Consider the following 71899-nt stretch of genomic DNA (forward strand, 5'->3'; position numbering starts at 1 on the left):
AGAAATTAAGTGTTTCCTCAGCTGGAAATGTGGGTAAATGAATGCAACTCTGAAGCTGAAGGAAGATGCATTAGCAAATCCATCATGGTCAGCATCCTTAGCTGCCATCTCCCTGCCCCATTGGATCTAGGGCAGATGAGGTCAAACCTTTTTCACTACATGTTCTGTGCAAACTTCTGCAAATCCTCAGAGCAGGGCATAGCTACTGTCTCCAGTGTCACTTCCCTCCAAACTCCCTCCTGTGTTGCACTAATTCATTTTTGGGTCATCTCATTGCAGCCCATGTGTGGGCTGGATGTCAGTCAGCTTGGTGTCTTCCCTGTCTCCTCAGCTTCCAGCTGTTTTTCCCATGTAGTGCCAGATGAGATTCCTCTAGTGGGAGATGCCCATGCAGGGCCTGGAGGATAGAGGAGGAGGTGAAGCCTTTACTCTCCTGCACTGGCTACAGCAGACACAGGGCAGAGGGCACAGTCCTGGCTGCAGGAAACTAACACCAGCTGCAGCAGGTGTCAGCACTCCTGAGATTCTGGAAGTTTACTTTACAGGGGCTTCTTTATCCTTTGCTTCCTTCACTTTCCTGTTTGGATCCCTGAAGAAATCCCATGATCCTTTGGGGGATGCAATGACTCAGATGTAAACTTGGCCTCATCCCCAAGTCCCACCCAAACCACCCACTGCCACTTAGGGACTAGGCTTTGCTTCTAGAGGTTCTAGACACCTGGTTACCTCCCCTGAGCTCCCAGTGCTATTCACTTTTCTTTTCCATCCTCAAATCCTCAGTTGCTCTCTAAAATGCCAAAATTTCTTTGCAATTTCCTAACCCCTGCACAAACTCACCTGTGTGGCACTGATCTCACAGCTGCAGCAGTGGGTCTCACTCACTATGCTTTCAGTACAGCCTTAAATAAGTGTTCAAAGGAAGCTTGGACTGTGGAAATGAAAACCTACCCTGCCACTCATCAGGCTGGTGATTCTTTATTCAATCCACTGGTGGCAGGCACCTGGATTGATTCCATGTCTTTGCTCTTGTGAATTGTGCTGTGATGAACATGTGAGTGCATGTGTCTTTTGGATAGAATAATTTATTTTCTGTTAGATAAATAGATTCAGTAATGGGATTGCTGGATCAAATGGCAGTTCTCTTTTATGTTCTCTGAGAATTCTCCACACTGCTTTCCACAGTGGCTGAACTAATTGACACTCCCATCAGCAGTGTGTAAGTAAGTGATCCCTTTTCTCTGCAACCTCCCCAGCAGGTGTCCTCATTTGAATTTTTTTTTTTTAACAATAGCCATTCTAACTACTGTGAGATGGTCTCTCATTGTGGTTTTGGTTTGCATTTCTCTGACAAGTAGTGATATTGAGCATATTTTCACATGTTTGTTGGCTGCTTGTATGTCTTCCTTTGAGAAGTGTCTGTTTATGTCATTTGCCCACTTTTTAATGAGTTTTTTTTTGCTTGTTGATTTCTTTAAGTTTGCAAGATGCATTTTGAAAACCAAACACAAACCATTCTGTAAAGCAAGGACACTTTTCTAACACAGTAGGTACTGAGATGAGAAGAAGTAGAGATCAGAAAAATGTCTGTAAAACACTCCTCAGCACAGGGCTGTGGTCTGCAAATGACTGAAGCAAGGAGGGAGGAAGGGGCCACAGGGGAGGAAGGAGAGCGATAGGGAGGAGAGATGAGGGAAGGAGGGAGGGAGGAGGGAGAGCACTGAGGGTGACACAGCAGCCAGCAGGACTGTCTTCCCTGCCTTCGGGCAAGATTCTGTGGGGTCCTGAGACCTAGTCCCAAACCAGAGAGGCACCTTAGAGCCTCACTTCACTTTGTAAGAAATTATCCTAATGCTTGTGTTGTTGATAACATACTGAGTTCTCTAATTCACCCTAAAATGACACTTGAATCTTCATTTCCTCACCTTAAGATATGTTTTGGCCCCAGGAGTGAATGCAGCAATTTCATTTGGTGGCTCTCATTGCACTGATTACTAACTAAAAAGGAGAGCTGGACCAGAACTGCCTGCTGAGCAGCACCTGTCAGCAAGAGCAAAATGGGAACAGTTAGTCTTGGCATTGTGGATCATAGCAAACTGTGGGCTAGAGAAGTGGTGACCCACTCTTGCCCCTGACCCCAGCCACCCAGCTCTCTCCCTGACATATGACAAGAGGAGTCACTGACTAAAGGATGCATGTATTTCCTCTGGTACAAACTCAGGGTGTCAAACTTCCTGTGGATGGAATCACTGATGCATGAATGGGAACATCATGTGTCCAGAACTGCTGGTTCTGGGTTTGCCATTCAGTGGCCACTCTGAGTAGAGGGACTCAGCCCCTTAGCCCACTGTTTCCACCCTAGACTTACAGGCCAGCATGGACTGGGTCTCCCAGGTCATAGCACTGTGATCATCTGCAGCTGGAGGTTTCCAGAGGACTCAAGAAGAAAATGTTCAATTCTTGTGGGCTGAAGAGGCTGAACAGTAACTCTGTTTGATACTGTTGGCTCTGTGTCCCCACCCAGATCTCCTGTTGAATTGTATTACCAGTGTTGGAGGAGGGTCCTGGTGGGAGGTGAATCTTGGGGGTGGACTTCCCCCTTGTTATTCTTGTGATACTGAATTTTCATGAGATCTTGTTGAAAGTGTGTAGCACTTCCCTCCACTCCTCTCCTGCCAGCCACGTGAAAAATGTGCCTGCTTCCCCTTTGCCTTCTGCCATGATTGTAAGTTTCCTGGGGCCTCCCCAGAAGCAGAAGCCTGTACAGCCTGCAGAACTATGAGCCAATTAAACCTCTTTTCTATGTAAATTACCCAGTCTCGGGTATGTCTTTATAGCAGTGTGAGAACAGACTAATACAGTACTGCTTCCAGACAGGAGTCTTTTTTATGGGACTGGCTGATCTCTTTAATTCTTGATTAGATTATGAGATCCCTGGGAACCTTGCATTTATCAGAAATTTCATGGTAAAATCAGTTATTCCCATGGAAATAAAGAGGTGAAGAGACACAGTGTCTGGCCATTGCAGTTATTTTTTTCTGTAAGATGCTCCATAGTAAAATTTCCTGTCCAAATTAGCTATGCATGTATAGCTGCAAAACTGAAACATCAGTGAGCAAATCAAGCTGGAGGAGACCAGCCTGTATCTCTTGGATCACTTTTAATGCCTGGTCACTCATCCTGGCTCTGTGGGCTTTGATGCTCAGAGCTACACCCAGGCCCCACCCAAGTGTCCTTCCTAGTCTCTTGGAAGGTCTCGAGCCTGAGTTCTTCTTCCTTGGCATCTAGATCACAAGAGAGTGGTTCTCTCTCTCACCGAGGGTGTGTGCTTGTGTCCCTTCCCTCCCTTCCCTTGTTTTTGTCTCTGAATCATGGAAGTCTAATCTCCCACAAACAGTACAGAGCTGGGGTTTGCTTTATAAATTAGTCTGAAGAGCTTTTTTAGTGGCAAGTTCAGATTTATTAATAGAAATAATATGACCAATCTCAGCTGTGTCTCATTTTGTATATTATAGTTGCTGTATATCTTATATTTGCTGTGTGTCTTTATTTGGTCTGTTTTCTTTGCTTTTAAAAATGTGATGTATTCATTACTTTTGACATTTATAGTGTATTTCTTTATTTAGGGAATATTTGTGGAACTCCGTGTGTCCTCCTTTTCCTTACCTTGGCTGTCACTGTTTTGTTCACAGCTTTGATGATGCTCTAGGACCCTGAACTCCCATCCCTGATCTCCCTTCATCAGTCCCCTTTTTCTCTCCTTTCTTCTCTCATTTAAAAAGTTATTTCTACAATGTCAGAGCATATGATTAGCCATCATTTCCTCCCTCTTATTCCCCATTTGTTTCAACCTCATATCTGCACCCCAGGAGGCTCAATGCCTTCCATCATCCTTTGGCTGAAATTCCCCAGTCGTCTCTTCTTTGAATAAGGCTTCATTGGATAATCAGCAGGTTGCTGAGGAAGGGCTCTGTGTACAACTGCCCCAAGATACCGCGTGTCGATGGTGGGCACTTCTCTTCTCACCTCATTTGTTTCTCCCATTCCCATCTCCTCCTCCCTTCCTTGCCTCTTCCAGTCATCTTTGGCCTCTTCCTTCAAGGTCCTCCTCCTCGAAGGTCCAGGACTCATGCCAGACATTCCCTCCCTTCTACCTCTTCCTGTCCTCAGCCTCTGTTGTGACTCCTGCTCTGGAGTTCTTTTGATTCCCTTAGTGCCTCCTCTGAGTTACTGCTAGACCCTCCCTTCTCCAGGACATCCAGGGGGTGTGACCTTTGTTCACCAATACCCACTTGAAGACTGGGGGCCAATGTTCCTGTGAGTGGTTTAGCATCCAGCTGCATGCTGCTGTGGCCCAGGCTCTCCCTGGACCCTGTGTCTTGTGCAATTGAGGGAAGCTGGAGCCTGTGCTGCCCCTCTGTGGCTGCCTGGAGCCTGGGAAAAGGGGCTGCTTCTTTTTTGGGGAGGGGAAAGGCAGGAGTGGGCAGGAGTGACAAGAAAAGAGAGATGGAGATCAGAGCACAATAAGGCAGAATCTGGAGCATTGCATCCCCCAGTGCCCATCAGAGTGGAGCTTAGGTCAACTGTCTCTCCCCACTGCTCTTATAAGGGAAGTGCAGGGGAGTGAGCACTGGATGGAGGGCCAGACCTGCTCTCATCCCCCCACCTCTCCAGCCAACCAGCATCCCCCACACACCTCCTCGCACAGCTCTGGGGTGACCCAGGCTCAGTACCCCATTGCATGGAAGAACTCCATCTTCAGATGTAGGAACTCCTTGTAGAGGTCTGGCCAGTGCTCCTTGCCCAGCAGGAACTGGAAGATGCTCCACTTGGACTTGGGGTTGCCCTCCTCCATGTCAGAGGCAATGTAGCTGTCACAGGAAAAGAAAGGAAGCTTGTCTGTCCCTTGAGTCATGGCTGCCAGCTCAGGTGGGACAAGAGGGAGAGGTCACATTGGAAGAACCATGAGCCCAGGCAGAGTGTGTCCAGGAGAGAGTGTCTGGGGGAGTCTTCTCTGCAGCTGACCCAAGCTACAGGGACCCCAGGGTGTCCTCAACTCCTAGCCTGTGGGGCCTGTGCTGTGCCCAGCCAGAGACAAGCTTCTGGGCTTGACAAGGTCATCTCCCAGGGGCTTCTGTCTTCAGGTAACTCAGTCTCTGGGCAGCAAGTGGTGTTTCCCCCGCTGCTCTCAATATCTCAGGACCTTACTCATTGCCTTTCCTTCCCCACCACCTTTAGTGGTGCCTGAAGGTTTGTCTGCTCTGTGACCAAGAACAACAACCTGAGCACATGGGCACAGCTGAGCTGCCCTGACAGGGTGAGGGAAACATGGGATTTGGGGATCTGGGCAGGTTTCAGAGTGCGTCCTCTGAGGAGGTGCTCACAGGGCCAGGAAGTGGATCCAGTTGTAGAGCTGCCCAGGCAGCCCGACACGGCTGAAGTACTCCACCACCATGGACAGCAGGTACTGCCAGAGACAGAGGCAGGTGTGAAGGCCAGGGAGGAGCAGCAGGAGAAGGCACTGCATGGGCTCTGGGACCTTCCCCACCCAAAGGACAGGGTGCAGAACTGCTCAAGGCTGGACTTGCTGTGGGTCTCACATCCCTGTGCCATGTCGAGGTGAGCAATGGGAAGGCAGGGAGGAGTTCCCAGTAACTCCAGGCAGGTCAGGGACAGGCAGTGTACCCTTCCTTTTGCCATTGAGGGTGCATCCCTCCAGGTCTTCTCCTTCACAGATGGAAATCCTACTCTTTTCCTGTCCCCCATGGGGCAGTGACTCTGCAGACCCCTTGTCCCTTATCACTTCAGTGCTCTTGGTACCTTTTCAGACACTTTGAGGAAAATGTCAGCTTCCAAGAAGCTTTGGATAATGGGATCCCCTGCAAAGGAAGGAAGAAGCCACAAGGCCTTGGAAAGGCCACACAAGGAGGACCGAGTGTGTGGCTGTGGAATGTTTCAGAAGAAAGGAGGAAAACCTGAACCTTCCCTGAGCTCCTCTCTTATAGGAGGGGACCCAGCCACATTTCCCCCAGGAAGTGCTCAGCCTTGCATCAACAACAGCGGCTACTCCCTGCATTGACACAGGGTCAGTTTCAACTGCACAAATGTTGCTATTTTTATTTAATCCTCAACAGGGTTGCAATGGGATGTGATAGATTCATTCACTGCAGAGATGTAACTTGGGTCTCAAAGGGCAACAAATTTGCCTCAACTTAAAAGCTTGGATGTGGCCTTGGGTCTCTGTGACCCCTCGACCTGTCACTGCATTATACTGTGGCTGTGCCAAGCTCCCTGTCCCACTGCCACTGAGTGCTGGGGCTGTGGTGGAGAGGTTCATGGCCCCTGGGCTCACTGGACTTTGCTGCCTTCCAGAAGATGTGACCGGACCTCTGCTCCTGTGCAGGAGGCCCATCTTTGACTTGAGGTCTCCCTTGGAGGCCATTTCCTAGTGAAGACCTGAGAATGCCAAGACCCATCTGTCCCTCCCCCAGGATGGTGACCCTGGCACAGCAGGGAGGGTGGGTGGCTCATGGTCACCCCCTCCCTGCCTCTTCTCCAGTAAGCCTGGCCCTCAGAAGAGCCCTGTCCAGCAGCACAGTATCCAGCAGCACTGTCTGTGATGATGGAGGTGCTCTCTACCTGGGCTGTCCTCTGTGGCAGCTGCCAGCTGCACGTGGCTGTTAAGCCCTTGAAATGTGATGAGCAAGACTGATAAACTGAATGTTGAAAGTGTGTTTAACTCATGTAAAATTAAACATAAGTAGCTAAATGAGGCTGGTGATGGTGTAGTGAATGGCATGACCTCCATGTTGTCCCCCACCCTGCCACACTCATCCTGCCTCTGGTCCTGATGCCACCTTCTTGGACAGACCATTTCTGAGTTTCTCATTTCATTAAACTCTCTGTCCTCACTCACACCCCATCTCCAGGCATCATGACCTTGAAACAAATTTCCTTCTCTGCCTTTATCACTGGCTGAGAGCAGCCAATTTCTGTATATACTGTTTGCATTTTGTCTCTTCCTGCTTTGAGCACAAAAAAAGCATGATTTCACCTGTCCTTTCATTACTAATCTCTAGAATCTTGACCAGTGGGGATCACTGACTGGGTCTCTGTGGGCAGGGGTACAGCCTTTGATGTTTCAGCCATGAGCCTCTTTTCCTTCCCTCCAAGAATGTGAAGGAAGGAAACACCCATCACACCCCATTGGAACAGGGGCGGCTCTGTGTCCAGGCCTCCTGGGCTTCTCGGAGCCCCTGGGAGGTCTGCACATACTCCCAGGGCCCAGGGCACTGCCAGCTCATAGAACACACCCAGCAGTCAATAGAAGGCTTCTTGGTCCTCAGGGCGGTAGCTGGGTCTTCTCCTCTTGTTCATCCTGAGTTTTGTTCTCCCAATACAGTTGACAGTCCATATGTTCCTATTGTGGTTCCTCCTCTGCCAGGACTTCAGGTCAGCAACAGCTCCTGAGGAGGCTGAGCTGGAGGTGGGGGAGCTGCCATAACAGGGAGCTGTGGGAATGACAGACCCCAGTGAGCACAGATGTGACCCACCTGGGCACCCCTTGGCCTTCCCTTAAGCTCACTCTGAAGACCAGATCCTGCCTCATGTGAACAAGGGGACAAGTGCTCATGCAGCAGTACCTGACCCTTCATGCAGGGACAAGGAAGTGGAGGGATGATGGAGGGCACACACCTGCCTTGACATCCCCCACATTTCTCATCTTCCACCTCCTCTTCCCCTGGGTGCTCTGCTCAGGGATGGACACTGATGAGGCAGAAGTGGCAGCCAGAGGAGCTGCAGGGAGAGAGGACCCCGAGTGATCGTGGATGGGACCCAGTGGGAAATGCTGGGCTCTTCCCTTCTCACTCATTCAGGATTTTGAACATGATATGTGAGGGGATAAGGGGAATGGCCATCATCCACTTTGCATTTATCTACAATAAGGATAGGAAACAAGTTACCTACTTACCTTTCTCTGCCAGACAAAAGCTGCTCTCCTGTGCCTCTTTCCATGGCTCTTTCTGCCTGGAGGACTCCTCTATGGAGACAAATGTGGAATTCTCTGGTCTTCTGTCTTCCATAGCTACAAAAGTGAGCAGGAAAGTGACCTCCTGGCTCACCTTGACACACTTCCTCCTGTGGAATCTGACTCAGAAGAGTTGAAGAAAGAAGGAGAGATGGTGCTGGGGCCATGGGGGTCCATCGACCTTCATTCATTTAGAGACCATAGGCTAAGAATAAACCACTGCACACACACCTGCCTTCCTTTCCATGCACACCCTTTCTTCTAGCCCTTCCTTGTTGGGTCTTGTGGCCTTGGAACAGTCTCTGAGCAGCTGATGTGCACCTCACAGAAATCCTGTCTTCTCTGGGTACCAAAAAATGTAAGGGACTGAACATGATTCCAACCAGGCCATTTCTTTCTGCTTAACCTGCTTCTCATGAAACATAATAATAATTAAAAATTGCAATCACAGTAACTGTTACTGATTATTTATTAAACATTAGATGTTGATCTGTGCATTAATAATTGCCTCAATTTAATCCTTATTAAATTAATCTGTGAGATAAGGTTTATAATGTACCTGATTCCTGGATGAGAAAATGATGCCTTAACTTGTCTAGAGCTTGTTCCTTGATCTCAGCTAGAGCACTTCAGATTTGGGATTAGGACTCGTGTCTGACAAGCTCCCAGAATGATGGCTCATAGTGGTGACACTTGAACCTCACTCTCATTTCCAGCAAGGTCAAGCTGATGACCTGGCATCCTTAGTTTCCATGCTATCAGCTCTGCCTAAATATCCCTGTGAACCACTATAAATTCATGGGCAATCAAGCCTGGCCCAAAAATATGACCAGAGTGGCTCAGACCTGTCTACAGTAGCACTTGAAACTGATTGAGGCAGTGCCTAATGCCCTCCCAAGAAGACTGGTGACACCTACTCCTGGCTGGATGTCTTCCTCATGTCTGGTAGATGCTCTGTTCCTGCTCCTCCCCCATTGTCCCTGTGTCTCCCCAAAACTCTCTTGGCAGTCACTGATGGCCAGGTTCTCTGTGGGAGTTGGCTCGCTCTCCTGTCAGCCCTCCTTCCTTCTTTTTGCCCTCATTCCCTCCTCTCCTCTCTTCCCCCCAAATTCAAAAACTGTTTTTATTCCTGCTGCATCCAGAATCCTCCATCTGAAGACTCACCGGTGGTCACTTCCCCATCCCTGAGACTCCTCGGGAGAACCTAGTTCAGGATCCGAGACTTGTTTAGTATGGGAGTGAGTGATAGCCACCCTGAGTGAGTGCCTTCCTGGCTCTCTGGGGTTCCAGGCCCTTGAAATGGAGCTTACACTTACCCAGAGTGCAGCCCCACCATGGAGTGAAAAGAGCACTGGCTGTAGCCAAGCGTTAGGGTCAAATGTGTTCCAAGATTCCAGAGCATTGGTTTAGATTCACTGATGACATCACATCATTCCACGAGGAATGGCTGTTTGGTTCATAAAAGGCACTCAAGGAAAAGGTCATGAGCCTCACAGGGAAGGGGGTTAGTATCCCAGCCTGAACGCTGAAGTCACCTGCTCGTACCCCAACATGACCTTCATGTGAGGCCTCATCTTGTGTTCAATCAAATCCATTAATGATTACAAATGAAAATGTTACATTCACATAGCAGAAAATTGAGAAAATGCAAAATTAAAAGTTGATTAACCCCTCATCTGTACTAAAAAGTTACTAATATTGTTTATTTTATTGCCTTGTGTCTAGTGTCATTATATTAAAATTTAAAAATTTAACCTTTAATATTTTGAGATAATCATAGATTCACATGTAAGAAGTGATACAGAGAGGCTCTAGACACACTTCATCAAAATTTCTCCAATGGTAACAACTTGTATAACTATAGTTCAATATCACAATAGGAAATTGAGTTTGGTGCAATCCATTGACCTTGTTCAGATTTTATCAGTCTTAGATATATTCACTAGTGTGTGTGTATTTTGTTCTATGCAATTTTATCTCATGTGCACACTTATGTGACCATCATCAAGATATGGAACAGTTTATTATAAGAATCCTTCCTATTACCTTTTTTTGTTTGTTTGAGATGGAGTCTCGCTCTGTTGCCCAGGTTAGAGTGCAGTGGTGCGATCTCGGCCTTCTGGGTTCAAGCAATTATGCCTGCCTCAGCCTCCAGTGTAGCTGGGATTACAGACGTGCACCACCATGCCTGGCTAATTTTTGTATATTTAGTAGAGATGGGTTTTTGCCATGTTGGCCAGGCTGGTCTTGAACTCCTGACCTTAGGCAATCCTATTGCCTGTTTATAGTATTCCCTCTTCCCTAATCCCTGTCAACCACTAATGTCTACAATCTTTAATTTTGTTAGTTCAACAATAATTGACCAGCATGGTGGCTCATGCCTCTAATCCCAGCACTTTGGGAGGCCAAGGCCGGTGGATCATTTGAGCTCAGGGGTTTGAGACCAGCCTGGACAACATGGCGGAACCCCATCTCTACAAAATATATAAAAAATTAGCCAGGTATGGTGTTGTGCACCTGTAGTGCAAGCTACTTGTGAGGCTGAGTTGGGAGGATCACTTGAGCCTGCAGTGAGCCATATTTGTACTAATACCAGTGGTGAACCCTCATAGGTCTGTGGCAACCTCAGTTCTTGTCTCCTCAGAAGAAAGAATTTGACTGAGGAGCATAAGGCAGAAGGAAAGACTCAGGCATTTTTAGAGCAGGAGTGAAAGTTTATTAAAAAGCTTTAGAGAAGGAACAAAAGGAAGGAAATCATACTTGGAAGAGGCCCAAGTGGGTGACTTGAAGGACAAAAGTGCAGGGTTTGACCTTTTGAATTGGGGTTTTATATGCTGGCATACTTCTGGGGTTTTGTGTTCCTTCTCCCCTGATTCTTTCCTTGGGGTGGGCTGTCAGCATGCACAGTGGCCTGCTAGTGCTTGCCAGAGGAACATGTGCAGTTTGCTGACTGGAGTTGTGCACATGTCACCTGAGGCATTCTTCCCTTTCCAGCCAAATGCCCCTAGAGGGTCTTCCACCAGTTAAACTCTGCCATCTTGCCTCTTAGTGCGCATGTGCTTACTTGCTCAGCTCCTGGGATTTTACTGGGAAGCCGCTGATCACCAGGTTCAGGTGTTTTCTGTTTATCAGAAAACTGCCTTTCCCTGGTGCTGGCTGTAACCAATTATTATTTTAGAGAGACAGTTAACAATTGCTTGATCATCACCTGGTGGTCGTCTGACAGTCCTGCTTTGGGGTTGCAGGGGGCCCTCTCCTGCCCTGCTCAGACCTGACCATACCTACCATAACAGCCACTGTACTACACCCTGGGTGACAAAGTAATCCCATCTCAGAAAAACAAAAAGCCCCCAGTATTACCTAAATGGAACCAGCCAGTATATAATCGGAGACTGGTGTTTTTCACTTAGTGTAATTCCCAATATCCAGTTAAGTTGTTGCACGAATCAATAGTTAATTCACTTTTATTGCCTAGGGGTGCTTCCAGTCATATGATAAGTGCACATTTACTTTTGTAAGAACCTGTTATATTTTGTTCTAGAGTGGTCCTGCCATTGTATATGCCTGCCAGCAGTGTCTGAGTGATCCATTTTCTCTGCATCCAGTATTTGGTGTTATCATTCTTTTCTTTCTTTCTCTTTCTCTATTTCTTTCTTTCTTTTTTCTTCTTTCTTTCTCTCTCTTTCCTTTTCTCTCTCTCTGTCTCTCTCTTTCTTTCTTGCTTTTTTTTTTTTTTAAGAGTTGAAGTTTTATTTTGGACACACACAATAAAAGCAATTGCATTGTGTTGTAGCTGGAGGCATGGGCAAGGGGGTCCCCAGGCAGTAAACTCCCCACTGGTGGGCTGAGGGCTAGGGCTGAGCCTCAGGTGGGTCTCCTTTTCCCTGTGCTAATCCTTCACAGGAGCCTCCCTCTTGGGCTCTGGGAGCCTCAGGAGGGGCAGGCTGGGAGGGTCTGCCTCAGCTCTGTTCACTTGGGCAGGATGTCAGAGGACTTGGACACCAGCTTCCCATCGTGGGTCTCCATTTTCTTCACAACTGCAGCCCTGATGGTGCTGGTTTGGCTGAAGGAGCTGGAGCCCATGCTAGAGCCAAAGCTGGAACCCAGGCCATAGCTGAGGCCAGGGCTTGTGAGGCCCCACAGGCTGAGCTCCGACCACCTGCATAGTGGCTGATGGTCTTCATATGGATACTCATGTTCTGCCTCCCAGACTCAAGCTGGCTCTCCTTGCCCTCCAGCAGCTTCCTGTAGGTGACAGTCTTGTCCAGGGCCAGCTTGACATTCATCAGCTCCTGGTACTCAGGCAGCTGATACCGTGTCCTGCTTGGCTTGCTGCAGGATGGCCTCTGGCTTGGACAGCTTGGTTTTGGCATCTTTAATGGCCAGCTACCCATGCTGCTCAGCACCTGTGCTGGCAGGGAAGCCCTCTGGCCTTTAAGACTCTCAATCTCAGCCTGGAGTTGGCTGATATTTCAGTTTATCATGGATATCTCAGTCTTTGTGTGTTGCAGGTCATCCCTTTGCTTCCCAGCCAGCCTCTGTAGCTCCTCATACTTGATCTGGTACACACCCTCAGCCTCAGCCTGGCTGCGGTTGGTGATCTCCTCATACTGCACCTTGACCTCAGCAATGATGCTGTCCATGTCCAGGGAGCAGCTGTTGTCTATGAACAGCACCACAGATGTGTCAGAGATCTGGGACTGCAGCTACTGGATCTCCTCTTCATACAGCAGCTGAGGAAGCTGATCTCATCAGTCAGCCCTTCTGAGTGAGATTCTAGCTCTTCTTTGTTCACATAAGCTTCATCTGCATCACTCTTCATGAGGACAAATTCATTCTCCATCTCTGTAGGCTTATTGATCTCATCCTCATACTTGTTCTTGAAGTCCTCTACCAGCCTTTGCATATTGCCAAGCTCCGCCTCCAATTTCAGCTTCTCTGGGCCCAGAGTCTCTAGCTCTGGAACATGTTGTCCACGTTGCCCTGAGCCATCTTCTGCTGCTGCAGGAGGCTCCACTTGGTCTCCAGCATCTTGTTCTGCTGCTCCAGAAACCTTACCTTGTCTATGAAGGAGGCAAACTTGTCGTTGAAGGTCTTGATCTGCTCCTTCTCCTGGGTGCACATGGCCTGGACGTTGGGGTCCACCTCCAGGTTAAGGGGGCTCAGCAGGCTCTGGTTGACCATTATGGCAGTGATGCCTCCCATGCCACTGGCCCCACCATAGCCTCCACCCAGGCCATCCTGGAAGCTGCTGCTGCCCACTCAGGAGAAGCTCAAGGAGCTGATGCAGGCACTGGGCCCACTCATGTAGGAGTGGCTGCTGAAGGCTTGGGCACCTGGCCCGAAATGGAGACCTTGTAGGACTTCTGGGTCACCCTGATGGACATGGGGGAGGCAGGAGTGGAGGTAGGTGGGCTCAATCAGGTGGAGATTCCAGAAGGAATGAAGAAGCTGTTTCTTGTTATTATTTTCTACTTTAACCATATAAGACTGTGGTTTTAATTGAAATATCTCTTTAATAACATCACACAGATGGCAAATAATGTGTTTATTCTTTGCCCATGTCTTCTCATTATTGAGCTGTAATTTTTATAATTAATAATATTTCATTGGGTAAATGTATTTGCATACTAATACATGTCTTAATTGTCTTTGTATATTCTAAATATAATTTCTTTATCATACATACAGCTTGTAAATATTTTCTCCCATTCTGTATGGTTTTATTTTATTTTTTTTTTAAGATGGAGTCTCACTCTTTTGCCCATGCTGGAGTGCAGAGATGCAGTCTCAGCTCACTTCAACCTCCGCCTCCCATGTTCAAGCAATTCTCCTGCCTCAGCCTCCTGAGTAGCTGGGATTACAGGCACACACCACCACATCCAGCTAATTTTTGTATTTTTGGTAGAGATGGAGTTTCACCATGTTGACCAGACTGTTCTCAAACTCCTGACCTCAAGTGATCTACTTGCCTTGGTCTCTCAAAATGCTGGGATTACAGGCATGAGCCACCACACCCTGCCCTGAATGTTGCTTTTTCACCTGATAGTGTCATTTTGAAACAGAGAACATTTTTAATTTCGATGATGCCCAATTTATCTTTCTTCCCTTTGGTTGTTTGTGCTTTTGTTGTCATATCTAAAATGCCATCGCCTAATCCAAGGCTGCAAAGAGTTTTGCCCATGTTTTCTTCTAAGAGTTGAATAGTTTTAGCTTTTATATTTAAGTCTTTGATCTATTTTGAGTTAATTTTTGCACACGATGTGAAGCAAGTGCTATGGCTTGAACGTGCCCCCCAAAGTTCTTGCACTGGAAGCTTGATTACCAGTGCAGCAGTGCTGGGAAGTGAGAGGTGTTTGGGTCATGAGGGCTCTGCCCTTATGAAGAGATTAATGCTGTTATCTCAGGAGTGGATTTTCTATAAAAGGACATGCTCAATCCCCCTTTGTCTCTCTCTTGCCTTTCTGCCATGTTGAGATGCAACAAGAAGGTGCTCACAAGATGTCAGCACCTTGATCTTGGACTTCCCAGCCTCCAGAACTGTGAGGAAATAAATTCTTGTTCATTATAAGTTACACAGTCTCCAGTATTCTGTTACTGCAGCACAAAATGGACAAAGACAGTAGGGATCCAACTTCATTCTTGTGTGGTGGCTATTCAGTCTTCCCAACACCATTTATTGAAGAGCCAGTCTCTCCCCATTAAATGGTCTAGGCATCTTTGTTGAAAATAGTAGGAAAGTTTTTAAATGAAACTGGCTGCTGTGTGGAACAGGCTGCTGTGTGAGGTATGAGGGACCTGTTTGGAGGCATGTTAGGTTAAACAGCATCACTCAGGGGCATGGAGAGGTGATTATGATCATGAGAGATGAGTGGAGGTTTTACTTCATCTCAAAAAGGCTTTCTAATTCTGAGGTGCTGTGTTTTTGGGGGATGGTGGTAGGGACGCATGTCTATATGTGAGTCAAGTTGAATAAGGGGGTCAGATTGCCTTTCTCTCTCATTTCAGGCAGACCAGCTTTGTTTGTGCTTGTTTTATTTACTGGAGATCAGTGGAGAAATTTGTTTGAAAAAAAGGTTTTACTACTACAAGTCATTTGAAACCCATACATTTCAAGTTGTACTTTGATAAATGAGAAAAGTATCCCTGAGGGCATCGGAGTCTAGTGCATGACCATGCACAAGGCCCACGTGGCAGAACCCAGCTCCCTTGACAGATGCTCTTTCCACTGGGAGTCTGGGTGCTGGGGACCAGGGACCAAGCCACAGACTCCACCATGGTTCCCTCTGGTTTTTGTCCTGTGAGAACTGCCCTGCGGGGTCCAGAGCTGAGGGAGATGGAGGCGGCCCTCCTCTCTTCCTCCTGGGCACTGCTCCTGCCCTGGCTGGGCCTGTTCTCTATCCCCAGTTCTAGCTCACTAAGGGATTTTCACTGAAGCCAGGGATGCCTTTTAGCTTGATGGCTAGGTTCCTGCCTCCGACAGTCTTTGGACTTCACGCCAGCTGAGCTCTCTTCTAGTGAGATATAAATCATGGAGTGCATGTTGGGGAAGAGGGGAGAAGGGATTTTTCTTAGATGGAATATCACTCTGTTGCCCAGGCTGGAGAACAGTGGTGTGATCACAATTCACTGTAGCTTCAAACTCCTGGCTCAAAAGATCCTCCAGCATCAGCCTCCTGAGTATCTGAGACTATAGGCCCATGCCACTATGCCTGGCTTATTTTATTTTTTTTGTAGAGATAGGGTCTTACTATATTGCCCAGGGTGGCCTTGAACTCCTCAGGTCAAGTGATCCTCCTGCCTGAGCCTCCGAAAGTGCTGGGGTTGCAGGCCTGAGCCACTGCACCTGGCCTAGTAATTCTTTATAAAGAGTCTTTATAGTTTGAAGCTTTAACTCTTTGAAATGTCTGGGTAGGCAGAGGGAGGAAAGGCAAATTTAGCATTGCCACTAGCTTGGAACTCCAGAACAGATGTCACAGCTGGGACAAGTCAGCAGCACCCTGTGTGAGGCCCTCATGGAGCTGGAGGGCATGAGAAGGCATGCTCAGTTAGGGGGAGCTGCTGGGTACCCCAGCCCAGGTCCATGTATTGCCATAGGTGGGAGATTCATATTTCAAGGATCCAGGTCTTGTGATGTTCCAAGAGAAGCCCAGACTTTTATGTGAAATGTTCCAAATTTTAAAATAATGGCAACAAATCAAACATTTTGAAGAGTACTATTTAAAAGGCACACAGAACCCACCTGCTGAGGCTGGCCAGGTCCTCAGATCTTCTGGAGAGCCACTGGCCAGGGATTCCAGGATGTGGGTGACAAGTGGCTTGATGGGAACTGCTCTCTCTCCCTTCTCTTCATCAGGCCATGTCTATGCAGGGCTAAGAAGGGAGTCAGGCTCTTCCTTTAAAATATTCCCTCTCTAAACCTTCTTGTGACTTGAGTGTTAAGTAAGGTTGATGACAACTGCCAGGCTTCTTGAGGTCATTGTGGAACCAAGTGGAGGAGAGGCAAGCTGTGCCCCCTGTTCTTCCTTCCCTTCCTGATGTTGGCTGTCATGGTAACAAGGAAGAGTGAGGTTGTGGGAAGAGGACATCTTGGTCTATCACTTAAGCTTTTACCTCCATTTGTACTCTTCCTGCGGTGGTGGGACTCCAAAGCTCGTTTGTTTTGCCATAGTGGTAGTGGTGTGGCGGCAGTGGTGGTGGTGATGAAGGTAAGTGTTCTCTTTCCGGTTCCATAAGGGGGCGCAGTTTTAAGGGCAAGAATTTCCCAGCATCATGCCCCCCTCCCATCTGTCTCCCTCTGGGAGATTTGATGGTTTATGTTTGAATTTCACGGACATGGGAAGAAACTAAAAGTCATTCACCCCAGTGGAAGTTTTTTTTTTTTTTTTTTGAGATGGAGTTTTGTTCTTGTTACCCAGGCTGCAGTGCAATGGTGCAATCTCAGCTCACCACAACCTCAGCCTCCTGGGTTCAGGCAATTCTCCTGCCTCAGCCTCCTGAGTAGCTGGGACTACAGGCACGCGCCACCACGCCCAGCCCCCCAGTGAAAGTTTAAAGGAACTCCTTTCATTGGCCAGTGTAACTTGGGGAGGTGGGAATTTTTCCCAGGATAAATTCCCCTGCTCCTTCACCCACGCCAGATTTCCAGCTTTCTGGAATCCCCTCCCACACGGTGAGAGCTCCCTTTCACCTCTGGGATTTTCCCATTCCACACTCTTTGTGGAAGTCTTTCTCTTCTTCTCCTTTCCTTCTCTTTTCTCTACCTAAATAAAATCATCTTCTCAACACTTCTCGATATTTACTTTCACCAGCAGATGGAACACCTGCAGTGGTCACATCACTTATTCTTTAGGAGGTTGGAGGCCAAGAGCCCACAGCATTCTCTCGGGGGGAGCTGTGCCCCACCAACACCCAAGAGAAAAAACACGGTTACAGTGAGAGCCCCAGTGTGGAGCTCTGTGTCCCTTTTCTTTTTGAGTTTGCCTGTAGGAGGGTGCAGCTAGGCCGTCTCTGGCTGATGATACTGGAAAGAGTCTGTGGGTTTCTTCTACTCCCTCTTCATTGACAGAGGTGTGGGAGCTGATAAGTATGCCTCTGTCTCTGCACATCCGGTCCCGCTCTGCATTTTGGTATCTGCTGTTGATCCACCTGACTATTTCTATGGGTGGTGGCGTCGGTGGTAGGATGTTGGCTGTCCTACACTGTACTCTTTCCATGGAGGGTTTACTTCTGCAAGCCTAGGAGAGGGTCAGGATGATACTGCGTGACCCTTTGAAGAACACAGTAGGGATTCTAGGGTTGTTTGTGGAATGGATGAATGAATACCGGTGTTCATGTTCGAAACATGTCATTGCTGTTATTGCTGCATGTTGACAAGGCAACCAAGTCTCCTGAACCACATCATCTGTCTGGGGGAGGGGTGGTGGGTAAGACGGTGTCCCCCTATGCTCTCTGCTGACTAGGTCATATATGATTACTGCAATTAGAGGGGACCTTGTCATGGTTACACCATCAGCGACAGAGGGAGAATGACAATCTCACATAGGTCCATCGGAGGATGAATGGAAGAGCCAATCCTACAGGACTTGCTTTTCCCAGAGTGAGTCCTACACTACTGCACTGGCAGGCAGCATGGTATACCCCAAAGACCATTAGACCAAGAGCCAGGTTCCCCAGAGGCAAGTCATCCTGATTAATCTGAGTAAACTTTGGACAAGGCAGATAACCCCTAGGATCCCAAAGATTCAGTAAGCTAAACACGAATATATCCCTGTGCACCACACAGCAGTACATAAATATACCATTGCCCCAGCAGGGATTAATGACTTAATGACATCAAGTAAAGGTGTAGATGAAGGGCAGGGTCACAGCTCCTACCAGGAGCATCAAATGTATCCCTCTGTCTTAAAGGTATAGGCGAGATGTAAAATCTTGTTCTGGAATGTGCCCAAGGACCCAGCACAATACTATGAATCCATTTCTTGGAAACACCAGTGATAGATAGATGGTGTAAGCCAGATGCCTTTGCAAGGTTTGAGAACTATTTTGGATTGTGAATGGTGATATGGCAAATTTACCTAAGTAGTATTAAGGGCAGGGAAAAGAACTCCACTCCACAGAAAAGGATTCTAACTCCTACAGTGAGAATAATTCTAACCCCTACATAGTATAGCTCCCTACAGAGACACCTCATAGGGTACTGTCCTCTCCTGTGGCCATGCATTCCTTACTTGGTACTCTAAGATGGCTAGAGATCATGGAGGAGCTTATAGTGATGAGCTGGCATGTGGCAGGTTTGGGGAAAACCTCTATTTAATGATTCTCCAGAGTCTTAAATTACCCCTCCTCTCTTCCTTCTCCCACTTCACCTTGGTGCACCTGAGACTAACATCTGTTAATGTATGATCCCTAGAGTGAGGAGGAGAGTTAAGAGGAGTGAATATATATTTCCTCCCTCCTTCCCCTTCCCTCCACTCACTCCTTTCCTTCCTCCTTTCCTTTTATTTCCTTTTCTTTTTTCTTTCCTTTGTTTCTTTCATTCATTCTTTCTTTTTCCTCTTTCTTTCTTCTTTCTCTTTCTTTCCTTTTTTCTCTCTCCTCCTCTCCTCCCCTCACTTCCCCTCCCATTTCCTCCCCTCCTCTCCTCTCCCCTGCCCTTTCTTTTTCTTTCTTTCTCTCCCTACATTGCCCAGGCTAGAGTGCGGGAACTTAGATTCAAAGACACAATTATAGTACACTGAAGCCTTGAACTGCTGGCCTCAAGTAATCCTCCCACCTCAGCCTCCTGAGTAGGCCACCGTGCCCAGTTATTGATTTCTATTATCATTCCATTATGGTGAGAAAATATACACTGTGTGATTTCAATTTTAATTTTGTTTAGATTTGTTTTATGGCTCTGGATACAGTCTACCTTGATAAATGTTTTGTGGGAATTTGAAAAGATAATGTGTGCTGTCTGATGTCACTGGGGGAATGTTCTGCAAATCTCAATTAGAATCTTTTCATTGGCAGTGTTTTTGTGTTCTTCTAAATTCTTGCTGATTTTCTGCCTAGTTGTTCTATTAGTTGTTGAGAGAGAGAGTGTTGAAGTTTCCAAGTATAATATGATTTTTCTCTTTTTCCTTTTGGTTCTATCAGTTTTTTCTTTACATATTTTGCAGCTCTGTTATTTGGTGCATGTACATTTAAGATTGCTATTTCTTCCTGGTAGATTGACTCTTATTATGTAATGTCCCTTTATGTCTCTGATAACCTTTTTGCTCTACTTTATCTGAAATTAATATAGCCACTCCTGCTTTGTTTTGACTGATGTTTACATGGTAACTCAGTATATATATTTTTTCATTTGATTACGTTTTACTTATATTCTTATATTTGAAGTTAATTTTATATGAATAGCATACAGTTGGGTCATGATTTTTAATCTACTCTGCCAGTTTCTGTTTTTTAATAGGTCTATTTAGACTATTTACATTTAATGTAAGTATTGATATAGTAAAGCTAAGTCTGCCATTTTATTTACCTAACTGCTTGTTTGTGTGTTTATCTCTTTGTTTTTTGTTACTCTGTTTTATCTTCCTTGTTTTTCTGTGGATTGCTTGAAAATATTTTATAATTCCATTTTGAGTTATAGTATTTTTTAAGAGTATTTCTTTGTATCAATTTTTTAGTGGTTGCTCTAGGTGTTACATTCTGTACAGGTAACTCAGCAAAGTTTAGTTGAGTTGATTTTTTATCAGATTGAATAAAGTGTAGAAACTTCATCTCCCTTTAGGTCCCTTTACCCCATCATATTTTTAACATAAGTCTCTTAGTTTCTTTCTATATATTGAGAAGTATATTAGACAGTGTTATAATTTTTTGCATCAACCATCATAGTTTAGAAAACTTGAGAAGCTAAATGTAGCATACATTCATCTATATTTTTTCTCTTTTTGTCTTTTCTTCCTTTCTGCTGTTAGAAGTTTCTTTCTATAATCATTTCCTTTCCATCTGAAGAAATTTCTTTATTTATTCTTTTAGGGTAGTTCTGCTGGCAATAAATCCTGTTTGTTTTCCTTTATTTGACAATATGTTGATTTCCCCTGCATTCCTAAAGGATATTTGTGCTAGATGTAGAATCAGGGGTTGACAGGTCTTTTCTTTCATTACTTGAAAAAAATCTGTCACCTCCTCTGATCTCTGTTGTTTCTGATGAGAAACATATTGTCATTTGAATTGTTTTCCTTTTTTAGGTAAAATGTCATTTTATTGTTTTCAAGGTTTCTTTCTTTAGTTTTAGAAGTGTGATTACAATATGTCTTCACATGGATTCTTTTGGGTTTGAGGTTTGGAATTTGCTCAGCTAGTCTAATCTGTAGCTTTATATCCTTTGCCAAATTTGTCATTTTTCAACCATTGTTTCTTTGAATACTTTTTAAGCCCCATACTCTTTCTCCTCTTTTTCTTTGTCTTTGATCATGCAAATTCTGGACCTTTTAAAAATAATCCCACAGATCCCTGAAGCTCTTTCCCCTTACCTTAGTATGTATTCTTTTTCTTGCTCAGATTGAATACCTTTTATTTTTTCATATTCGAGTCCATTGATTCTTTTCTCTATTCTCTTCTTTCTGCTCTTTAGTCATATTGCTAAAATATTTATTTTGTTTATTGTATTTTTTTCAATTCTAAGATTTCTATTTGGTTCTTTTAAATACTCTTTTTTACTGAGACTTTTTAATTCTTTCATTTGTTTCAAGTATTTTCATAACTGCTCACTGAAGCTCTTCTATTTTAGCAAGTGTTCTGTGACATTGTGTTGGCAGAGGGGAAGAGGGCATTGCCTTCTTAATGCCAGATGGGAGTGGAAGTCCAGGTTACCCACTTGGCAGCATTGACAGCTACACTGGGAAAGGGTTCCTTGTTACTGCTAGATGGAGGTCAGAGTCTAAGATTTCCACATAACTTTCACCAACACTACTGAGGGGGAGGGGCATGCTTTATGATTACCAGGCATGAATGAAATTCCAGGATATCATTTGACTTTGTTCAACACCAACCTGGCTAGCACGGGATGGGTAGGGTACTTGTTGCAGCCAGGAGAGGGCGCAAGTCTAGATTCTCCTCTCAACCTTTGCTAACAAGTGTGGGGCTGGAGTCACATTTTTTTCATGGCATTTGGCTGGGGGTGCTTAGTTTATAGACAAAAGTTTTCTGCCTTGTTAGGCTGACCTTTTCCTGGTCCTTTGGTTAGGGAGATCAAGCTTTTCTTGGGGCCTTTTTTTTGGTCTGTGCCTGTTGGTATTTCTAGGTTGCTGGCTTCTCTGGCACCCAGTTTGAGACATAAGAAGCCAAAAAGAAGCCAGCAGCAGTGGCTCACACCTGTAATCCCAGCAATTTGAGTGGCCAAAGGGGGCTGATCACTTGAGGTCAGGAGTTCGAGACCAGTCTGGCCAACGTAGGGAAACCCCATCTCTACTATAGATACAAAAATTAGTTGGGCATGGTGGCAGGCACCTGTAATCCCAGCTACTAGGAAGGCTGAGGTAGGAGAATCACTTGAATTCAGGAGGTGGAGGTTGCAGTGAGCTGAGATCGCATCACTGCTGTGTTCCAGCCTGGGCAATGGATTGAGTGAGACTCTGTCTGAAAAAAAAAAAAGAAGCCACTTAGAGAACTTATGACCATGTTATTAATTTCTTATGTCCTGAGATTCTTATTCACTTTGTCTTCTTCTTTACATATTTTAGAGTCTTTCATCCTTCATATATAATGTTCAGTGTTTTCACAGCATGTAGAAGAAGGAATAGAGAGAAATTTATCTACTCCATCTTGTCCATAACCAGCAGTTCAAGAAAGTAATTTTATTTTGCCATTAAATTTTGAGTATCTAGAGGCCATTGCTGTTCACAAACTTTATTCAACAGAGGGAGTGTTTACCCTGAAAGCTGCATTTATATAAAAAATAAGGTACCAACAAATTAGGAAGAAAATTGCAAACTGAGAATATGTGATAACTTCATGTACACTCTTTTTCTCTTTTATTTGTTCACTATTATCCCTAAAAGTTATGAGAATAGGACACTAATAAAGTTCTGACAATCCTTGGAATTGTAAGAGAATATAAGACATCCCTCTCTCTTTAATTTTAAGAAAGCATGGCATACTGCTCAGCAATAAAAAGAGATGACTTGGGTGGCTCTCCACGGAATCATTCTGGGTGAAAAAAATCTCTGAAGGTTATATGTTGCATGATTCCATTTACATAGCATTATTGAAGTGACAAATTTATGGAGATGGAGAACAGACTGGTAGTTGCCCATTTAGAAAAGAGAATAGGGAGAGGGATGGCTGTGGCTGTAAAAGAAATAGCATGAGGATTCCTTGTGCTGTGCTATCTGTGGTGGTGGTCATACAAATATACACACAATAAAACTGCATAGACACACACACACACACACATACACCTACACATGCACCCCACTGGCATGCATGTAAAAGTGGTGAAATATCAATAGATGAATGGATTGTACCAATGGCAGTTTTGTGATTGGGGCCAGACACTGCCCAGAGACATCACTGACTCTTCCCCTGCTGGTGATATTGTACTATAGTCCTGCAAGTTTTCACCATTGGAGAAACTGGGCAAAGGGTGTATGGGAGTCTCTAGTATTTCTTTTAACTGTATGTGTCAGTCTATGATGAATTCAAAATAAAACAGTTTTAAAAAGCAAAGCAAAGCATTTTGCTATTTTGTACTTTTTTCCCCTGCAGACTGCCCCACACACTTCCTTGGTGCAAACAAAGAGGAAATGGATAGTCTAATGTGGCTTCTGCTTATAGTCTCTTGTGTGCACAAAGAACCCATTTTCCCAGTTGTATAAGAGTCAGTTGTTCTTTTCCCTATGAGCTATTGTTTGGGCTTTGAGTAGTGAAGTGTGATGTAGTCCTATTCTGGAGTTACAATTGGGAGACCCTGACTTATGTAGGCACAATTGCTTTCCAGTGGTGTCCTTAATACCCTCTGAATAATCCAGGTTGTTTCCTCTGCACAGTCCTGAGGCTGCCTCCATGGAGACTGGCTCTGTACAAAGATGCTAAAGAACAGACACTCCCCAGAGACCTCTGGGGCCCTTCCCCTATTGAGGGAGAGCAGAAGAGATATGAGTCTTTTGTGGAGGATGACATCACATGCAGACTTTGGCCTCAAATCTTTGTGCCAAGTACAGAAGGAATACCATGAACTAGAAAGCTTTTGTGAGTATAAGGAGGAGAAAAAAAATTAAGCCAGATTTGCAATTTGCTTTATGTTTTTTCAAGTGTGTTCCCATCTCTAAAGGTAAATTACAGGACCCACCCATTGGGGCAGGTAGATGAGGTGAACCTGCATTAGTGAACTGTAGCATGTGACTTTCATAGGGAATGGTTTTCTTTGTAGAAACTGAGGTACAAAAAATGGATGCAGTTATGGGAACTTTGATATGAGATGCAAAATATCTGGGTAGAAAGCAGATAAATTGCCCTGATTTATGTATTTTACTGTGAAGTGGACATAATTACTAGGTAAAATGCACAGAATTTCTCAATTTTCATATATGAAATGTCTCACACTCAAATGTCAGTAAGGGCCAGAAGAAAACATGAATATAAGGAGTTAAATGCAAATATGAGGAGTTAGTGGATAAATAATAACATAAAGTATGGGGCATCATCAATAAACTAGAGATCTTGGATTCAATATGAATGTTTTCCAATTCAGTTTTAAAACATGGTGATGGCTGGATAATCATGTCTGACCACAAATGGTTAGCAGCTGCTTCAGTATAAGTTGTGTTTGGCTTTTCTATATTATGAACCCAGAAATTAAGCTTTTCTGTATATAACAAAAGCACAGATATCAATGGCTTAAATAAGATTAGGTCATCTGGTTCTTGTTAGGATGTAGAAAGACACGAACACTTTTCTCCCATGGTGATGACAAGAATGAACCATATAAAAATCATATGTCTCATGGGGCTTTCAAAGATGGGAAGATATAAGGAAGCTCTGATGAACTGAATTTCAGAGGGCGCACCCTCTGTAGGTGAGCAGGGACCCTGGAGCTCTCTGAGGCAAGTGCCTAAATGAGTCCAGGCAGGAAAAGAAGCAGCTGCCTACAGGCAGGAGGCTTTTCAGGGCTAAGAGGGAGTATTGTGCATCAGGGGCCACATGTGGGTCTGGAGGAATTCCAAATACAAAAATCCATCTCTCTGCCCAACAATTCTCTTCCTTCCCTAGAATTTTGCTGGGAAAGTGGCATTAGAGAAGGGGTTGGTAGCAGGGAGAATACAGACACACCCTTACAAATCTGTGAGGCTTGGGTTCTGGTGCCCTGCAGAGGGTGAACCTAAAGGTGAATCCAAACCATCTGAAACAATAACTACTCCCCAGCTTCCAAACACGAAGAAACAATAAGAGTGCTTTAATTACAGCAATGCAAGAGGCTGGGGTTTGGCTATCAGAGTTTCTTACATTAGATGTAAAGTGGTATGATATGAATTCAAGGTAGAGATTGCCAGACTGGATAAAAAAGCAAGACCTGGGCCGGGCGTTGTGGCTGACGCCTGTAATCCCAGCACTTTGGGAGGCTGAGGCAGGTGGATCATGAGGTCAAGAGATCGAGACCATCCTGGTTAACATGGTGAAACCCCGTCTCTACTAAAAATACAAAAAATTAGCTGGGCACAGTGGCGCGTGCCTGTAATCCCAGCTACTCAGGAGGCTGAGGCAGAATTGCCTGAACCCAGGAGGCGGAGGTTGCGGTGAGCTGAGATCACACCATTGCACTCCAGCCTGGGTAACAAGAGTGAAACTCTGTCTCAAAAAAAAAAAAAAAAATCTATATCTACTCATATAGTATTTACAAAGATACACATTAAATATGACACAGATACATTGAAAGTAAATGAACAGTAAAGGAAAAACATGGTTATGTCCAGACTCAATGTGAGAAGGAACTCACAAAGGTGTGACTGATTTTGGCATTGGGAAGTGTGACTCCCGATCGGCATTGGGAGGCATGGGCCATTGGCACTGGGATGCATGGACCATTGGCACAGGGAGGTATGGCTTGTTGGTACTGGGAAGCATGGACCATTGCTGGGAATGCTGGCTCACTGCACTGGGAGATGTGGACCATTGACTGAGAGGTGCAGCTCATTGCCATGGGAGTGTGGACCATTGCAGTGGGAGGCAGGCAAGAACCATTACACTTGGAAGTGCAGCTCATTGCCCTGGGAGGTGTGGCTTATTGGCACTGCTAGGTAAGGACCATTGCACTAGGAAACATGGACCATTGCACTGAGGTGCAGTTCATTGCCTTGGGAGGTGTGGACAACTGCACTGGGAGGTGTGGGTCATCACAGGCCTGTTGCCCTGGGAGGTATGGACCACTGCACTGGGAGATGTGGGTCATCACAGGACCATTGCCCTGGGAGGTGCAGTTCATTGCCCTGGGAGACATGAATTATTGAACTGAGATGTGTGGACCACTGCATGGGAGGTGTGGGCTACTGGGAGCCATGTGGCATTTGAGGTATCATAGCAGAATGGGTGTGGGAAAGAGAATTCTGGGCTCAGAGAGTCTTCTGCTCTTTCTTGCTTCCTCCTCTGGAATTGGCTGCCTGGTCGTCTCCAAAGGAAGCTGAGAAATGTCTGCAGCAGGCAGGCTGTGTGGGGACCTCTGGACCACAAAGGCCTTCTGTGATTACATAGGCCTGGTGGGGTGTTCAGCTCCATGGAGAGAACATGGCTGTGGTCTTTACCAGCCCTCCATTCCTCCTCCCCTCATAGACCTGTGAGAGAAAACGGATGTGTTCCTTCATTTTAGATAGAAGGGCTTTGAGGACTGGAGAATGCCTAGGGAGAAACAGGTCATCAAAATATACTATTGTTTCAAGATGTAATTGTAAAAAAAATTTGGGCACCGAATATGAATTCAGGAATCCTTGGTCCCTGTGCCAAGGCAGCCAAACCCCTGCACAATGTGGGAGCAACTCCTGGGGTTGGTGGGAGGCCTGGCTGATGCATGATGGGTCTGAAAAAGCCTCTCAGGCTTTGCCAGGTGTGTGTCAGGCACTGATGGCAGCATTTGAACCACCCTAGGTTGGCTTAGAGCACCCTCTAGTGGGGGCAGGTCTAAAGAGCAAAATGTGAGCGTCCTTGCCTCAGAGGGGCAGAGATGATGCTGAACATGCACACCACATCAAAGGACAAACATGCTTAAGGGACTTGTATTTAGCAATTATTGTGATTAGTCTGTTCTCACGCTGCTATAAGGACATACCCGAGACTGGGTAATTTGTAAAGGAGTTTCAGTAGAGTCACAATTCCACATGGCTGGGGAGCCCTCAGAATCATGGTGGAAAGCAAAGGGACACGTCTTACATGGCTGTGCAGGGGAACTACCTTTTATAAAACCATCAGCTTTCATGAAACTTATTCACTATCACGAGAATAGCACGGGAAAAACCTGCCCCCATGGTCAATTACCTCTCACCAGGTCCCTCCCACAACATGTGGGGTTTATGGGAGCTACAATTCAAGATGAGATTCCGGTGGGGATACAGTCAAACCATATGGGTCATCATCTTAAATTATTAATATATTGAAATTTATTTATGTCTGCTCTAAAACAGGCTAGTCGCTTAGCTATTTCATAGGGGTTTTGAGGAATTACCATCATAACTTATGGGAGAGTGTTTCAGTAAATGGTTACATAATTATGAGGAATTTTAGTGTTTTCATTAGAAATAGTGCATGGAATTTGTAGCATAATTTATTAAGACGCTCAAGTGTATGCATGGTCATTGATTAATCTAGGGCCACTTCTCTTTTAGAGAAGTTGGTAACCATTTTTTATTGCTGTCAATAGAGATTGGGTTCAAGGTAAGCTTCCCTCCTTGGAGGGCCTTTTGGTGATAGGATGGTCAGGTGAGGAAGGGCCGTGCTCCTGCGCCTCCGAATTCTGAATTACATTTATTGGGCCATGCAGTCTGGTTAGTGCCTGAGTTTATGTAAGGGAAATGAATTCCATTTCTACATGCTAAGTTCTTATCAGAGCAGAAAAATGAACTCACACTATGCTGACAGGTAAATGTCACCCACATGAACAAGCCACCATCTTCAATATGGCATGAAGGGGACAGAGCATGTTAAGATGAAGCAGGCTGGTGCAGACCTCTGGGGTCTACCACAGGCACTAAAACTCAGTGAGGCTGTGGCAAGAGGGATGGAGGGTATGTGGGAGGTGACCCCACCTGGAACCTCTCCTGACCTGCCCCAGTTCTTCCCAAGCCTCTCCTTGGGAAGAATTGGGGCAAGTCAGGAGAGATTCCAGGCAGAGTCAGAGGCAGCTGGACTGGGGCAGGGAAAGCTGCCCTTGCCCTCCCTGTGAGTCTCAGGGTCAGGGTCACTGCCTGCTTTGCTGCTTCCAGATGAGATGGAGTAGCAGGGATTGCGTTTATCCTTCCCCCTGACATAATTAACACAGGACAAAATAGATGGGGGAAAAAACAACAAAGCCAAAGAGCTGCCATCAGACAGCACAGAGCTGTGGTCCCTGAGGGGGCAGACAAATGAGAGGAGTGTTAGGATTTCCCTGGAGGGGGTGGCCTGGACACTTTCCAAGTTGTGGCACATGGATGTGGCTGTGGCATGGTGGGGTCCCTTCTGGGAAAGCACCCTGTCAGTGAACAGCAACATTATTTTCTGATTTTTCTGGTACCATGCATTGTTTTCTCCCATTGTCCAAAAAAGGAGACAGGAATGCAGTGTGCCACGGTCTTCTTGCGGCACCGCTCAGTCCCATACCGAACCTTGCTTTGTGTTTTCATTGCTGGCTGAGTCAGTGAGTGTGCTGTGGTGTACCTCCAGCATTGTACCTCCTCAAATCTTTTCAGCACCCTCTTCACAGTTTGAAAACACTCCACGGTGTACATCCTGCCTCCTAATGAACCTCCAAATGTTCCATTTCACAGCTGTCCTTACTTTTGAGGTACAAATATATCATTTAGTCCAGTGATCATAGACACTCACTCGAGGCTTTCGTTCTGAGCAATTCCCATCACTGGGGCAGATTGTGGTGGAGTGTCAGGAGTGGGGGCTGGCAGCCGTGCAGTGGTGTCCTGATTCAGCAGCCTCCAAATGGGGCCAAAGCAGCGGCCCCTCACTCCATTAGTTCTATGGTGTGGCATTGGGGGTCTCTTTGTCCAGCATTCAATGATTTGGTATGCTATCTTTTTGTTTTTTAATCAACTTTTCATTATCTCTACTCACAAGTTTTTATAATATTAATATTTATCAGTTTAATGTTACACACATGATAAAAACAGATGATAAAAAGTATCATATTAACAATAAGAACATTATTTGGTATAACCGAATTACTGAATATGCAGCCTCTTGCAGTAATAACTTAGTGGACCCAACTCTACCATCTCAATGGACCAATTTTATGATTCTCGTAAAACATTTTGAGTTGGATATAGTTTCCTGTTGCTTCTTTCTGTGATCCAAGACTTAAGAATGAATCCCTGGGAACCAGCAATTGGAACCAGACCTCCCAGGATCAAAGAGGACAGGAGTGGGAGAAAGGACACGGGACATGACCCCCACAGTCTCCAGCAATGCACCGTATGTCTGACTTCAGAGCATCCAGGCACTCAGGTCAAGTGCACAGCCATGTCTCTATCCTGTCACCTCAAGTGCCCACAACTGTGACAGTTAACAGGATATGGGAGAAAGGAGGCATATCATGGAGAGACGAATCAGTCCCAATAATTACACAGACATTTCTGAAATTTCAATAATGAGGGCTAACTTCTAAAATACAAGTGTATCGACAGAGCCATAGAGCTAGCTATTAACTGAAATGCATGTACAACACAGTGAAGGAGCTCCTGTGCTTGCAAAACCACATACGTCTCATTTATCTCTTATTTTAAAATAATTCATTCCCTTGCGGGGTATGCAAGTGAGCAGTGGAGAAAGTGGTGCATCTGCAATGCTGACTGGGGCTAAGGATTTCAATGCTTCCAAGCTTCGATTGTGCAAATTCTAGTTGTGGTTGAGGATCGTCTCCAACAGTTTTTTGAGTTATTCCTTAAACTCTTCCTTTTTCTGCTATGTTTTCATGAATAATTCTAGAATCTATATTTATATCTAGGCCAAGGCTTCTTTCCTGTAGAAGTGTTGTAGAGTTGCAAGTTTTATTTATTTATTTAGAGATAGAGTTTTGCTCTTTCACCCAGGCTAGAGTGAAGTGGTGTGATCTTGGCTCACTGCAACCTCTGCCCCCTGTGTTCAAGTGATTTTCCTGCCTCAGGCTCCCAAGTAGCTGGGATTATAGGTGCCTGCCACCATACCCAGCTAATTTTTGTATTTTTAGTGGAGATGGATGTTTCACCATGTTGGCCAGGCTGATCTCAAACTCCTGACTTCAGGCAATCCACCCACCTTGGCTGGGATTACAAGCATGAGCCACTGCACCCAGCCAAGTTGGGAGTTTCAAAGATCTGATTATACTGTTTAAAAACAATAGCCTTGGGAGTCCAGCTGTCAGCTTTGAAGGTCCATTTTCACAATCTGATGGGGTCTGCTAGCAACTGTTAGTGCCTGACCCAGAAGTGGTCTGTGGTACCTCAGCTTGGAGGAAGAAGTAAAGGCACATGCAGTCTGGGAGTGAGGAACCACGTAGGTAGGTTTGTGTGTACTGGTTTGGGTTTGTATGTACTGGTTTTGGGTTTGCGTGTACTGGTTTGGGTTTGCGTGTACTGGTTTGGGTTTGCGTGTACTGGTTTGGGTTTGCGTGTACTGGTTTGGGTTTGCGTGTACTGGTTTGGGATTTCGTGTACTGGTTTGGGTTTGCGTGTACTGGTTTGCGTTTGCGTGTACTGGTTTGCGTTTGCGTGTACTGGTTTGGGTTTGTGTGTACTGGTTTGGGTTTGTACGTACTGGTTTGGGTTTGCATGTACTGGTTTAGGTTTGCGTGTACTGGTTTGGGTTTGCGTGTACTCGTTTGGGTTTGCATGTACTGGTTTGTGTTTGCGTGTACTGGTTTGCGTTTGCGTGTACTGGTTTGGGTTTGCGTGTACTGGTTTGGGTTTGTACGTACTGGTTTTGGTTTGCGTGTACTGGTTTGGGTTTGCGTGTACTGGTTTGGGCTTGTGTGTACTGGTTTGGGTTTGTGTGTACTGGTTTGGGTTTGTGTGTACTGGTTTGTGTTTTTGTGTACTGGTTTGGGTTTGTGTGTACTGGTTTGCATTTGTGTGTACTAGTTTGCATTTGTGTCTACTGGTTTGAGTTTGCGTGTACTGGTTGGGTTTGCGTGTACTGGTTTGGGTTTGCGTGTACTGGTTTGGGTTTGCGAGTACTGGTTGGGTTTGTGTGTACTGGTTTGGGTTTGCGTGTACTGGTTTGGGTTTGCATACCGTGTCCCCAGGCAATTCTAATCCAGACTGCATTTTCTTCAGTGTCTCTGAAACTGTCACATTTTTAAGTGCTCACTGAAGAACTTTCTTATATGAATTTTTAAGTTGTTTCATATTAAAAAGGTCAACATCTTCACCTGGTCCTTTACTGATCTGGAAAACATCCTAAACTTTCTTGTGCTGACAAAATTGAGTGTAAACTGTTTCTCAAAGGGCTGTGTCATAGCGACTTGCATGCTTCTCCTCACACAGCAGAACCAAGTGCTGCTGTGTGAGGAGATTCCTTTCTCTGCTGGAAATTTAGTCTGCAGTTGATTTTCAGGCAAAAACTTCCAAGCTTTTAGGGTTGTCATTTCCATCATGGGTCTCTCCTCTCTTTTTCTTTCTTCTTTTTCTCCTTTTCTTTCTTCTTTTTCTCCTTTCTTTCTTCTTTTTCTCTTTTTTCCTTTTCTCCTTCCTTCCCTTCCCTCCCTCCCTTCCTTTTCTGTCTCCTTCCTTCCTTTTTCTTTCTTTCTTCCTTTCTCCTTTCTTTTCCTTCCTTCCTTCTTCCTTCCTTTTCTCTCTCCTTTCTTTTCTTTCTTTCTTTGTTCCCCTTCCTTCCTTTTATCCTTCTTTCCCTCCTTCCCTTCTTCCCTCCCTCCCTCCTTCCCTTCCTTCCTTCTTCTCTTTCTTTTTTTCTCTCTTCCTTCTTTCTTTCCCTCTCTCCCTCCCTCCCTCCCTCCCTTCCTTCCTTCCTTCCTTCCTTCCTTTTGTGACAGGGTCTTGTTCTGTGGCTCAGGCTGGAGTGCAGTGGTAAGATCTTGTCTCACTGTGACCTTGACCTCCTGGGCTCAATCAATCCTCTCACCCCAGCCTCCTGTGTAACTGGCACTATAAGTGTGCACCACTATGCCTGGCTAATTTTATTTTTTTGTAGAGTAAGGGTCTCACTATGTTGCCCAGGCTGGCCTTGAACTCTTTGGCTCAAACAACTTTCCTGTCTTGGTCTCCCAAAGTGCTGGGATTACAGGAGTGAGCCACCACACCCGACCATGGGAATGTTTGAAGTGATCCTCTTAATAAACTCAGCAACAGTCTCATCCGTCTCTCTGTCATGGCCCACATCTTCAGCCACCTCTTTCCTCCTGTATGCTATCTTTGTCTTCTAATAATCGTTCACTCCTTAAACCTGGTAGAGGGGATTCTGTTGTCTATAACCCTCACCAGTGCATTTGTATTTAGCTGTTAGAAAGGAAAATACTTTTGGCTGGCATGGTAGCTCACGCCTGTAATCCCAGCACTTTGGGAGGCCAAGGTGGGCAGATCACGTGAGGCCAGGAGTTCAAGACCAGATTGGCTAACATGGTGAAACCTCATCTCTACTTAAAATATATTTAAAAAGTTAGCTGGCCATGGTGGTGCACTCCTGTAATCCCAGCTACTTGGGAGAATGAGGCAGGAGAATCGCTTGAACCTGGGAGGTGGAGGTTGCAGTGAGCCGAGATCATGCCACTGCACTCCAGCCTGGTGACAGAGTGAGCCTACATCTAAAAAAAAAAAAGGAAAGAAGAAAAGGAAAGCCCCCAGTGAATGCAACTTGCTCATAACAGGAGGCACAGGGGAGGTGGTCCAGGGTGGGTGATTCAGCCGTTCAGCAGCATCGTGAAGAAGCCAATTCCTTCCATCTTTCTACTCATTGCTCTGCAGCTTCTCCTCCTTTGCGGTCTGGAGATGAATTCCATCTTTAGTCTTCCATCATCTCTTCTTTTCCCTGTGGTGCTCAACAGTCTGCACAGGGCAGCTCTGATGTTGGCCAGGAACGGAACTGATGAGGTCAGGAGACACAAATCCATTCAGAGGAGACGGCTTCTCCTTGGAAGCAGAATGTCCCTTTTTATATCTGTGAGAAACAGCCAGGACAGAAGGACACTGAGGCCTTTCTCCTTTTCTGTCCCATGCCAGCGCCCGCTTTGGCTATGAGCAGCAGGTCTTTCTCCCTTTAGTACTGTGTTTGGATGAGACTCAGAGGCTGCTTTTGCTGTCGTCTACTTGGCCTACATGGTAAGTTTCTATGATCTGAGGCTTATCACCACTTGTAGAGTTTTTGCTTGATCATGTGTTGTTTGTCCAGCTTTGGTTGAGGCCACTTAAACCCTGCCTGAGGGAGACTTCGTGTGCAGGTTCCCATTTCATCATTATCGTGTTTTGTTGCAAAGTCAGGTTTGCATCTTGGAGAGCTTTCTGGTCTCCCTTCCTGAGTTTTGTGCCCAGTTCTGTTGATGAGAACATCATAAATCTTATGGATGGAATCTTCCAGTTGCTTCTAGACTTTTCTGTTCTTTTGTTTCACTTGTGCAGGGAGAGAGAGAGAGAGAAGTCCCTGTTTTTACTGAACGTCTCTTTCTCCCTGACCATACTTTGTAAAAGTTAATCGTAACTTCTCCTTCCTGACCAGCATTTCTAGTCCTCTTTATTCCACCTTTTCTTTCTCCAAAGCACTTAGCATCTTTTCCTATGCCCTCTCTGCCTCCAGTTCTGGAGTATAAAGACCTCAGTGGGAAATACCTTTATCTCTTTTGTTCACAGAGGTATTCTAATTGCTCAGAACAGTATCTGACACATTTTAAGTGCCCCAAAAATAGTTTGTGACTAAATCAATAAATACTCAGGATTTTCAACAAAAGCCACCAAAGGAAACCTACTTAATTTATACAGAAAGTGGGAATCTTGAGTGGGAGTAATTCCTTCTGAGACCTGAGAGAAGCGTAGGTGACAGTTTGTGTGAGTGCTTGTTGAGTATTTTTATGGAAATAAAACAGAAACACTGGGAAGTGTGCACATCACATGGATGCAGGTCCTTTGCTTGCTTGTTTATTTCAGGGGTGGTTAGGCATTGTCACCCTGTGTGGAGTGGTTAGCGAAGAGCCCTCTGAGGCCATCATGTGACATCCCCTGGGCACCTCCTAGTCTCTGTCATTCTCAATGCCCCAGTGCCAGTGTCCTTGGCCTTGGAGACCCCAAGCTCTGCTATTTCCCCACCTCCCTGGCTGCCCCTTTCTAGTCCTTTCCTACATCCTGACCAGACACTGAATGTCCTTGGGGCTGGTCTACTGTATTTCTTGTTATATTCTGTTGTAATTTTTGAGATGGAGTCGTGCTCTGTCACCAAGGCTGGAGTGCAGTGGCACCATCTCAGCTTATTGCAACCTCTGCCTCCCAGGTTCAAGTGAGTCTCCTGCCTCAGCCTCCCAAGTAACTGGGACTACAGGCATGAGCCACCACACCTGGCTAATTTTTGTATTTTTAAAATAGAGATGGGGTTTCCCCATACTGGCCAAGATGGTCTCAAACTCCTGACCTCAGGAGATCTGCCCACCTTGGCCTCCCAAAGTGCTGAGATTACAGGCATGAACCACCACTCCTGGCTGCTATATTCTTTTTCTATTCAATTTCATTCTTCGCTGTGCCTCCACTTACCATGGGGCACCCACTTGCAGAGGATGCCTGATTCCATGCTCTGGCTGCCTCTTGGTGGCCTGACACATCTCAAACTCAATATGCACAACTCTGTGCTCAGACATTCCAGCTCAAATGCGCCCTCTCAGACATACTGCAACCATCCTCCTGAGGGTTGACATCTCCCCACCATGTCCCCTCATATCCAGTTTCTTACCATGTTTTCTTGATCTTAGCTTCTAAAGTGTCTTTGAAACTGCTTACTTCTACCTCCCATGTGCCCACCAGACCCAGCCCCTCCCACTTTTCACTGAGGTGACCTCAGAGGGATTTGCACTGATCTCCCCTCATCCTTTCACACACACAACAAACCATTCTCTACCCCAAAGCTGGCGTGGTTTCTGAAAAGCTCAAATCAGATTGTGTCTTTAATGTGTTCCCATTGCTTTGAGTTCCATGTGGCATCTTTCATAAGGAAGGTCATAACCAGCTTCCTTCCCCTTCTCTTCCTATGATCCAGCCACCATGACCTACTGTCCAGTGGTCACGAGCTGAGTCCCTCATGCCCAAGGCTTTTCCAGAGGCCTTTTCTCTGCTGGAACACACTTCCTGTCTTGTGTTGCCAAGATCCACATGTTCAAGTGCCTCTTAAATGTGAGCTCCTCAGGGAAGCCTCCCCGACTCCCATGGCCCATTGCTCTGGCTCAGTCAGATCACCTGTGTCTTCCTTGCTGGTGCTCTCCCCTCTTGTCATTACATACTCCACATTTAACGTCTGTATCCTCCGCTTGACTACACTCTACAAGGGCAGGGTCTAGGCTGGCTTCGATGTTATGCTGCTGAATCCACAGGGTGAAGTATAGGAAGTGCTCAATAAACTGACCAGATTCTGAGTAGATGTCTCACTGGGGGTAATGCTGAGGCATGGGGTCGTTCTCGATCCTTACCGTAGACTCTAAATGCCAGTGCTACTGGGTGTTGCTTCCTCTGAAACACTCCCTGAAGTTCTGAGTCTCCTTTGGATGGTTTTACCCAACTCCACTCATGCCTCCATCCCTTGCTGCTTCTCCAAACATCACCTTCAGTGTCACTCTAGGCCCACCAGCTGTAGTGACTGGGAATGTGTGCCACTTGGCTGTCACACTCACCTGCTTACTGTCCTTTCACTCTCACAGGAGTTTATCATTGACTCTTCTCATTTCCTTGCCTTCCTCTCTGCAGCACCAATAAATGATCAATTTTACCTGAAATTCAGAAAGAAGCCATTCCTTAATTTTGGTAGAAGCACGATGGAATCAAAAGTGACCAAGGAGATTGACTTCTGATCATGTCTCTGTTGTGAAATGCCTTCATGAGCTCCCATCGTTCTTGGGGTTAAGGCCTTTAATGTATGTTACAAGGTTGGAATCACCTTAGAAAAATGATCAAACCTCCCTGAGCTTTGTTTCCTTAAGAGGAAGGTGATGTGAGGTGGATCAGATTAGATTCCATCCACAACTATTTCCATCTCTTACATTTCCAGAATTTGTCCCAGAATCACAGAAGAAAACCTTGTTTGCAGAGGCCATATCTAGCTTTGCAAAATAAAAAATAGTCACTGTGCTGGCGAGATGGGCCTCAATCCTGTTCACATTTCCCTCTTCCTTCCAGATATCCAGGCTTCCTCCTCCTCCTGCCTCCCCAGGACATAAACAGCCCCCTGAGGTTTGAGGATGTTCCTTCACCAACTCCCAACGTCTCACCCCAACTTCCAGATTTCTTTAAAAGTCAAAGAGAAAGGAAATTTTCAGGAAGGAGATCATGTATAAGAACTTTTTTATTAGTCTTATCTTTCAATGTCCTGTAGACTCAAGCTTCTTTTTTACTTTCATGTGGGAGTCAATACCCAGTGGCTGTTTGACAATGGCACCAGGAATTGGAATTTCCATGCTGATTCTGCCTGGAACCTTGGGCAAACTGCCCAAACCCTCTGCCTCACTCTACTTCTGGGAGTAACAGTCCCCACCCTACAGCCTCCTGGGGTGAGTAACAGAGGTCTAGTATGAAAATAGAGCTCTGATGGATATAAAATGCTCAATGAATGTATGCAGGTATTATTTGTCAGTTTCTGCCATAGGTAGGCTGCAGCCCCCAGGCAAACTCTGAGTAGGAGCCTATAAACAAGCCTCTTCTCTCTTGAAGCCCAAGTTCTGCTCTGGTATCACCCTAGCTGTCACTGCCAGCTGCTGGCACCCTGGGCTCTGTCTCAGTCAGGTTGGCCATGTGAGGAGGAGTCAATGTTGCACTGCTTCCCGCCAAACTGAGGCTGCCCTTCTTAGGAATAAGGAAGTGAGCCTGGCTCTAGGAAGGTTCTTTTCCTATATTTCAGGCACAATTCTAAACAGGACACCACTGATTTTTTAAAAAAATGAACCTATCAAGACATGCATTTTCATGAGCACAATCTCATTTGACGTGGTCACATTTGGGGTTTTTACACACTTGTTCCTATTACTCCTTACACTTCTGTGAATGGGTTTCAGAACATGAATAGCCTTAGTGGTGGCAGAGTCTCATGACTAAAAGTTACTTTCTTAGTTGAGAAATAGCCCCACAGGGTAGGTGATGGCGTAGTCCCCACTTGCCATTCTATCTGCATCTCAGAAGATGGTCAGTCCATAGTCACTGAAATGAACCAAGAAATGAGACTGTGGCTCTAAGGTTGAGAATGTTTATTTGCTTGTGAAGCTTCTAAACAAAGTCATCCAAACTGTCGAGAGAACAGTTGGATATCTTTATGATGGTGTGTTTGCTTTGAAAAATAAACATGAAAGAGAAACATTATGTTATAGCTCCGCTTTCCAGTGAGTACCCCATCAGGCTTCATTTCCCTCTGTGTAGCCATGGAAAGGCATTTAACCCAAAGATTGAATCTCTGTGCCTCGGTTTCCTTGTCTCTAAGACAATAATAGAACCTAGCTCACACTACTGTTAGGGAAGATCAAAGGAGGTAAAATGTTGTGATGAAAGTTGCAGAACACAGTGAAGTGTGTTTCATTCATCCCCAAATCTGATCTCACATGAAGAATAATGCCACAATCTATGGCATTGTGTCCTGAAGTCCCCTTCCTCCAGGCCCTTTTGGAACAAGAACTCCAAGGGGCTGTTCCCTCAGATAACAGCCTAGGTGACTGGAGCCCTTGACTGGAGAGCACAGACTTGGAGGTCGGTTCCAGAGTGGGGCAGTTGGTTGTATTTCCCAGTCACCCTCTGCCATGCAAAGTGGGTGTGGCAGTGGCTCTGGTCAGTTCATTGGCAGGTGGCAAGTCCCTCTCCAGTCTTTGGCATTGGGTATGTGATACCATCAGTGGGCAGTAGGTGGCACAAGTTGCCCATCACTGCTGCCAGCTTTGCTCCATTGGGTGCTTTCTCAGAAGGGAAAGATCTATTTCTAATCCAGTCCCGGCTTTATGGCCATGCTTAATCACATGGAAAGGAACATGCAATAACTACTGGTATTTCTGTAAACACGCATGCTAAGAAGCCGCTGCAAGTTGGAAATGAGGATGGAGGGAATGCTCAGTGAGAAGTCTCCTGAGGACAATCTAAAAAAGGAAAACCCTGAGGGTTTTTAAATTTTAGAGCCAGTTAACCTTTGTGACTCATGGAGAGAAATATTTAGAACCCAGAAGGACAATGAGAATACATTCTGTGGATTGTAACCTGGTCCAAGGCCCACACTGACCCCTTCACCTTCTTTCAGCTGTGAAGTTTAGGAAGGAGAGACAAGATCACCTTGCACGGAGCCAGCTTGCCTACCTGGCGACCCCCGGCAGGGCCAGACTACACCTTCTGGGCTGTTAGCTTATTTTCTTATTCTTTTGTCCTGGCAAGTTGCCTGCTTCTTGGGTTTGTCCTTTCCGTGGTGGAAAGTTTATTTGAATCTCATTCTACGATTTATAAAATTGGCACCAGATAAATACGAAGCTGATGAAGAGACACATCACAGCAAAACAAAAAGTGGAATGTGGTTAACAATGGGACAGTGAGGATTTTAATACATGTGGACACTTGTCAATAAAACATTTTAATTGTAGTGAAATATACGTAACATAAAATTTACCATCTTAGCCATTTCTAAGTGTGTAGTTCAGCAGTGGCAAGTACATTCACGCTGTTGGGCAGCTGATCTCCAGGACGCTTCATCTTGCAAAATGGAAACTCTCTACCCATTAAACAACTCCCTAAGTTTCTCTCCCCACAACCCCTAACAGCCACCATTCTGCTTCCTGTCTCTATGAATTTGACTACTCTAGTGTCAATGAAAGGAATCAACCTCTGTAAGATATTTGAAGAGATTTATTCTGAGCCAAATATGAATGACTGTGGCTGGTGACACAGCCCTCAGGAAGTCCTGAGAACATGTGCCCAAGGTGTTCAGGGCTCAGCTTGTCTTTATACATTTTAGGGAGACATGAGACTTCAATCAAATACATTTAAAAAAGACATTGGTCTGGTCGAGAAAGGCAGGACAATTAAAAGCTGGGTCAGTGGGGCTTCCAGCTTATAGGTAGATTAAAAAGTTGTCAGTCAGGCATGGTGGCTCACACCTGTAATTCCAGCACTTCGGGAGGCCGAGGTGGGCAGATCATGAGGTCAGGAGATTGAGACCATCGTGGCCAACAGGGTGAAACCCTGTTCTCTACTAAAATACAAAGCAATTACCTGGGTGTGGTGGCGTGTGCCTGTAATTCCAGCTACTCGGGAGGGGAATTGCTTGAACCTGGGAGGTGGAGGTCACAGTGAGCTGAGATTGTGCCACTGCATTCCAGCCTGGCAACAGAGCAAGGCTCTGTCTCAAAAATAATAATAATAGTTTATTTTCTGGTTAACAATGGTTGAGTTTATCTAAAGACCTGGGAGCAATGGAAAGGAATGTCTGGGTTAAGATAAAGGATTATGGAGACCCAAGTTTTTATTTTGCAGAGGAAATCTTCAGGTAGTAGCCTTCAGAGAGAACAGATTGTAAAATGTTCCTTAGGAGACTTAGAGTCCGTGTTGGTGTCAGTGCTGGAGAGGTATCATGAGGCATGTCTGATCCCCACTTTCCATCAAGGACTGAAACAGTCTTTGGTTAAATTTTAAGATAGCCCTGGCTGAGGAGGAAGTCCTTTCAGGAGGTTGGCAGGTGGGTGCTTAGAATTTTTTGGTTTACACTAGGTACCTCATTTAAGTGGAATCACAGTATTTTGTCTTTTAATGACTGAGATATTTCACTTAGCATAATGTCCACAACGTTCATTCATGTTGTAGCATGTGTCAGAATTTCCTTTCTGTTTAAGCTGAATAATATTCTATTGCATGTGTGATGGCTAATTTTGTACATCAACTTGACTGGGCTAAGGGATGTCCAGAGAGCTGGTACAACATTATTTTTGGGTTTGTCTTTGAGGTAATTTCCAGAAGAGATAAGCATTTGAATCAGTAGGCTGAGTAAATTGATACTCACCAATGGGTGGACATCAACCAATCTGTTGAGGGCCTAAGTAGAATAAAAAAGGCAGAGGAAGAGCAAATTCTCTCTTTCTGCTCTTAGCTGGAGTGCCCATCTTCTCCAGCCCTGGGGAATTGGAGCTCCTGGTTCTTGGGCTTTCTGACTCAGGGACTCACACCTTAAGCCCCCCAGGATCCCAGGCCTTCAGCTGAGTGGTGGTCACACCATTGGCTCCCCTGGTTCCTAGGGCTTCAGATTCAGCCTGAACAACACCAGGGCTTCCCTAGTTCTCCAGCCTTCAGATGGCATAGTGTGGGCCCCTTTGGCTCCCTTAACTGGATGAGCCAATGCTGGCAATAAATCTCCTCTTATAAATCTGCATATATTCTACTGGTTTTGTTTCCACAGAGAACCCTGACTAATAGAGCATGTCTATACCACATTTTGTTTATCCACCCATACACCAACAGACACTCAGGCTGCTGACATTTGGCCACTGTGCATAATACTGCTGTGAACATGGTGTAAAATGCCTCCTCAAGACCCTGCCTCCAATTCCTTTGGTTATATACCTGGAAGTTGAATTGCTTGGTCATACAGAATTTATTTTTAATCCTTTTTTTGTGGAACAGCCATCCTATTTTCCATAGTGGTTGCATCATTTTATATGTCCATCAATAGTGCACAAGGATTCCCATTTCAACGCATCCTTGCCAACATTTGTTATTTTCTATTTTTCTTTTTCTTGATGGTAGCCATCCTGATGAGTGTGAGTTGGTGTGTGGACACTTTAAGTTTGCTCTTTCTAAGACGTCTTCTGAAGTAGCCAAGGCTCCCTGATCTTTTCCTATGACAGTGCTGTTACTATGAAGATGACATTTTCCTGCTGGCCATGGTGGTATGCACCTGGAATCCCAGCTGCTCGGGAGACTGAGGCAGAAGGATTGCTTGAGCTGAGGAGTTTGAGGCTGCAGTGCACTATGATTGCTCATGGAAATAGTCACTGCACTGCAGCCTGGGTGATGGAGCAAGACCTTATCTCGAAGAAACACCCACCCAGACATTTCCCCCTCTGCCATCCCCTCAGAGCTCTGCCTAGAGGGCCTGCTGAGTGTGGGTGCTTCTGGGTTGTTCTCTGCACCCTAGGAACCCACTTGAGAGTGACTTTATTGGGAACAATCTTCAGCCACAGGAACCTTCTGGGATATCACCGGACCATTGTTATGAAGGGTACACAACCTCAGATACTCTGGGGACAGGAGCAAGGCAGGCTGAAGTAGTAACCACACTATGTCACCCTCTTGCCCCAGAGGTTAGATGGTCCCAGGAGCCCCCCTCACCAAGATCCTTCTCGGAGTGGGTGTAGCAGGGTGGGAAGTTCTAGGTCCTCAGCCTGGCCTTCAAATATTCCATTACATTGCTGGGGACATGGCACACCCACATTTATCCACAGGGGACAGGGGTCTTCAGAAATGTCTGCCCATGATATCCTTTGGTTACCTCCAAAATATTCTCTTGAAGTTGTTTAACTGCCTTATATTGTTGTGGACTGGCCTTTTATTCCCAGATTCACTTATTAAAAAAGAAAACTCTCAGGCATCTCCAAGGACAGAGGTTATATGGTAGATGCAAGTCAGCAAAAGGCAGAGAGCTGAGAAGAACAAAAGGAGAGGCACAGGGCTCAGGGTGTGACAAGCTTCTTGGTGAGTGGTCAAGCATGTAACGGCCAGGGAGGCGGCTGGTGGATGTGCTCAGGCAGACTTGTGTCTGAGTCTCAGACTGGTCACTAACTGGGCAAGCTCTTTCCCTTCTCTGTGCCTCAGCTTCCTCATATACTAAATGAAGGTAATGAGAGCTGTCAGGAGGTTTAAACAAGAGGATGATGTAAACAGAAGTGTCTGGAATAGCATAGGTGCTCCTTAGTATTCACCTACTGCCGTGGTTTGAGTGTGTCCTCCAAAGTTCATGTGTTGGAAACCTAATTCACAAGGCAACAGTGTGTGGATGGGGAGCTTCAGGTGGTGATTAGATCATGAGGGCTCTGCTGTCATGAATGGATTAATGGTATTACCTCAGGAGTGGGAGGTAATACCACTCATTGAAGGAGTGGTTTCCTGATTAATGGATGAGTTCAGTCCCCTTTCTCTATTGTCCCTCCTGCTCTTCTGTCCTTCCACTTTCCACATGGGATGACACAGCAAGAAAGCCCTTGCAAGATGCAGTCTTCTTGACTTTGGACTTCCTAGCCTCCAGAACTGTAAGAAACATATTTTTGTTTGTTTTATTTTTAAAATAAACCACCCAGTGTGTGGTATTCTGTTATAGCAACACAAAGCAGGCTAAGACACTTTCTTTCCCCACTAGCAACTTGCTAAGTACAAGTTGAGAGAAGAGTGTTGTGGAGCCCAAGTTTAGGCAGAGAGGAGAAGGTTAGGGCAAGTGAGCATCAGGGTTTGTCTCTCACCCACCTGCATTTAGCCAACAGCCATCAGTGGCAGCTGCTGGGCTGGTGGACATGTTCCCTGCCAGGGAGAGAAGGGGTGGTCCAGCTGCAAGCCTCTAGTTCTGGGATCCTTTCCTCCCTGGCAAAGGGATAAGTCCCTACACAGTAACTGCCACTCTCTTGTTAACTGGAGGTTCTGACTCCAGAGGGCTCATCTTTGCAAGTGAAGTGCTCGCCCAGACTTTTTTTTCCTTTTTTTGAAGCAGAGTCTTACTCTGTTGCCCAGACTGCAGTGCAGTGGCATGATCTCGGCTCACTGCAACTTCTGCCTCCTGGGTTCAAGTGATTCTCCTGCCTCAGTCTCCCAGGTAGCTGGGACTATGGGTGTGTTCCACCATGCCCAGCTAATTTTTGTATTTTTAGTAGAGATGGAGTTTCCCTATGTTGGCCAGGCTCATCTCAAACTCCTGACCTCAGGTGATCTACCTGCCTCACCTCTGAAAGTGCTGGGATTACAGGCATGAGCCACCATGCCCGACCTCCTGCCCAGATTTCTATTTTATTCTTGCACTCAATCAACAGCCTGGCTGCCCAGAGGCTGGTACAGCTTATTCAAGAGCAAAGTTCAATTTTGCTATTTAAAAAATCACATAATTAACTGAGTATCACAGCTTTGAGATGTTGTTGGTTTATAAAGATGAATGAGCTATTTGGGGTAATAGCTTTTTATTAAATGGGAGCTAATAATTTTGGTAGTTTGTCCGAATAGTAATCTTGGCTAACAGTTTCAAGTTTTGTGCAATAATCTTGGCTAACAATTTGTAGGTTGCCTTTCACCGATTTCATAGCATTCATTCTTTACAACACACAGAACACCCACTTTACAGATAGGGAAATGGAGGCTGAGGCTAAGGGCACGGGAAAGCTCTGGGGGCGATTGCAGTCCACAGCAGCCTAGCGGTCTCAAGGGCATATTCTTTTTAATCATGGCTTCCTATAGTACCTGCATCCCTAATTCTGTCCAGTTGGCCCCTGACTAAAGCTCAGCTGTAGGGCAGGAGATTTAAAATACAACCTCATGCTGGCCAGGACGCTCTCGCTTCCTGTCTGCACCGCAGCCCCAGCAGGTTCCTCTATTAAAGCCGGGAGAGTCGGGTGCTACTGTCTGGGCCCGCCAGGGTTCCCTCAGAAGTGACCTTTGACCTCCCCATCAGCCTGTGCTGCGCAGGTCTGGGGTCATTTCCTGCAAGATATCTTCTCTCACTGAGGATCGAGTCCTCCTGGAGGGATAAGCCACTGTTGCGAGCGGAGGTGGAGCCGCCTGGGAGCTGAGCATGCTCAGAGGGTCAAACCCGCCAAGATCTCGGAGGTCTCGGGCTTCTGGTTGGTCTCCTTCTGAGAAGAGAAGACAGCGACACGCGGGAGAAGGCCGGTGGTGAAGGAGGCAGAAACTGGAGAAACGCTACCACAAGCCAAGGAACACCGGGGCTACCAGAAACTGGAGGAGGCGTGGAGGAACCGACCCCTGGAGGCTGTGGAGAAAGCATGGCTCTGTCAACACCTTGATTTCAGACTTCCAGCTCCCAAATGGTGAGAGAATAATTCTCGATTGTTTTAAGTCTCCCGGCTTGTAGTATGTTGTAAAGGCAGCCCTAGGAAGCCCTAGCCAGTTTCACTCATTATGATAAATATCATAGATGACGACTGTCATGTATTGGATGTGCTGGCAATCTTATCAGCCACAGAATAAACTGCAGGCCAAAAAAAGAACATTCATATGAGGTCCCCAGCAGGGGCTGGCTGTGCAAGTCAGAGACTGCAGAACCAGGCAGGCAGGCAAAGCGAAATTGCCTGGAGCTGGACATGTCTGTGCACCACTGGGAAATGAATAGACTTGTGGTGGAAAAGACCAGTGTGGATGGCCTGGGGAATGCCGGCAGCAATAAAAGAAAAGAGTGCAGATGCGAGAAATCAGCATCAGATGTACTGTAAATCAGCAGATGCGAGAGCTCCTGAAAAGTAGGGAAGAATGAAATCAAAGGCAGGCTCAGGCTTGTGGTCCAAGAAGTTAAAGCAGGACATGAGAGCTTGAACACTGTGTGTGCTGGGCTCCCGAAGACCACAGGGCACGGCCAGATGTCTCCAGAGGCAGCGTCCTGTGGTGTGGGTGAGGAGGACCTGAGGAATGTCCGTGCCCTCCATCACCTCCTGCTTTGAACCAGCTGTTAGGAATCTGGTCTCTTATTTAAGATAATTGTAGGAACTGACTTTTCTTTTTTTCTTTTCTCACCTATTGGCTGACTGAAGGCACCGACTTTTGAATAAGCACCTCCCTCATTAGAATTGCTCAAATCACAACAGCTGCAGCAGCAGCAAGTTTGAAAATCCAACAGTCTGCATTCCACAGAGACAGCACTCTTGGTCACCTCGGAGACATGGCAGCCGGGAGCCACGGCTCTCATCGCTTGGGGGTGGTTGGGCAGCCAGCCCTAGGGCTACAGAACATAGCTAAAAGGGGGGCTTGGCTGGCAGCAGAGAGGCAGGCAGGACACCAGGGTGGGGCTCCTGTGGCAAGGGTGGATGGAGCCAGTGGACGGGTTGGGATGAGATGGGACAGTTCCAATGGGCAGGACAAACCCCAGCCACCATCTCAGTGTAGAACCCTAATTTGACAGGAGGTAAACAGCAGACAAATCCAGGCACCTAGGAGGGTGGGGGTATCTTGTTCCCATGAATAGCAATATTGGAAGGCTGACCCCCAAGGGCATGGTTTCATCATCAGCCTCGAAGGCATGGCTTCCTGTCTGGCATTGGCAGCGGCCACAGCACCACAGCCAGGGTGAAGCAGCCCGGATCCCCTTCAACTCTTTTGACCAAAGCACCCTGTTTAAGACCTCATTTTTCTTCTCCCACCTGGAAAATCATATTGCGCATGCTAATTTAAAAATGAAGATAGGGGCCGGGCGCGGTGGCTCAAGCCTGTAATCCCAGCACTTTGGGAGGCCGAGGCGGGGGGATCACGAGGTCAAGAGATCGAGACCATCCTGGTCAACATGGTGAAACCCCGTCTCTACTAATACAAAAAATTAGCTGGGCACGGTGGCGCGTGCCTGTAATCCCAGCTACTCAGGAGGCTGAGGCAGGAGAATTGCCTGAACCCAGGAGACGGAGGTTGCGGTGAGCCGAGATCGCGCCATTGCACTCCAGCCTGGGTATCAAGAGCGAAACTCCGTCTCAAAAAAAAAAAAAAAAAAAAAAAAAAAGAAGATAGGTAGATTGATTGATGAACAAATCCCCATAGAGCAAAATTCTGTATGTGACAAAAAGATCTCCACATCTGGGGTGACAGTCTACTTCAAATGACACCAAGAACATCAAAATCCCTCTGTATAAAAAGAATGGGAACTAATAGAGCTCATGAAAATGCTGCATCAAGAAAAGTCAACAAATATATACTTTGTGGTAATTATGCTTGCAGAGAAAGAGAAAAAAACAATATGAACATATATGGTTATACAGATTTAAAACCCACCGTGTCATAAAACCCCAGGACACAGGATGAGTCAGCATGCACTGCAGCTGTGCAGACAGTGCTGGGAGGTTGTGCAGTGGGACCGGAGGGCAGGAGGGGCCATCGAGTCAGGTCCAAGGCCATTCACCTTGTGATGCTGGCAAAGTGTGTGAGTGGGGAGCCTCTATGTTCTCTACTGTAAAATGGGGATGACAATACTTCCTTGTGGGGTTGTGGCAATGAAGTTACTCAGCGCAGAGCTTGGCATGTGGTCATAAGGACAAGTGGTGGATGATAATAATGTGGTAACAGTAGGCATCATTGTAAGATGGGCCAGAGACCCAGTGTGAAACATCTAGAAAGGGCTCTTACAAATCTCCAAGCACATAAAAGTCCCTAAAGACAAATGGTGAAGAGTTCACAGTTCACAGAAATGGAAGAAACATAAATGAATGGATTCAGTGAATATTAGGGGAAGAAAACTGTTACTAATTAGTGATGAGCACAAATTAATGTAACTATCAAACACCATTTTGACAATGTTTTAGAAATTATTGAGAATTCAGAAACACGGCAGAAACAGATGCTGGCTCCTACAGTTAAGCAGGAATATCCAGGAATTCCTGATGGTAGTGCAAATGTGTTTCATTATTTTGGAAGACCATTTGGTAATTCTTAATAAAAACTATTGTATGCTATGCTTTGATCCCATCATTCTCTTCCTGAGAATGAAATAATTCAAATTAAGAGAAAGGTATCCTTATAATGAGACATGTAGTTAGAATTATGACAATAAAAATAAATTAACATCCAATAATACAGAAAAAAATAAAATAATAAAATAAAATACAACCTCATTGTATCTGCAGGTGTGGACTGCAGGGAAGGCTTGGAGATGTAAAATCCTCTCTCGATGCTATGTAGAGAGAGGACAGCCTGCCTGTAGACCTGGCCCTGCTACTCACAGCCTATACAACCCTGCACATTTTATCCCAGAGTTTAAATCTTTTCTGTTCTCATAGCTCTTATTCTGTCAATGAACCTAGAGCAGGACATAATTGTCTGTTCTTCTTATGGAGGGGCTAAGGAACAGGAAGAATGATAAGGAGCAAAAAGTGGGGCCAGGTCATTTCACAAAGAGCCCTGGGAAATGGAAAGGTTGTATTTTCTTTGCTGAACTGGAGCATCAGTGACCTTCCTCTATTTTCTTGTGAGTTTACAGGAGTTGCAAAGGCCCAGGACCTCCCTGTGGCTTTTAAAACCAGGTATGTGGGCAATGCTCAGCAGAGACTGAGGGCCATGGCCGGGGTACCCTGCAGCCCTTTCAGGCCTGGCAGCTGCAGCCTTTAATTTGGGGACTATTGTGGTATTGTTGGTATTATTCAGGGTTTGGGCTTCAAGAGAACCTGTGATGATTTCTTTGTTATTTCACAGAAATTGGTTTGAATGGTTGGCATGTAATGTGGTGGCACTGGTTCTCCTGTGTTTGCCCAATACCTTGCCAGGTGAGCCAGGCAGTGGGCGGGCATGTGGTCAGTGTGCTGACCTGCAAACACCACCATCCACACCTCATGCTCTTGCTCAAGAATTTTCCCAGGCTCTGTGCATGTGTAAATTTGCAAAAATAACAAAGCAGAATTTCAGTGTTTGTCCTCTAAATGAGAATAAGCTTCATGGTTTGTTTTAGAATGAAACGGCAAGGGAGAATTTTGATCCTGTGGAATTTGGCTAAACTTTACAGGAATGAGGGGCCTCTGCACTCATACACTCATATTTGCCATGTTCTTGTCTCTCTGCCTCTCACTTTTGAATGACTCCTGGAGGCAGAAGCTCCTGGCTCCTACTCCTCAGATCCTTTGTGTGATTTCTGGCAATTTTTTTTTTTTTTAGATGGAGTCTCGCTTTGTCACCTAGGCTGGAGTGCAGTGGCACAATCTTGGCTCACTGCAACCTCTGCCTCCCAGGTTCTAGCAATTCTCCTGGCTCAGCCTCCTGAGTAGCTGGGATTACAGGCACATGCCACCATGCCTGGCTAATTTATTTGTATTTTTAGTAGAGATAGGGTTTCACCATATTGACCAGGCTGGTCTTGAACTCCTGAACTTGTGATCCACGTGCCTCGGCCTCCCAAGTGCTGGGATTACAGGCATGAGCCACCATTCCCGGCCAATTTCTGGCAAATTTCTAAAGCTCACATGGATCTTGCTTTCATGGTCCAGGAACCCACAGGGTTGATCCCTGAGACCTGTGCTGCTCTCCGGGCACCTGTGACACCCTGCTCCGTCTTTGCTTCACCTCTGAGTAATCACTGGGCACTCACCCCATTGTCTTTGGGGGCTTGCTTTTGTGGGTGATAGAGTGCATCATCTATGGGATAAAATCTTTCATGTGTGTTTGCTTATTCAGGATGCATTGGTGACCAGGCTATGCTCATTCTGACTCACTGAAGGTGTGTTATCATCCTGCCATGGAGCACCCTGTTCTAGAAGGAACAGAACATCAGGGACTCCCTCCCAGGCCCCTGTTCCAGGTAACCACAGCTTTCCACAGGAACAAAGGTGCAGACTGAAAGTAAGGTAAAAGACAGGGCCGGGACCTACACACTGATTTTTTGAAATAATGAGGTGGGCACTTTTGAAAATATTGAGATATAATTTACATAATTTGAAATTTACAGCTGGGCAAGGTGACTCATGCCTGTAATCTCAGCCCTTTGGGAGGCCAAAATGGGCGGATCACCTGAGGTCAGGAGTTGGAGACCAGCTTGACCAACATGGCAAAACCCTGTCTCTACTGAAATACAAAAATTAGCTGGGCTTCGTGCCATGTGCCTGTAATCCCAGCTACTGTGGAGGCTGAGGCAGGAGAATGCTAAAGTGGAGGTTGTAGTGAGCCAAGATTGCACCACTGCACTCCGGCCTGGACAACAAGGGCAAGTGAAAATTTGTCTCAAAAAAAAAAAAAGATAAAATTTACCTATTTTAAGTTCACACAATGAATTTTGGTAACCGTATGCATTTGATAACCACCTGACAATGAGATACAGAAAACTCCATGACCCTCAACATTTCCCTTGAGCCTCTTTGCAGTCGCTGCCCTCCCCTTGGCCTCAGTCACCAGTCTATAAGTCCAGTTGTGCCTTTTCTAGTCTTTCATATAAATGGAATCAAGAAGTGTGCGCTCATTTGTGTCTGGCTTCTTGCATTCATCATATTTTGGAGCCTTGTCCATGTCACTGTGCGATTCCTCTTTATTATTGAGTAGTAATGCATTGTACGGAGGTGCCACAGTTTGGTTTTTTATTTACCAGTCGGTGGATATTTGAGTTGTTTCCAGTTTTGGGCAATTAAGAATAAAGTTGCTATAAACATTCATGGACAGGTCTTTGTGGGGAGTTCTATTTTCATTTCTCTTTGGTTAATATAGAGGAGTGTGTTTGCTAGGTCACAGGATAGACATATGTTGAAACTTTGTAAGATGATGCAAAACTCTTTTCCAAGGTGGCTATACCATTTTGTATTCAAAATCAACACTTTTAGCCTAGAAGATAGAACTGGCCTTCCTGAAATCCATGGGTATCTATCTGTGCAATGGCTTTAGAGATGTTTTATTGCCTCCCACATGTAATTGAGTTGCTTGGCTTTTAGGCAAAAGATAGTACCATGTCTATGGATGAGATGACCCTAGTTTTGAACTCTGGGTTTTGTAAAAAAGGTTGCATTGTCCTCCTCCTGAGGAAGGCAGATACATCCACCACAATGCACGTGAGTCAGGTCTCCTACATGTCCTCTGAATCAGTTTTGCATATACGCCTCTAATGGTAGTTTTGAGTTCATCCTGTGTTGAGATAATACCTGAAGGTGAGAGGAAAAAGTATCTGTGGTAGTCAAATCGGGTGGAAAGTGATTAATCATGGAGACATTTATGGCATGCTGAACTGTTTCCTTTCCTGACCTTTATCCCACATGTGTTAGAGACAGGCAGGGTCAAGTTTAAATCCAAGCTGACAAGTATCTGAGTCTAAGGAAGGTTTCTGCTGAATACTTGACTTAGAGTCAATAGCTCTGTGTCTCACGCCTGGTGAAAACTGACTCCCAGTTTAAAGAAACAGCATGGGAGTGAAACACTTGCTGACTTGGCCTTGGGCTAGAGCTTCTTGCAAGGGTTTTAGAACCAACACACCCTTTGGATGTTCTGGGGACATCCTGGTTTTTGGCAGCCTCTGAGTCACAAACCCTGGAAGTCCTTTGCCTGCAGTGTTTCTGTACCTTTGGGAGTGCATTATGACTGTTTCTCTTAGGGTCCTTTAACCTCTTCCTCAAGAGGCAGCTTTGTCATCTTGAGCTTGCCTATCTCATGGCAGGCATAGACTCATGCCTGGGTGTCCCGTTTTGTCCCCACATCATGTGATTTGTGCGACTTAGCCAGTGTTACTTACTTATCATGAGGTCCAGGGTTATGTTTAGGTGAGCCTCACTCCATCTAAGCTGTGTTTAGGGGGAAGGAGGGTCTCTATTTTTTCATTTAGAAAAGTGACTAGACACCAGAAAATGCCATAGATTAAATATATGGGCTACAGCTTGTTTTCTGAGAATGTCTGGGGGTCCTGTGTTAGTACCAGAAGACCCTTTGAGGCCCCATCCCCTCCACCCAGTGGGCACACAGACCTCTGACCTTCAGCATCAGGTCTCTCTTGGGGTCAGCTTCTCTCCATCTTTCACTTCTTTTCTCTTCCTGTCACCCCTGCTGGTCACAGCGACAAGGTCCCACCAACTGCGGTATGCACACCGGCGGGCCTTCACCTCCCTTAAAATCCAGCTCTTGAAATCCCTGCAAGAGGGCAGCCTGCAATATCACCTAATTTGTCTTTAATCTGGTACTCCTATGATAATCCCAGAGAATAGAGTGGCCAACTGTACACATCCTGGATTACTCAATAAAGAACATGATGGGAAACGGCAGTATTTTTCTGTTTTAAAATAAGTAGGTTTGGAGGGAGCTGGGAAACTGCAGGCTTTAGTTACAAAATCACTACAATTGTGGGAGACACATTTTCTTTCAATTTTGAAATCCATTGGACAGGATATACAATTTAGAAATAATTTGCAGTTAGAGAAAGGCACTTTGATCTGAAAGGGGGCGTGTCTCCTGGTTGGAAAGGGTGGTCCCAGGGGATGAGGGATCGGGCCCCAGGTGAGCTTCATCTTTTTCTCCTCTAACTTCAATGTGGCCAAACAGAGCACAAAGTTATCACATAGAAGAAAAAAGTCTGTGTTTGTTTTTTTTTTCTCTCACAAGGAGAAGCAGGCATGTGCTGGTTGAGAAGGTGAAGGCTCACCTGTGGCAGGCTTGCTTCAGCTGGCTGCAGACCAAAGGCCACACAAGGGCTTTGGTCACCAAGGGCGGCATGATGAGTGGCCTTCTCCTTGCTCATGCAGCTCTCTTCAGCAAATTTCTACTGAATGCCCACTCTGTGCTGGGTACTGTGCCAAGCATGCAGAATGCCAGGACCCAGAAGGACCTGTTAGAGAACCACAGGACCTGTTAGAGATCCACAACTGGTAGCTGCCAGTCAGTGGTAAAGGTCCAAAGGTTGGCCTGGCCTAGGAGGAGCTATCATGAAGGGCTCTGTGCGACAGGGTCTTGGATGGTGCAGTGGGAGTGTGTCAGCAGAGTGGAGGGGTTGGGGGAGTGAGCCCAGATATGCAAGGGCATGGCTGGGTCAGGAGCCAGGGTCTGGCCTGGATCAAGGCTCCCCTGATGAGGCATTGGCAAGTGGGCTTGACCAGAGGCAGAGGGATGACCAGACACAGCCCTGCAGAGATCAGCCGAAAGTGTTTGGATGCAGGGCATCCGGGATGGTTCTCGAGGTGAGTGTCTGAAGCCTTGTTTTAGACACATGTGCCAGAGGGTACCAGCCTCCCCGCAAGCCCTCCTCCTTTCTCCTTACAGGTGAGGCAGGTGTTGTGTCTGCCTTATATTCCTTCTGCAGGCTTCTATCTGCCAACAGAGGCCTCTATATCTGTCAGCTCTCAGAATGTCAATCACATGCACTACGACCTGTGTGTGTGGGGGGGGTTACGTGTGAACATGTCAGCTATCCATGGCAGGCTCTCGTCTGTTCAGTGTGAGTCTCCAGGCTGGGACTTGGGGGCACAAATAATCACCACCTACATCCATCTTCTGCATCTCCCTTAGGCATCTCCAACTAGACATACCTCAGCCTGAACTCTTTATCCACATCCCTTTCCAGCTTGCTCTTCCTCCAGCCCCTCCTGACCCCATCACAGGAAAAAGCCATTCCATTCTCCCAGTTACTCAGGGTGACAGCCTTGAAGTCCTCATCGATGTCTCTTTCCTCTCACACCTGACACCTGACCTGTGGCCATCCTGTTGACTTTCCCCTTGAAATACATCTAGAATCAGCCCCTTGTCCCCACCCCAGCACTCACAGTCACATTACAACCAGTCTGCACCCCAGCAAGTGCTGCCCAGTGAAACTCCCTGCTTCTCCCCTTGCTCCACACGTGTCTATTCTCAGTAGCCTTGAAGAACAAGTCAGGCTATTTCACTGTCCTGCTCAAAACCATCAAATCATTTCCCATTTCCTTCAGAATGACATTCAAAGTCCTTTCCAACATGGCTCTGCATGACCTGTGGTGCCTCTGTATCCTCATCTCTGACTCAGTTTACTCCACCCCTTCTCCTCCTTCACCAGACTCCTGGGCACTCCTTCATGAGCAGCACGCACCCACCCCAGGGCCTTGGCACCAGCTGCTTTCCCTACCCAGAACACTCTCCTTCCCACATCTTCATGGCCAGCTCTTTCACTTCTTCCCAGTCCCTTATCAGAGAGACTTTTTCAGTCACTTTGAATAAAACAGAAACCTGCCCTACCATCCTCTTTACCCTTTAATGAAACCTGCTTGGGTTGTTGTTGTTTGTTTATTTTTTACTCGTTACCACTTGACATTACTTCTGTGGGAATCCCCTTGCTTTTATGGAAATATGTAAGAGTAAAGAACTTCGTCTTGTTTTCTGATTATCCCCAGGTCCTAGAACAGTGCTGGCATTTGGAAACTGTTCAGTAGGTATTTGCTGAATAAATGAAATGAATTACCCTATAATTCATTGTGTGTTTGGAGGGACTGGCATGGGAGGGTTGGATTCTATGGTGGTAATCTTGACATGGCATAGTAAAGGTATGGAATAGAGGAGTGCCCACAGAAATGCAAAGGAAGGGTGACTGAGGGAGAGGCCTCCAGCTCAGATGTTGTAGGACAGGGATGCTTGCCTGGCAATGCTTTGGATGACTCATTATAAGCACTGTCCTCCAGACTCAGGATCTGTGTTAACCATAGGTTTTCATATGCTTCCTGGGGTCCAATCAACTCCCATGCCAGTCTCTTGTTCCATGATTCCAGGCCCTGCCCCAATTCCTTAGCCCTCCTTCTGTAACCATAACCCAAATGTTGAACTCTCTTTAAAACTAAGTGGGAAAAAGACAATGATGGATAACATGTAAAGAAGTACAGAGGTACCAGTTTGTACCTGGGTGTTCAAATTTCTTTAAATTTTGCTCTCAGTTGTACATGGATATTTGAAATGAGTAATTAATATTCTGCTTAGTTTTAAATATGCAGATCCTTTTCATGGCACTACATAGTAAATCTGTGCTTTGCTTGTCTGCTATCTGTGTGTTTAGCTTCACACCAGTTTCGGTCATGAAGCTACAGCTCAGGCATTCCCATGGACTTCCTAGAAGCTGCCTTGCCAGCAAGGTGCCTAAGAGGTGTCCATGACTCTATGCCCTTTAAAGTCCAAATCAAAGCATTGCCTATTAGATCCACTCAAGGGTTATTTAAATCTCATGGGGAATGTAGCTTTGCTTCACATACTGTTTACTAGTAGTTGGCTGCCTGTCAACTTGTGAGAGCTAAGCTGGATACAATTTTGTCCAGTACAGATGCAAATGATTTCCTTTCTTCCTTTCTTTCTTTCTCTTTATTTTTCTTTCCTTCTTTCTCTCTTTCCATCTCTCTCTTTCCTTCTTTTTCTCTTTCCTTCTTTCTCTCTCTCCTTCCTTCCTTTCTCTTTCTTTCTTCACTTCTTCTTTCTTTTCTTTCTTTCTTTCTTTCTTTCTTTCTTTCTTTCTTTCTTTCTTTCTTTCTTTCTTTCTTTCTTTCTTTCTTTCTCCTTCCTTCCTTCCTTCCTTCCTTCCTTCCTTCCTTCCTTCCTTCCTTCCTTCCTTCCTTCCTTTCTTCTCTCTCTTTTCTTTCTTTTGACTGGGTCTTATTCTGTCACCCAGGCTGGAGTGCAGTGGCCTATTCTTCACTCACTGTAACCTCTGCTTTCCAGGTTCAAGTGATTCTCCTGCCTCAGCCTCCCAAGTAGCTGGGACCTCCGGTGTGCACCACCATGCCTGGCTAATTTTTGTATTTTTAGTAAAGATGGAGTTTTGTCATGTTGCCCAGGTTGGTCTTGAACTCCTGAACTCAAGCAATCCACCTACCTCGGCCTCCCAAAGTGCTGGGATTATAGACATGAGCCACCGCATCCAGTCAACTCTTTTATGTTTAAATCAACCAAGCATGGTTGATTTTCTTCAGGTTCTAAACATTACCCAAATGTTACAGTTATATTGTGCTATAGAACACTAACCAGTTTTGTATGTAACTTAGCAAACTTTTTTCAGCATTCTTTCTGACATACAATACATCTGTGTTCCTCAAATGCTTTGAGAATCAGCCTTTCCAACCTATGGGTTCCCTCCATAATGAGTTAAAGAATTGTGCTTGCCACATGTATGAGGGTATGAGAACCAAGATCCTAATATTTTGAAAATGATGTTTTGATGGAGGAGATAAAAAGTCTCCTAAGCTAGCTATACAAACCCAAACCTACAAAATGATGTCAATTACCATAGAATGTATATAAAAGATGTAACCTATTCCTGCCCTTCACCCCTGATTTCTATATTATTAGCATGTATTTCTCAGGAAAGACTGTTCAAAAGGTAAGGAGAGAATGCCATTCTACCATTCTGCCATTTCAAGTTAGACCAGCCATTTCTCTCTGCTTATTCACTTCCTGTTTTCGCTTGCTAAATTTATTTAAAGACAATTTATTAAAGAAAAAGTTGTCTTAGAAATGTGAATTGTAAGTTGTTTTACAGATGTGGTCCAGCAACACGTCCTGGCCTGCACCTTGCCACATCTGTAATTAAGACTGGGGCTTTGTTCTGCAGGAACCCATTCTCCACCTTTGCCTGGGGGGATCTGTACTTGACCTTGCTGTTTGTCTATGGAGCTGAGGTGCTGGTTGGGAATCAGCAGATGCCAGTCCTGGTCTTGGCAAAGCTGCTGCAAGGTGTGGGGCAGAGGCCTGGTTTACCTGGTATACCACATGCCCTTGATTTCCCTGTGGTTGGTGCTCCTGATTCCGCTTCAGTCCTTGCTGTATATGCAATTTACACCAAGGTTGCAAACAACTGCAGATTCCTGTGGGAATTAGTTTTTTCCTTAGGGCCAATATGAAAAACTTACCTCCTTAGTCACCTCCTACAGATTTGCAGACAAGTAGGGGAAAGAAATGGATGAAATTTAAAAAATGGGAAAATGTTATCCAAAGTTGGAAATAAGAATAGAAGGTGACTCTATGTGCTTTCAATGTCATACTAGGAGAAACTGCTTTATGTCGCACCACTATTCTGGATGGAGAAATCTGTGGTTGCTTTAGTCATGGAGACTGCATCAAAACTAGGGTCATCCTTTTATTTTTGAGATGGGTGTGAGGGGGGAAGATGGGGGTACAGCATTCTAGAAATGGCCTCATGTTGTATTTCCTCAGGTCCAAAGTTGAAATAGGTTTCTGTTCTAAGAACCTTTAAAAGTGATTCATTTCTTTCTAAAATCATTAATTGAACATTAAAAAACATTGGTAAGAAAAACTTAACCGTGAAGGGTTTGGGTTATTCTCTAGGTCAGTGAGCTTTAAGTGTCTGTGGCTCTGAAGCTCCATGGGTGGATGATAGCAGAAGTCAGTGCTCTGAGTGAAGCTCAAAGAGGAGCTGATGGATTTTTCTGGTGGGGAAGGCCTGTGGCTGCACTCAGACAGAGCTGGGCCAGGTGGGGTGGGGCACCATCACTCTCAGTTCACAGACCCACTCTGATCTTTGAATGGGTCTGTCCTGAAATAATGGGGAATCCTGGAACATGCTGCTTTGTGTAGACATCTTTTTCCTTTTCAACTTGTGAAAGTATTTGCCTCCTGGGTTTCATTTAAAACGTCTTTTTTAAATTTTTTGCCAGACGCTTTCACTAGGCGCAACATCCAGGAAGCTATGTTTCTAATGTACCATGTTGTGCTTCCTGGGCAAATGGGCTTGTTTACATTATTGACTCAGCTCAGCGGAAAATATTACTCTGATTGGGATGGAGATGGGACCATTCTGAAATAACTACAAAAGTTTACCTGTTTAGGTGGTTCATAACTTCTTGTGTTAGTCACAGATGAGTTTTGAAAATTTATACATAGTGCAATAAATGCTGGTTTCTCTCCCCTTCCTCATGCCTTCCTGAGGCCTATATGTGTGTATCTCTAACACACACACATGCGGGCACACACACACATGCACACACACATACACACATGAGGATATATTGTATATACAACTCAATGCTACAAAGAAGCCCTTTTAGCAGAAGAGCACACAGGAGCTCCAGTAAATTTTGGCATTGTGATTGTCATGTGGCTGCTCTACACTGAGGCCAGACCACAGTGAGGGCCTCCCTCCTGCCCCCAACCACATCAAAGAGGGGCAGGGGTCACAGGGAGCAAAAGAGGAGTTTTCTGCCATCACCTTGAGAGGTTGACCACAGGATCTTGGCTCCAAGGTTGGGGTGGGGTTGGTGACTGGTGCCTGCGGATTCTGGAGCGGTTGGAGTATGCAGTCCGCTGAGAAGTAGAGCACGGTCCTGTGTGTCCATGTGGACTCCAAGGGTGCACCACGGTTTGGAAGGTCCACTGGAGGCAGAGTGCTCAGTGATATTGCCAGCCAGTCAGATGTGTGTAAACAGCATTGTGAATGGAGAACATTCTTCGACCTTATTCTAGCACATTCTTCTCCCCTACCTAGCTTCTTATCCTTCCCTATCTACTCATCTATCTAGCAATGCCTTAAATGAAATAATTTATGATTGAGTCCCATGAGGCTCTTTTTTGGAAGCTGGATTTAGTGAATAAGGCAGACTCCTGTGTTTGGATAGGGCTTTGCCTCTTGTTATTCAGAAGGAATAGCTTCTTCCCAAGTTGGTTGGTGACCCCAGCTGAGGAATGAGTGGCAGATGAGTGCCAGGGAAGACCCCTAGGGGGAATGGTTGGAGGTAGCTGTGCCAGGGATGAAAAGAGTAGGGTGGTGATGAGGGGAACACAGCCCCTCTTGCAAAGAAGTGGGTGTTTGAAGCCAGTGGGTGACTATTTTGTGGCAATGTTGACTCCTTTGGTCATACACTGTGGCCTTAGAAAGCCAGCCCTACCTCTCTTCCCTCAACTGATTGTGCATTTTGTGTGATGAGAACACAGTCTTCTTGAGAAACACTTCCAGGGTAGGCTCATTACAAAGCCTCCCCCAGTGTTGAGAGCAGGGGGAGCTGCAAGGCCCAGGGCTTTCCATTCTGTAAGAGTTGTGGGTGTTAGGGGTGGCTGCCAGTTGTGAGAGCTCCATGGGTGGGGACTCTGTCCCTCAAAGCCATGCACTCAGGCTTGCCTATTCTAGTGTCTCTGTGGCATACACAAAGCTGAGTCTCTCCAGGAATGGGGAGCTCCAGTGGGAAGGATATGGAGTTTGAATGCAGCATCTGCCTTTAACTCAGGCCTGAAGGGAGTCAGACAGAATCTGGTGAGAAAGAAGCCACTGAGTGATCTGACTTCTCCTCGTCTGACCTCGATCATTTTTCAAGTGAAACTCAGCCCGGCCCTTAGGGGCATCCCCCAGCATCCCAGTCACCTGTGAGTTGTGATTCCCTCTCAGGACTTTGGGTAAGGTAGCCAGCAATTAAAAGAAGCTGCTTACAGACCGGGCATGGTGGCTCACACCCATAATCCCGGCACTTTGGGAGGCCGAGGCGGGTGGATCATGAGGTCAAGAGATCGAGACCATCCTGGTCAACAAGGTGAAACCCCGTCTCTACTAAAAATACAAAAATTAGCTGGGCATGGTGGCACGCGCCTGTAGACTCAGCTGCTCAGGAGGCTGAGGCAGGAGAATTGCTTGAACCCAGGAGGCGGAGGTTGCGGTGAGCCGAGATCGCTCCATTGCACTCCAGTCTGGGTAACAACAGTAAAAACTCCGTCTCGAAAAAAAAAAAAAGAAAAAGCTGTTTACATCATCTTCTTAATTGTGTAGTATTGAAAAAACTCTTTATCAAAAGATCTTTATGATAGGCTGGGCAAGCTGGCCCACACCTGTATTCCCAGCGCTTTGGGAGGAGGGAGGATCACTTGAGCTCAGGAATTTGAGACCAGCCTGAGCAACATAATGAGACCCTGTCTCTATAAAATATGAAAAAAAGTAGCCAGGCATGGCTAAAAACCATCTTTATGACAAATTGTTAAATAATAATATAAGTGATGGAATGATGTATGTATCAGATTTTTACCTGTATGTATGCAAATATACAAAGTGCTGGAAGGTTGTGCATGAAACCATTGACAAAGATGGAGAGTAAAGAATTTTACTTTTTTTATTCTATAGGCTTTCCCCCAACAAAGTTTCAGAAATTCTTTTTTTATTTTTTGGGGACAGGGGCTTGCTCTGTTGCACAACCTGGAGTGCAGTGGCACCATCATAACTCACTGCAGCCTTGATCTCCCAGGCTCAAGCAATTTCCCCACCTCAGTCTCCCAAGTAACTGAAACTACAGGCAGGCGGTCACCACGCCTGGCTAATATTTTACTTTGTGTAGAGACAGGGTCTCACTATATTGTCCAGGCTGGTCTCAAATCCTGGCCTCAAGAGATCCTCCCACTTTGGTCTCCCAAAATGCTGGGATTACAGGTGTGAGCCACTATGCCCAGCCAACAGATATCCTTGAAAATGTGATTTATTATGTAATAAAAACAATAGGTACTCTCCTTACCATTTGAAATGTCTCAAAATGAAAACCTGATTCTACACTCTAACCTTCTGTTGCATCTGACATGAAAAGAGTACACAGTCTCCAAATGGCAAGTTTTCTCCTTAGCCTTGTGGTCCTCAGCCCTGGGCTGTAACTCCTTATTCCAACCATCTCTTTTTGCTAATTCCTTCCATCATCATGGGCTTCATTCGTGTCAATTCCTAATCAAGCTTCAGTTTTACAAACCCAGCCTTTATACTTTGGTGAAGAAATTTTGGGCAATTTCCCACAATTTGGGAGAAAGCATCTGGAACACTGCAAACTCGAAGAACGAAGAACACCAGAGGAGTCTGATGATGTTTTTGATTTTTTTCTTAGTTCTTTTCTGATGCTTTATCATGATAAGCTTTTTTGTTTCAACCATGCATTGCCTTATTCTCATATACTTGGATTAAAAAAAAAGTTACTAGATTTGTATAAGACTGTTCTGACTATGGAAATTCTCTTGAAGTAGTTTCACCACTTAACCATTCTCTGTTGATAAACTCATCACAACCAAGTTCTTCTGTTAGAGGACTGGTAGCTTCAGATGCAGGCAGAGCTGTAGTCAATGTTAAAATATCAGAATCCATCCTCCAAGGGTTTCTCTGTTGTTTGGTATAAAACGCTGCTTCCCTTGCTCTGCAGGCCTCCGCTAATCACCTGTGGCCTTCTGCAAGTCCCTGCATTCTGCTTGGGGCAATCGGGTACTTAATTCCTAAGATGATGACAAGTGGGTGATGGAGGCAGAGATTAGGCAACACAGCCAGCTGGGAAGTTCAGGGGCCCAGATCTGGGTGTGGCCTCTGCACCCTCCTCCCTGTCTGCTCTGATAACAATCAGATGGCCCCTGAGTGTCAATTGGATCTTCCCCAGCCTCCTCAGCCTGCACCACCTGGGCTCCCACCTTCCTTGGTCTCCCTCTACTTGCCTCCCCAGCGTTAGACCACAGCGTCAGCTGAGCCTCTCCTGGGAAAATTGGAATAACAGCAGCACGGCTGAGTGCTCACATGACCTCACATGTCCTGCAGACCTTTGTCCCCGTGTAGACATGTTCCCATGAGTAAAGACTTGAATTGAATACTTAATACATTTATACAAAAAACAATAGTGCAAGAAAAAAGAGAGCGTATGTAGCAGGCCCCAGATAGCTGAGTTCCCTTGGGCAGAACCTCTTCCCAGCCTGGTCTCTGGCATCCGGTAAGGCTACCCTGCCTTAACTCCTGCTGGAAACACTTAGCTCACAACTGCTGATAATTTGATGCTCAGTTTTCACTGTGACTGTGGCTGATGTCCTGGATATCACTGAGGAGTCAGCGGAGGGTTGTTTCCTAATGCATCTCTCCGTCTCTTCCCCAACTCATCCACCAAACCAGGGTGGCTACTCTGGGTACGCAGAGAAATCACTGGATCTGCTACCAATGCAAACGTAGATACTGCACACCTTGCATGACATCTTAGGGCCCAAGGGTCTGGGTTGGGAGCTTGTGCCTTAGGGAAGTGCTTGCTCCTTTAGCAATGAGTTCTGTTCTCTGCCCTCCTTCATCTAAGGACATGTAACCATGACCTGCCAGAAGCCAAAGAATGCAGGACTAATGCTCAGGGAGGAAAGCAGGATGGTCCTGGGGCTTCAAGGTTTCTGGGGCTGCAGGTGGCTGCTACAGTAGGACTCTAGGAGACTGCTCAGTTATGGCAGAGCCAAGAGCATAGCTGCGGGCTCTGTGTGTCCAGGCATTTCCTAAATATACTAGTCACTGCTGCAAAACCTCCCACACCTGCAGGGGGCAACCAGTTGGCTTACACTGGGCAAATGGCAGCTAGGAGCAGACTAGAGATAATGTCTGCCCCATCCTCACCACCCCTTCCCCTCTCTCTCTCCTGCCTAACTGCTGTTACATCGCAGGAGTTGTAGATACTGTTGATTTTGCACATAACGAAGTCTGTGAGGGTCTCTGCTGACATTTTGGCAAGAGGGGCTGAGAATCCACCTTGCATGTCCACTTCCATCCTCAGCCACATCACTGACATTTTCAAGTGAAGAAGCCCTTTGGTGAGATGCTGGTCCAACTTGGATTTTGCTCAGTGTTGCGCCTGGGTCGCAGCCCATTCCTGCACTCACTGCACATTAGGGTATGGCTGTCAGCTGAGACATTTCAGGACAGTGGGGTGATGCTGAATGGAGTTGGCCTGCCTGGGCTCAAATTCCAGCCCTGCCATTGACCCGCTGGTTGACCATGGGCAGGTTTTTAACCTCTTTGACATTCAGATTCCTCGGCCAGCAGTGGGGATAATAGTGGAAGCCATGTAATGAAGTTGCTGAGAATGAAATGAGACCTTTTTTGTAGAGTTTTGTTTGCATTGTTATGCCAGGCATATGAGAAGTACTTGGGAGTCATGACTTTCAATTGTGTTTGGCACCAGAGAGAGGGAGTGTGGTTCTGAGCCGCTTCTCTGAGTAAAATAATCTCTCAGTGTCCCTTCTTCTTCCACATCACTATGCACATAGTTTTTCTTTAAAACTTCAAATACAAAAGTTAGCCAGGCATGGTGGTGCACACTTGTAGTCCTAGCTACTTGGGAGGCTGAGGCAGGAGAATCACTTGAACTCGGGAGGTGGAGGTTGCAGTGAGGTGAGATCTGAGATCGTGCCACTGCACTCAAGCCTGGGTGCCAGAGCAAGATGCTGTGTCAAAAGCAAACAGACAAACAAACAAACTTTGAGTTGTGTTTTTTGCTATTAGAGACTTGAGTCCAATGGATTAATAGACATCTTTGTGACACAGAGTAGTGCAGATGAACCATGATGGTTCATTCATTCATTCATTCATTCATTTAGCAATGACTTCTCTAACTGCACATGGCTGGGCCTTTACTTCTGCACAAGTGTGCAGGGGATCAGGTATTTCAGAGTCCTGAGTGAAACAAGCCTGGGGCTCATGCTCCTTCTGGGGAGAAGTTTGCTTGCCCTTTTCAGCCCTGGGGTTGGGGTGGGGTGAGTGGTCTCTGTCCGAGGGCTGCACTAGGACTCATTTAGTACTTATGTGGCCTGAATGGCTGCCCGCTCACCTGGGGTGTGAGCTTTTCCTTTTCCTGGAAAGTTCTTTACAAGTGTGAGGAGTGGGATGAGGACTTTGTCCACATGTTTTCTCCTTGCACTGACTCACTTGCGGTTTGCATTCCCGGATCTCCTCTGCCATGTTTGGTTTTGAGGGAGTCATGTGTGCACGCCTTGCTTCTCCCCACTGGCCTCGCCCCCTTCACCACATCAGACCTTCCAAGGAAACATTCTGGATGTGCAGTTTTCTAGCAGTTGAGAGAGGAAATGGTAAGGGACATGCTATTTTGCATCACTTTTTTCTTGAACTTTTTTAGTTCAGGAAAAACAGTAATACCACATCCAAACTAGCATTCCACTACCCTCACCTTTTAGAAACACGACAGAACCTCTTGAGCTCAGCTGTTGTGGACCCATCTCCAGCCTCTGCCCATGTAAACCTTGCTCTCACCCAGCTCCCAGCCGGTCTTACCTGTGCTGTTGAGTCCTCCCCAAGCCTCCAGGCCACAGGGCTTTCTTTCTTCCTGTGTGGTACTGGTAAGGGTGGGCTTTCTACCTTTTCCTTTTCATTAGCTTCTGGCACATCACCCCAACTTGACAGTGAACTCCTGAGGAGGGAATAAACCCTGACCTTTTCAAAAAAGCTTTGCAAAATCAAATCATAATCACTGCAAATTAAAATAATGCAAACAAAACAAAAGTGCAAGGAAGCAAGTCAGTAGCCGTTACAGTCCAGCCACGCAGAGACGTCCACTGGCCATGCCGGCTGCAGCATGCTGCCAGCTGCAGTGTGCCTCTGGCTAGCTCTCTCTACACCTGTATCAGGTGCTGCTTGCGGAGGCTGTTGCAAGAGTGGGATGGTACTAGGTGCTGCTGCTGTGGGACTGACCAGCATTACACCGCTTTGTCATTTCTTGCCCTTGCTTTGTCATCTCTTTCCTTCCCAACCATGGGGACACAGTTTTAGCATGATATTATGTAAGAAAAATGTACTCTAGCAAGCCTTGATTGATGGCCTTGACTGATTATTCCACACACATTTCTTTCTCTCTATATATATTATTATACTTTAAGTTCTGGGGTACATGTGCAGATTTTGCAGGATTGTTACATAGGTATATACATGCCATGGTGGTTTGCTGCCTGTGTCCTCCAGTCACCTACATTAGATATTTCTCCCAATCTTATCCCTCCCCAATTTCCCCACCCCATACTATCCCTCCTCCAGCCCTCCACCTCCCAACAGAGCCCAGTGTCCACACACATTTCTTAAGAGACAGATGACACATGGTCAAGAACATAGCCCAGTAGCCAAAATGCCATGGTTTGAAGCCTGCCTCTATCTGGCTGACCCTGGGCAAGTAACATAAATTCTCCATGCCTCAGTTTTCCTATCTCTAAAATAGGGATTAGAATAGGACCTAGCTCATACATTTGTACTAATACTTGATTGTGTTATAAACAGCTCCTGGCCTGTGGCAAGTGTTTGGTGAGAGTTATATTAACCATCTGTTAAAATACAAAGTCCTGGGAATATGAGGAGTAAAGGCTACAGCAGCTCTCATGAGTCATGCCCTGCACACATCGAATGATACCATAAGGGCCACTGGAGGGCAGTCAGCTTCAGACCTCTATCCATTGCGGCATTGAGGAAGGTCACTTAAGCCAGCCTGGAAGGGGCAGGAGAGTATCCTCCTGCAAGGGTGCCCTGGCCTTCCTCACATCCCCGCCCATACAGAGAGTAACATTTGTATCACTCATGCTGGTGAGTGCTGGTGGGATGAGGCTGCTTGTGGCTGAAGGGGACCTGCCCAGCTCTGCGTGCTCTGGGCATCCTAGTCTCCCCTGCACACACTCCATGGCAGGGGTGAAGGGCTCTCATGTTGTATGTCACACTCATGCAGCTTGGGTGGTAAGACAGGGTTTCTTGGCCCTGTCTCTTCTTTTCTGTTGCTGAGTCCTTGACTTCAGTCCAGCAATCCTATGGGTCCTGTGTCCCCTCCTCCTGTGCTCTTCACCTCAGGGGCTGGTGATCTCCAGCTTGATTGAGGACCATTGTAGAAGCAACAAGGAACTTGGAAGTTTATTTCCATCCAACAAGAAAAGATCATGACTCTCTTTGTTTTCTGGTCTGGATAATAGAGATAAGAGATCAGGGAGAGGAGAGGTTACATAAACTTTAATTATCCCCAAGCAGGATTTTAAAAATCATTCACACTAACCAGCTATCTTCTGAGGGTGCTAAACAAACCCCTCTCATCTGAGGCTTGCCCTTGGCCTTCAGATGCAGCAGGAGGGCATTCACTCACATCCCCAGTGTGGGGGCTGCCTGAGTCTTGCTGTGAGCCGGGGATGTGAGTGATGTAGGGTTTTGGGAGATGGGAGTGAGCAAGGATTCTGCAGGGAATTCCCAAGTCCACTGTTTTGGTCTCTTGTTCTTTCAGTTCCCTAATAGATTGCACCATCATGTAAATCAATGCTGAAGTGAGTTGCAGTGTGAGTAGTTCCAAGCAATCCATGATCAATATGTATATTTAGCACTGGGGCAAATGGCTCAGTTTCTGTTACAAAATTGACCTCACTCATGTTCAGTTTGGGGTAATAAGGAAAGAGAGTCTCACTGAGGAGAGCATGATTGGGGTGTTGGTGTAACTGTCCAGGGGATTCTCCTTGCACCCTGCCAAGATGCAGCCAATTTATCAAGACAGAGGAATTGCAATAGAGAAAGGGTTGAATTCACACAGAGTCAGCTGAACAGGAAACAGGAGTTTTATTACTCAAGTCAGTCTCCCAGAAAATTTAGAGGCTAGGATTATTCAAGGATAGTTTGGTAGGCAGGGGCTAGGGGAAAGGGTGTTGCTGATTCGTTGGGGATGCAATTATAGAGGTGTGGAAAATGGTTCTTGTGCTCTGAATTCACTTCTGGGTGGGGACTACAGGAGCAGTTGAGTCAAGAGTCATGGGTCTGGGTGGGGCCACTTGGTCATCAGAAATGCAAAAGCCTGAAAGGACATCCCAAAAGGCCAATCTTAGATTCTACAAGAGTGATGTTATCTGCAGTGCTTGGTAATCATTTATGCCTACACCTTAGCAGAATTCAGCCTCCTCTCAGCCCCCTAACTTTGTGGTTTCTCATTAGTTTTACAAAGGTGGTTTAGTTTGGGGGAAGGGCTATCATCATTTAAACTATAAACTAAATTTCTTCCGAAGTTAGTTTGGCCCAAGTCAAGGAATGACCAAGGATAGTCTTGGGGGTTAAAAGCAAGATGGGTGTGGTTAAATCAGATCATTTTCACTGTCATAATTTTCTCACTGTTATAATTTTTGCAAAGGCAGTTTCATTGGGAGGTTACCTGGAGGTGGCAGGACACCTGTGCACAGGTGAGTCTGCAGGGGAGTAGGTGCTGGTCTGGAACTGCTCCTGACCTTGAGTAGACAGGTCACATGACCTCAGGCAATTCCCTTAACCTCTTTTCTTTTTTCTTTAAAACTAAGAGCAGTAAATTGTGTTCCAGATGCTAGTGGGTATCTCACTGAGAAGGTTCCATGGGCAAGCGTGTCTGAAAGAAGCTGGTCTTCCTTGTCCTCTCAATTACAAGTTCATCAGCATAGTAAAGGCTCTGCAGACTCCTGCAGGAAGAAAACTGTGTGGTGTTCAGCAAGCATGTTCCCCTTGTTTTCTGACCACAAACCTCCTTTTTTGTAGTGATGATGGTGATGGGGGGATACATTTTGGGAAACATTGGTCTAGGGGTTCTTACTGCTCTTAAACCTTGTGATGTAAACCTTTTTGCCAGCTAAGTCCATGTTGTTGACCTTGGCCTTAGCAGCCTCTGCTGACACCTGCTTTAGGAGGGAAAGCCTTGGGCAGCAGAGTCACAGAGCTCGGCCCTACCACCAGCTTCCAAAATGTAGCATCCAGAACAGCTTCAGTTTAAAACCAAACCTCACTGTAAAGCAACTGAAATTCTTGCAAGTTCCCTGTGGGTAAGGAACACAGGGCAGTGTGTGTGCACTCTCCCTTGTGTGGAAGCTGCCATATCCGGAAGCTGCCAGGGGCCTGGCCCTCCCCTGGGCCACTGTCATTAGCCCATCTGACTCCCAGCCCCTTCCCTTCCTCTGTGCCTTGTGCCCCCAGTTCTACTTTTAGAGAAACCTGGCTTGGCTGAGCAAGTGGCCAGCAATGGGAGGGAGCAGAGTAACTCCTGTTATTCCCTCCCTTCCTCAGCTTGGAGCAGGAAGCATCCACCTGTTAACTGAGTCACCGATGACTGTATCTGGAGGCTTACTCCTTTCTGTGGCCTGAAAAGAGCTTTTTAAAACATGAAAATAACTTGCATTCACATAACATTTTCACTCTTCGATGTCTTCACTCATTATTGGGTTTAGTTGTCTTCAAGCCCCATGTCTGGAAAGGCAGTGGGCAGAGACATATTTTATAGGCCCTGCGGCCCACGGTGCAGATTAGGCCAAGGGAGTCCTTCACGTTGTCCTGGTGGGGCAGGAGTTGTGAGCAGCCTCCCTGAGCTGTGATGGCCTGGCTCACTCCATAGATAGAAGCTTCCAGGCTGGCTGGAATGCTGCGCCTTCCCGTGGATTTGGGTTGACTCCTGGGCTGACCACAGAAAGAAGTGTCCCCTACTCCAGAAGCTCAGGAGTGAGGGGTGTAGAACACCCTTCCTGGGAACTTCTGTATCAGCAACAGGAGGTTTCTTGCACTCCTTTGCCAGGATATTTGGGGCATGCATGAGTGTAAGGCCCCACATTGGAGAAGCAATTTTCTTATCTAAACATATGAAGGGCAAGTGGAAGAAGTCAGGTGGGAGAGCTCTAGAGGCGTGCAGATGACTATGTAGAGTCAAAAGCACCCATGTAAGGGACATGTTGGAAGCACTGCTGGGCTTCTTACTAGGGAGGATACTCCCTGCTGCCTCCATCAGGGACATGCTGCCCAGTTCCAGGCCTCCTCTCTGCTGCAGCCATGGGGCTTCAGAAGCCTCAACCAGTGCTCCAGGTAGCCAGAGCTGCCTTGTGAGATGAAAGCTGTTGCTTTCCTCAAGCTCCACAATGGGTGGATGAACCATCAGCAACTTTATGTATCCTGTGGCTTACACCTGAAATGTTTCTTTGTTTTAAATCTCTCAGTGTAAACAGAGTAATTGTATATAACCCTTTCCTGCAACCCATTACAGTGTTTTTAAAATAATGTCAAAAGACGCAGCAAACAGCTGGCTGTCCTGTCAGGTGTGCTGAGACATTTTGTTTTGAATTTCCAGAATGATTGCAATCCTTTGCTGTTCACCCTTGGCTCCTGCCCTATTTTGCTCTTGGGAACAGGAACCAGAGGCTGGCACTGGGCACCAAACTCAACACTGCAAGGGCAAAGCCAGACCAGGACAAGAGCTCTTGACTTTTCATTTTTTAAATGGACTCTTGTTCTGTCACCCAGGCTGGAGTGAAATGGCACAATCTTGGCTCACTGCAATCTCTGCATCCTGGGTTCAAATGATTTTCCTGCCTCAGCCTCTTGAGTAGCTGGGATTACTGGTGCCCACCACCATGCCCAGCTAAATTTTTGTATTTTTAGTAGAGATAGGGTTTTACTATGTTGGCCAGGCTGGTCTTGAACACCTGACCTCGTGATCTGCCCAGCTTGGCCTCCCCAAGTTCTGGGATTATAGACATGAGCCACCGTGTGCCCAGCCAAGAGCTCTTGATTTTTACAGCTGTGTTTAACTGAAATTCCACATAGAACATTTTCTAATCAACCCAAACTTTGAACCACTAACTATGGAACATTTTTTTCTTATAATTTTTGGTAGAAATTTCTTTTCAGTAGCTTTTTAAAATTATAAAGTCAACATATAGAAAATAATAAAGGGGCAAAAAGAAGATTAAAATGAACCATAATCTCACCATCCAGAGATATCCACTCTTGACAGTTTGTTATATTTCTTCCCAGTTCTCTGTATATACATATATATGTGTAATTTCATTATTGTTTTGGAATTCATTGTGTATAAATTTTATACTATATCTTTCCACTTTGTATCATATAACTATGTTTCTGCATCATTAAATAGTCTTGAAAAACACCATCTTGAAGTTACTACAATAGATTCCATCTTATAGCAGTGACATGATTATTTCACTGTTCCCATATTGTGGGACAGATGCACTGTGCCCATTGGCAGGTGTTTAGAGGGCAGAGGTGTTCCCTGGGCTCATAGGAAGGTCAGCTGGGTGCAGAGCACAGCACTGCAAGTGGATGGAGGCTCAGGAGGCACAAGGGTATTGTGGGCAGATTAGGTGGGGCCATCCCCTCTCCTTCCCTTGCTTAGAGGGAGACTGATGGGGTCAGAGGGTCCCAGTCCCCGGCAGGGCAGCTAGTGGTTACAGTTTGGGAACAGGCAACTAATAGCCCACTGTTGCCTGTTCATGGCTCAGCCTATAGAAGGCAACCTTGGCTTGCAGCCCAGTCCAAGTTCCTTCCAGGTGTGACCACAAGACCTGAGCTATGTGACACAGAGTGTGACAACTTTCATGCTGGCCACCTCTTCCAGAATGTCTGTGGGGCCTGGCAGGTCCCTTCATCTCCTTAGACAGCTAGGCTTGTGACAGTAAGTGATCAAACAGGAACAGGGCCTGGTGTGTGGCCATGCCTCTGCCCATAGAAGGTTACCAGGTCTGGGCTGAGCTGGAGCTCCATAGCACTGGTTTCTAGAATAGTGCAGATGCTGGGCCTATCCTGGAGGCTACACTTAAAAAATAAAAGGAACAGAAAAATCTTTCTTAGGGTGTAACACTTCACAGTTCTTCCTAGTGCACAGGGGAGCAACCATTCATGATGCTTTCTGGAGCTTCTTAAAGGAAATCTCACCCTCTCTCGGGTATGGCTCTTGGCTGCTGGGAACAGACACAGTTTATCTTGCAGAGAAAACTGTTTTGCAAGAGGTTTCCCACCATTATGGTCTGAGGGAGGGTCCCTGCCAGCTTTTCTTAGTCACTTGGGCTCAGAGGGAAGGTGGTTTTGGTATTTTTCTTTTTTCTGAAGGCAAGAGCCATCTGGGGGCAGGGTACACATGGGTAATTACCCTGACGTAGGGAGACAAAATGACTGCTGTTCAGCAGTTCTCAGGACCACTGCAGGTGGCTGATGCTTTTGGTGGAATGTCACAAAGTACCCAGGCTGGGGGTGAGTCAGAAATCCTCAGGTCACTTGTGGTTTTCTTTCATGGTTTTGCTGTGACTATTAACTTGTTTTTACTTAACAAGAAAAACAGGTGTTTGGGTGTCTGTTTGAAACAGTGCTGCCTTGCTGTTAGCTGCTTACTGTAGTCAGGAGACTGCCCGGGATTGGCGACACTGAGTTCCTAACTGGAATAAGGAGCAAACCTGGGAGGAACTGGGAAGTTAGTCCTGTGGGAGGGATGGGGCATCTCTGAGCACTAATATGGAAACTGGTTTTTGTGGCTTTAAATTGAACTTGGAGTCGATCAACCAGTTCATTCATTTGCATTGCTTACTTGCTGCTTACTCTGTGGGAGAGTGCAGTTGCTGCAGGTAGACTTTGCTCTCTACCTTGGAAGTAAGCGTGTGTGCTTGGACCTTGGCTTTGCTTTCATCCATGTAGCCAGGTGAGCCAGCAGCTCTTACCTGAGTTCTGCTGATTTCTGGAGGGAAATAGAAGCAGTGCATTTGTCCACATGCTGCTGTGGATTTCCTTTCCACCTGGCTAGGCAGCCAGATGCTGTGGCTTTTTAAGTCTCACTAATGTCATTGTATGTACTGCCTGTTACCAGTACCAAGAGATTGTCAAGAACTCCTGCCTCCCCAGCTGCAGGTGCTGAAGGCTTCCCTCGAGTCTTCAGGCCTTAAAGGATGAGTTTCAGGCTTTCTGCAAATACCATCAGAAATAAGAATCTGGCTTAAAGCACGTCTAGGGATCAAAGTAAATGGAGGTGCCAATTTGAGTCCTGGGGTTTGGGCCTGGCCTGGATATTGCTGGGATCTGCCAGAAAACCAGACCAGGAGTGCTTTTTTTTTTTTTTTTTTTTTTTGAGACAGTTTCTTTCTCTGTTACCCAGGCTGGAGTTCAGTGGCATGAATGCAGCAGCTCACTGCAGCTTTGACTTCCTGGGCTCAAGCGATCCTCCCACCTCAGCCTCCCAAGTAGCTGAGACTACAGGAATGTGCTGGCTGATTTTTCAATGTTTTCTAGAGATGGGGTCACACTATGTTGCCTAGGCTGATCTCCGACTCCTTGGCTCAAGTGATCCTCCTGCCTTGGCCTCTCAAAGTGCTGGGATTACAGGCATGAGCCACCGTGCCCAGCTTGCTCTCTCTTTTTTTTAACTAGGAGTTAAAAGTGACCCAAATGTCCTCCTTTTACTTTGTGCTTATTGTACTAGCATCACAGCTTATGTCTGTGACCTGTAAAAACAGAGCTCCCCAGAATTGGGGCTGTGTTCTGCAGCCTGGAGTGCAGGTGATTGGAATGGCAAATAGTGATTGCTCAGGGCATAGCCTTCCCCATCCCCTGCCACCAAACCAGATCCCAAGGCTGGGGGGATCCCTGGAAATCATGGGGTGCTTGTGCTCTGTCCTCTATGGCTGGGAGCTCCAAAGATTTGCTGCTTTGCTGTGCCACTGAGGCTGGCAGGGAAGAACCAGGGCAGTCGGTGACTCAGACACTCGGGGTTATTGTCACTGAAGTCATTTCTGAGGGAGATGGCCAGCACCTCACTGTAACCAATTGCTCTCTAGGAGGCACCAGCCGCAAAGGTGGGAGAGTGAAGTTGCTGCAGGCAGACTTTGCTCTCTACCTTGCTGTGTCCCCAGTACTGTGGACATGCCCAGATCCCAGCAGGCAGTTCATCTGTTGGATGAATCTGTTTTTTTTTTTTTCTTTTTGAAGAAGAGGCGGTCCAGGGTGGGAAGTTTGTCAGTGCATCACCCATCACTTTAGGGGCCATTTTTGCCTCCTATTCCCTATGTATATCAGACAGGAACCTTGGGGGCCCTTGACAGGGTCTCCCTGAGGTGTGATTGCCTGTGTGAAGGGAAGTTGAAGCTGGTGGCTTTTGGGTCCCCTAACTGTGGCTGCAGGTGAGTCCTGCACCATCTGGGCAAAGCCAGCTGTCATAAAGGACCAAGCAAGTTGGCTTGTGGCTAAAATGATGTCCTCACCAGCATGTCCTTGTCAGAAGGGTGAAACTTCATCAGGACTGGCCCCATACCAGTCGCAAGATGCTCTTGAGGCAAATGAGAGATTCCTTCCATCTCTGCAGTTCGCAGACTTGGGGAGTGACTGTGCTTTGCAGAGGCCCATGGTGAAGAAACGTACATGGCTTATTGCCTGGCTGGGGAAGCCCAGGGCTCAGGGCTCCTGACACAGAGAAGGTGCTGGAGCCCACAGGCTTCTGAGGGCCTGGGTGAGGATGCCCAGTGGATGTCTGTCCTAGCCATGCTCACTGCTCACCAAGGTAGAGTTGGCTCTGCTTAGCCTCTGAATGCCTAGGAAGAGTTTGTTGTGTGGGCAGGAACAATGAGAATCCAGGGTTAGAGGGGGACAAGGGTCCTAAAATCCACACAGGCCACTCCTAAGGTTTCTTGATTTGAATAGCATGAATTACATGTCTACTGTTTACAGGGAACTGTGGCAGGTTGACAGGGATGTATCTGCGGCTGGTAGTGGATGAGATGAGGCATTGAGACAGGAGCTGTTGTCAAGCTTCTGGAGCCTGAAGGTTTTTAGGGAAGTGAAGATGGGGGTGACAGTGGCATTCAGGAACTGCCAACAGGAGAGAGGCATTGGCTACTTTACCCCTCCCTCCCTCCCTTCATCCCTTCC

The 71899-nt window shown here is 46.1% G+C and overlaps 2 pseudogenes; both read right to left on the bottom strand.

The window, feature by feature from the left end:
• Positions 1-11995: 11995 nt before the first annotated feature.
• LOC105707719 (keratin, type II cytoskeletal 8-like) lies at positions 11996-13413 on the bottom strand (annotated as a pseudogene).
• Positions 13414-29467: 16054 nt separating this feature from the next.
• Positions 29468-31331, bottom strand: LOC135276328 (centromere protein N-like; annotated as a pseudogene).
• Positions 31332-71899: the final 40568 nt, after the last annotated feature.

Source organism: Aotus nancymaae, unplaced genomic scaffold (assembly GCF_030222135.1).
Source record: "Aotus nancymaae isolate 86718 unplaced genomic scaffold, 86718_ANA_hifiasm-v0.15.2.pri h1tg000022l_1, whole genome shotgun sequence".
In the NCBI taxonomy this organism is placed as follows: domain Eukaryota; kingdom Metazoa; phylum Chordata; class Mammalia; order Primates; family Aotidae; genus Aotus; species Aotus nancymaae.